Source organism: Helianthus annuus, chromosome 1 (assembly GCF_002127325.2).
Source record: "Helianthus annuus cultivar XRQ/B chromosome 1, HanXRQr2.0-SUNRISE, whole genome shotgun sequence".
Lineage (NCBI taxonomy): Eukaryota > Viridiplantae > Streptophyta > Magnoliopsida > Asterales > Asteraceae > Helianthus > Helianthus annuus.
This window is the reverse complement of record NC_035433.2, coordinates 123,467,505-123,539,003: the sequence shown is the minus strand read 5'-3', so window position 1 is coordinate 123,539,003 and position 71,499 is coordinate 123,467,505. Positions and strand designations below refer to the sequence as shown.

At 36.3% G+C, this 71,499-nt stretch overlaps 5 protein-coding genes and 2 long non-coding RNA genes across 10 annotated transcripts; 1 reads left to right on the top strand and 6 right to left on the bottom strand.

The window, feature by feature from the left end:
- Nucleotides 1-6,863: 6,863 nt before the first annotated feature.
- On the bottom strand, nucleotides 6,864-7,815 carry LOC110898783 (catalase-like). Its single transcript, XM_022145627.2, has 3 exons — nucleotides 7,619-7,815; nucleotides 7,444-7,537; nucleotides 6,864-7,148 (listed from the first exon to the last, which is right to left on the bottom strand). Exons 1-3 carry the CDS (start codon nucleotides 7,690-7,692, stop codon nucleotides 7,089-7,091), a joined length of 228 nt encoding a protein of 75 aa, XP_022001319.2. The 5' UTR covers nucleotides 7,693-7,815; the 3' UTR covers nucleotides 6,864-7,088.
- A 1,338-nt stretch (nucleotides 7,816-9,153) lies between these two features.
- On the bottom strand, nucleotides 9,154-12,316 carry LOC110898784. Its single transcript, XM_022145628.2, has 7 exons — nucleotides 12,214-12,316; nucleotides 11,815-11,901; nucleotides 11,683-11,737; nucleotides 11,455-11,604; nucleotides 10,606-10,960; nucleotides 9,593-9,699; nucleotides 9,154-9,270 (listed from the first exon to the last, which is right to left on the bottom strand). The coding sequence occupies exons 2-5, from the start codon at nucleotides 11,823-11,825 to the stop codon at nucleotides 10,622-10,624; spliced, it is 555 nt and encodes a 184-aa protein (XP_022001320.1). The 5' UTR covers nucleotides 11,826-11,901; nucleotides 12,214-12,316; the 3' UTR covers nucleotides 9,154-9,270; nucleotides 9,593-9,699; nucleotides 10,606-10,621.
- A 12,071-nt stretch (nucleotides 12,317-24,387) lies between these two features.
- LOC110901378 lies at nucleotides 24,388-31,327 on the bottom strand. The gene is made up of 13 exons (XM_022148209.1): nucleotides 31,258-31,327; nucleotides 31,135-31,167; nucleotides 30,874-31,014; nucleotides 30,662-30,694; nucleotides 30,398-30,538; nucleotides 29,756-29,893; nucleotides 29,068-29,316; nucleotides 28,549-28,987; nucleotides 27,929-28,438; nucleotides 27,513-27,823; nucleotides 26,489-27,391; nucleotides 26,168-26,428; nucleotides 24,388-26,051 (listed from the first exon to the last, which is right to left on the bottom strand). Exons 1-13 carry the CDS (start codon nucleotides 31,325-31,327, stop codon nucleotides 24,388-24,390), a joined length of 4,893 nt encoding a protein of 1,630 aa, XP_022003901.1.
- A 603-nt stretch (nucleotides 31,328-31,930) lies between these two features.
- LOC110903034 lies at nucleotides 31,931-35,290 on the bottom strand. 3 transcript variants are annotated; one of them, XR_004860238.1, is made up of 7 exons: nucleotides 34,924-35,290; nucleotides 34,643-34,795; nucleotides 34,349-34,399; nucleotides 33,971-34,252; nucleotides 33,674-33,787; nucleotides 33,413-33,597; nucleotides 31,931-32,160 (listed from the first exon to the last, which is right to left on the bottom strand). It is a non-coding gene; the product is annotated as an uncharacterized LOC110903034 (long non-coding RNA). The 3 variants fall into 3 exon arrangements; XR_004860233.1 differs by having other exon boundaries at nucleotides 34,643-34,770; XR_002571615.2 differs by lacking the exon at nucleotides 34,643-34,795 and having other exon boundaries at nucleotides 34,924-35,287.
- A 6,364-nt stretch (nucleotides 35,291-41,654) lies between these two features.
- LOC110898781 (dicarboxylate transporter 1, chloroplastic) lies at nucleotides 41,655-44,236 on the top strand. Its single transcript, XM_022145624.2, has 3 exons — nucleotides 41,655-43,004; nucleotides 43,253-43,474; nucleotides 43,584-44,236. The coding sequence occupies exons 1-3, from the start codon at nucleotides 41,931-41,933 to the stop codon at nucleotides 43,944-43,946; spliced, it is 1,659 nt and encodes a 552-aa protein (XP_022001316.1). The 5' UTR covers nucleotides 41,655-41,930; the 3' UTR covers nucleotides 43,947-44,236.
- LOC110898782 (protein DETOXIFICATION 42) lies at nucleotides 44,192-51,548 on the bottom strand. Its single transcript, XM_022145626.2, has 14 exons — nucleotides 51,388-51,548; nucleotides 51,066-51,212; nucleotides 48,678-48,799; nucleotides 48,044-48,238; nucleotides 47,769-47,932; nucleotides 46,649-46,784; nucleotides 46,481-46,577; nucleotides 46,272-46,372; nucleotides 46,017-46,180; nucleotides 45,822-45,893; nucleotides 45,630-45,746; nucleotides 45,458-45,553; nucleotides 44,723-44,841; nucleotides 44,192-44,554 (listed from the first exon to the last, which is right to left on the bottom strand). Exons 2-14 carry the CDS (start codon nucleotides 51,122-51,124, stop codon nucleotides 44,506-44,508), a joined length of 1,491 nt encoding a protein of 496 aa, XP_022001318.1. The 5' UTR covers nucleotides 51,125-51,212; nucleotides 51,388-51,548; the 3' UTR covers nucleotides 44,192-44,505.
- Nucleotides 51,549-52,367: 819 nt separating this feature from the next.
- On the bottom strand, nucleotides 52,368-55,414 carry LOC110898780. Of its 2 annotated transcripts, none has more exons than XR_004860223.1 (6): nucleotides 55,085-55,414; nucleotides 54,818-54,905; nucleotides 54,515-54,720; nucleotides 54,263-54,437; nucleotides 53,495-54,073; nucleotides 52,368-52,878 (listed from the first exon to the last, which is right to left on the bottom strand). It is a non-coding gene; the product is annotated as an uncharacterized LOC110898780 (long non-coding RNA). The 2 variants fall into 2 exon arrangements; XR_004860224.1 differs by having other exon boundaries at nucleotides 54,286-54,437.
- Between the last annotated feature and the right edge of the window lie 16,085 nt (nucleotides 55,415-71,499).

Sequence of the window (71,499 nt, the reverse complement as noted above, 5' to 3'; positions counted from 1 at the left end):
CAGTCCCTGTGGTTTCACTTTCGTAACCATTTCAATCCATTATTCTGTTAAGTACAGGGACTGAAATGGTTACGAGGTGGACTGAAATGGTTACGAAAGTGAAACCATAGGGACTGAAATCGCAATTTTTAAACTAATGGACTGAAATAGTGATTTTTGACAAACCACAGGGATGAAAACAGTAATTAACTCATAATTTTTTAATATATTTTGAAAGTGGTTGTGAGTACAGGAAAGAGAAAAAGTAATGATAAAGGTATAAAAGAATATTATTTAATTGAAAAGGAGAGAGAATATGTAGTGGTTTTTAGTGTCATTTAGGGTGAAAAAAATGATGGAATGGATGTGAATGCTCTTAACATCGACGTCGACCCTTCAGCTTCAAATTCGGTTTGTAATTTTGGTGACGACTACTCAATGTGTTGGGTTGTAAAAACTAAAAAATGAGATGAAAATAGTAAATTGTAAAGTGAATTGGATACTTCTCTAACACCACCTAAGTGATTTGGGTATTTTTTTATGAAAATTGCTAAAAGTGAGGTGTGACAATTTAATTGGTTCTTTCAAATCGGGTACTTTTTGTTATGCCTCGAGTACACTTAATGAGTTAATGCCACCACATGCTTGATGCAAATTGTGTTTTACGTTATTCAACCAGTTAGACGATGTGTAGTGGGGAGGGGATGAGACGTTTTTTTGCCCTAATCCACTCCCCTGCACCGCCCCCTGGGGCGTTTTTTGGCATTTTTTTTGTTGAGCGTGTTAATTAAAACGCCTGATTCAATTTGGATGGCCAATAGAATTTTTTTGATGGTTTATTTTTTATTTAATTCAATATGGATGATTCAATTTGCAAGAGTTCAAGCCCCACTATACCCATTTTTAACTTCAAGTCCCTTTGCTGACTAGGCGCAATGTCTCGCTTCATGCCCAAGGATGGGGTATTTATTTCACTTACCACTACACATGGTCTTAACAAGGTATGTGAGATGCATTTGCTGGTCCAATATGTTTTTCTTTTCGTAATGGGTTCTCACGTTTTCACAATTTTCTACAAATTGTGACACAGTCATATTGTTATGACCTCAAATTGTATCACAACACACTCAACCTAGGCCAAGACACCATGTAGAAGGATGTAAGGAATAAAAGAGACATGATATTGTCATAAAGAGATATTCAACAAACTCTATTTCTCATTCACAAATTCCACGTATTTAGCTATTATAGTTGGGTTGGTGAGAATAAAAATTACAACATGAAAATGTAATGGTGACATTAGGTCCACGGATCATCCAAGCCACTAGGACCCCAGCTCTTCAAAATACCCATTATTGCATCAAAAGCTTCACCGCTCATTAGATAACAAATGATTTCCCCATTCAGTCTCAACTTTCTCTGCGTCCCCAATGCTCTACACAATCTGTAATGACAACCATATACATAAGATTCGTCTTATTTATAACTATTAACTGGTCAAACAATCTTAACCTCTTTCTTACAAAAAAGAACTAAAAGATATGGGTTAAACAAGTCTATTAACCAAACTGAATGGTTAATCTTAATATAACTTCTATAACTTCAAAATGTTACAAACCTAAAACACCAATAGAAGCATGTACAAGCCAATGAATCGGAATACAACTAGTGCATCCAGCTACAAAATTGAAATTGTATATAGTTATATAAGTAATGTGGGTCCCGTCTCAATTCTAACAGGACCCACATCCTCATAATATATAAACCTTAGACCATGGGGTATGGTGGGGCTTGGGTTGAGGCTTGGATTGGGCATTTGGTGACACGTGGATCTTGAATATCCCCAACCCAAAGCCAAGTTTTCAAGGGGTATGGTTGGGGCTTGGGTTGGGCGTGGCTGGGCGGGTGGTATAGCCACATCAACAATTTTTTTTAATATATATTTATATTTATAACTACATAAAAAATAAACATACATATTTTTTTAAAAAAAATACATAAACATACATAATAATTATCAAAATAAAAAAAAGTCATTCTTCGTCGTCTTCGTCGGTTTCGAACCCAGGAATCGTTGAAACATGTTCCACCAAATCAGCTCGAAAGTTCTGATGTATATCCCTTAACTTTATTAAAAATTCATTTGCCGCTTTATCTTCGTCTGTTACGTTACCTGGTTGGGGTCATCGTCATCATAGTAGGTAACGACCGCTCTACCTTCATCCTCCAAAATCATGTTGTGAATAATGATACATGTGTACATCACGTTTCCAATCTGATCCTTGTCCCATAGTCGACAAGGCATTGTCAATATTCGCCACCTTTTCTTCAAAACACCGAATGCTCGCTCGACGTCTTTACGTGCAGCCATCTGGACCCTTTTAAACTTTAATCTCTTTGGATCTAAGGTACCGTGTCTTGTGAACGATTTTACGAAAACCCCCCACTCTGGGTAAATCCCATCAACTAGGTAGTACCCGTACATGTACTCAACCCCGTTTACAAAGAAAGTTCCTTTGGGACCTATACCATTTACCCGATCATTGAAAAGAGGCGAGTGGTTTATGATGGTAATATCATTATGTGAACCTGGCATACCGAAGAACGCATGCCATATCCAAAGATCTTGGGACGCAACCGCTTCAAGCATGATGGCTGGCACCCCGTGAAATCCACTAGTGTGAGCGCCTTGCCATTGGGTAGGACAAAGTTCCCAGGGCCATTTCATACAATCTAAACTACCTAGCATCCCGGGTAGCCCATGATAATCAGCGTGATGTTCCAATATTTGTTGCATGTCACTGAAGGAGGGCTTTCTCAAATATCTTTTCCTATAAAGTTCTAGAATACACGAACAAAAGTTGTGAAGAGTTTCTCTAGCTACACGTGCAGACATTTTTAAATAGTCATCCATAATGTCCGAACTATTGTCGTACGCTAACTGGCTAAGTGCGGCCGTGACCTTTTGCCACGTACTAAATCCTAATTGCCCGGTTACATCGGGTTTTTGTTGGAAATAATCATATTTCTCCTCAAGATCTCTAGATATTCTTAAAAATAAGTTTCTACTCATACGAAAACGACGCCTAAACATTTTTTCATCATACTTAGGTTCCGCTGAGAAGTAATCGCTTACCAACAAATCGTTAGCGGTGTGCCGTTCACGAACGATATACCTTCTCCTCCCTTTAGGTTGTTGAGTCTTTTCCTCATCGTCTTCGTCTTCCACGATAGCTTTCACCACCGCCACGATCGATTGTAGAAATATTTCCGCACCATCGTCAGATGATGATGACGATTCACTATAACTTGAAGAACTCATGGCAATATTGTGTTTTATGTGTTTGATATTGTGTGAGAAAAATGTTAAATGTGGTAAGTATTTATAAAGGAATTTTTTTTAAAGTAGCACCCAACGGCTACCCCAACGGCTAGCCCAACGGCTACTTTTAATGGGCCAATGACAATCCGCCAACTCACCTTGCTCCCCCGCCCCACGCCTGGCTTGAAAGCCAAGCCCCAAGGGGCCACGCCCCAACCCAAGCCCACCCGGGGTGGTGTCTTGGACGTTTTACCCCAACCCACGCCCTAACCCAAGCCCCATACCCCACGGCCTTACTTGGACGCTTATTTTGAAAGTGATCATGTGAAATGATAAAACATGTTGTGGAATATAATAGGATATTTGAAAAGAGTAGCAACATTTTGACAATATAGAAAATTTGTGATCAAATAAATATATTTAACAGATAATTGCCAAAGAGGGTAACCATATTTGACAATGTCTTTTATCGTGTTTGTTCATGTGGTATTATTATATTAACAAACTAGTCTAAGTTTCCGTGTAATACACGGGTGGCTAAACAACAAAAAAAATTATACTTTAATACGTAAATACTTTATTACATCCTGATGATATTGAGCTATAAGAGAGTAACTGAATGCTTCTCTTTGACATCCTAAAGTTATGTATATTGATCGTAAACATAATTTTTCACAATGTCTAAGTACCCGTGTGTTACACGGGTGGTCTCACAGTAAATTATATTATTTCACAATGTTACCTAGGTGGCTAAACAACCAAAAAAATTATACTTTAATACGTAAATACTTTATTACATCCTGATGATATTGAGCTATAAGAGAGTAACTGAGTGCTTCTCTTTGACATCCTAAAGTTATGTATATTGATCGTAAACATAATTTTTCACAATGTCTAAGTACCCGTTTGTTACACGGGTGGTCTCACAGTAAATTATATTATTTCACAATGTTACCTAAATTTTTAAATGATATTTTTTTGTTCTAGTTTAATTGTATTTTTTTTGTCTTTAATTGTTTTTTTAATTTTGTTATCTTATTTATAAAATTAAAAAACTAAATAAAATTTAATTTAATGATTGATTAATCATGACAGGGGCTTTGTCATGTATACATGTGCAACTCGCTTTTGAAAATTATTGAAAATATTCGTTTGATGATAAAATTACTTAAAAAGTTAAAAATTGTTCCAGAAAGTTAAAGCATGGATTGTCTATTTCTGTGTTTTTTTCCTCAATTCACTCAACATTTCAAAAAACGATTGTCTATTCTCGAGAGCACCAAGAAGGTTTGTTTTTTTCTTGAGAGAGAGAGAGTGCGGCCTTAAAGTAACCGCGCTCATCGAAAACCGAATATGCACAAGTAACACATTTTCCCCATTCGTGACGCCAAAATTTCAAGTTGTCGCCACCTAGGCTAGCAAGTGTTGGCCAATGCTCTTGTAATTCAAGATTTAAAACCTGTAAGCATACATTACAAACACCATGATATACATCAGATTTATTATAAAATTTCATAATGGATTGCTATAGTCAAGTTGACCATTTACATGAACACTTAATTCATAAAACAAAGAATTTAAGGGAAGTAAATTAAAAAAAAAGGAAAATACCAATCCATGATCTTTTTAACAGGCTAAAAAATCTAATAACCAAATCAATCAATGATCAAAATACTGAAACAAAGTCCCTTACTTTCTTATCCAAATTCGGAAACCCGACCCGAATGCGGAGCCACTCGAACCCCGAATAAGAGAATACTCAAAAAACCCATATCCAAATTAAAGAATACCCGTAAAACCCGAACCCAGAAAACCCAAACCTAACCAACCCGAACCTTAAATGGTTAAGTTATTAGGTCACTTTTACAACCCAGAAAACCCAAACCTGACCAACCCGAACCTTAAATGGTTAAGTTATTGGGTCACTTTTACGTAACCAAAACCAGAACCACCCGACATGAAAAACCCAAATCTCGAAACCTGAATAAAAACTTTTGGAACCATATTGTTAAATGATTTTTGAATTGTTATAATACTTTTTTAATTTTTTTTCATTTTACATCTAAACCCAAAAACCGAACAACCTGACCTGAACCAACCCGAACAACCCAAACTTTAAATGAGTCGGTTACTGGGTTACTTTTTCCTAGCCGAAACCCCGAACAACCTGACCCAGAAACCCGAAACCCAACCCCCAACCCCCCCCCCCCCCCCCCCGAAGAAAACCCCTAATGAAACATAGCGTAAACTTTCAAAATCACTCACGACAGCAAGAAGTATCTTATGAGGGTTCTCTACTTTGGGTGACTTTTAACCACTACATCAGTTTCTATTTTAGCGTATACAAATCTGATTTTAAGTAAACTAACCTAATATACAGTAACTTGCCATCCCATTCCGATTTGACGTTCAAACATCAGTTTCTATTTTAGCCTATATAAATCAAATTTTAAGTAAACTAACCTAATATGCAGTAAGTTGCCATCCCATTCCAATTTGAAGTTCAAAATAGTTCACGTTGATAATTGATATAGCAGCCCCTCTTTGAACCTTAAATCCAAACAATTCGTTGTTAAATGACTGGCAAAACAGTTCAAATCGGGAGGCACTTTGCACTCCGTTTCTAGCTTATAAAACCTTAGATTAGCATCTCCTATTAAAAAAAGGACCAATAAGCAGATTCAGCTAAACGAACAATTTAGTAAAACATAAGAACCCCTTTTTGAACCTGAATAAAAACAATTCATTGTTTAATGCTGTTAAATGGCAATCAAAACAGTTCAAATCGGCAGAAAACTTGCAGTCAATACTTAGCTTAAAAGATAAACCAATATCAACTAAAAGGTTAATTACTCGTCATAAATGTGTATAAAAAGTTGAAGACCTCCAAAACAACAGTCCTGAATTGTGAATAAAGGTATAAAAGCTTCTTGAATCCTGTTTAAAATACAAAACTGAAAACCTAGTGTCTAAAGCAACTTATGTACTTCTAAAGAATAAAAGCACTTGTAAATTGCAAGTGAATGGGCACATGTTACCTAAATCCCTTTTGGTTATATATATTGGTAAATAATAATAACAACAAAAACGACCCTCCGAAGCAAACTAATAGAAGAAACATAAGCATACAAGAAGTTTCAAAATAACACATTGAGTTGAGTAGACAAAAAAAAAAAAAAAACTCACCTGCTAAGCTAAGGCACTAAAATTTCATTAGTATACAGATGCCAAGAATGCCAGAATGAATAAAGAAATACACTCATATGAAATTTCAGGGAAAGAGTAATCACTGTCTTTCCTACCAGTGTGTACAGGATAAAATGGTCCACCAGCCTATAAAAAAAGGATCAAATATTAGTAATCAAGATGCTATATAGTTATATCCTCTCAGATATAAGTAACTGTAACAGATGGTTTACCAATTGCAATTGCAATCCATTGCCCATCAGGCGAAAAGTAAACATGGTTTACCAGCTGTAAAAAGCAGAAAGATTCAAAAGGCCATGTAAACTTCAAAATAGATTTTAATGTGAATTGAACTATTGAAGTAAAAATTAAGTCCTTTAAAATTGTAAAGTAAAAATTATAATTTTATATTGTAACTCACACATCTAGGTGTTCACTTATTCTAAGTTTCAGGTTCCTTAAGTATGATAAAATATTACAGACGAAAGGTAGGACTGATACATACAACCCCGCTTGTGTAACATAACAATCTTAGAGATGGACCTACTATAGCATGATCATCAATCTAGCTTAAGCGGGCCCAAACTCAATATAACCGTGTTCAATAATTGGGGTGCACATTGAGGCGTGATGCTATCTTCTGCCCCAGAGACTGGTAAGCCTGCAACAACACCACCCAAAATGTACCAAGTCAACATATATTTATAAAGAAAGTTTTTAAGCCTGTTTTGGCTGGTACTAAAAAATCACATGTTTAGATTGGCCCGTTTATCCGTTACTCAACCCGCCCATTTTACCAGCTGTAACTTCTTCCATTTGATGTAAACTTATTAAGAACACGATGCATTGAAGTTCTAAACTATACTAAAGGTATTTTTTGTAAATATAATGGGACGGATGAACGTTTTCTTTTGTGGGAATGAAAGTAAGACTTAAGATGGGAAGCGTGTACAAACCTGGGTCCAGTAGGAGATCCAAATACTGCGGAGTTCATGGGTTACCCGTGGGTCAGACAATATCTTACACATTCGGACAATGAATCTCTCTTGCCTATAGAAAGATCAGACATAGTTTAGCAAATTTATGGCATCTTGGAATATTTTAAAAAAACAAACCATATAAAACACGTACCTGGCTGGATCCCATGATCGGTATCTGTCTCCGGGCTGCTTGAAATCGTTATATTTTGGGATCACAGTCTGCATTCACAAAATTAAAATTAAAAAAATAAATAAATAAACACATTCATTTACTTAGTGTTTGTTACTATTGAGGTGGCCCTTTTGCCCAAACTCAAGTGGCCCATCACCCAACCCGTCCGTTCTCTCTCTACCTGTGTACCAAATATATATTTATTAAGATGAAAGTTGAGCTGTAAAATTAAAAGCTACATGGCATAATTTAAAAGCAACTACAATAGCTACAGTACTCTTATGAGAAATACTAAAGTGTATGAATTAAATATATATTATAATTTCATGAATAGGGGGTATTAAGGAGCATCAACAATACTATCTTTCGGTTTGTAAATATAAAGAAATAAAGAATACATGAGGTAAACTTATTTCTTAATTAAAAAAATAAATGAAGTAACTAACTCTACATGTAACCTTCTTAACCCGACCAAACCGACACTTTATTTAAATGACACGTTTGAAGTGAAAGAAAAAATTCCATTACTTATAAAAATGTTAAATTATAACATTGAACTGAAAAAATCGAATAAAAAAAATCACAAATTGTTAAGAATTATTTATACAAGAGAACACCATGTATTAGTTCATCTGAAACCCTTGTTTATATGCAAGCAATCACATCTTCATCCTATTATAATACAAAACAAACAAACAAAAAACATAATTGTCATAATCACTGTAAAACAAAACCAAACAATTTTGAATAACATGAGTTTATTTTCGATCTATAGAAACATACATGGTTAGTTATTTACTCACCGACCATCGTTGACCTTAGACCTAGAATTGGCAGAACCACTATCTTGATCCTTATCAACAACCCGATTTTGTTACATAACCCCTTAATTAGTATTTTTATAAATTGAGGAATGACAATAACAATCACTAAAAGCACCAAGAAAAAAAAAAGAAGGGGTGCAATAGCTTTTGAAATCGTTGATAAGAAGGAAGCAGCAAGAACCTTGTAAAAAATTTACGATGAATGAGCGGTTTCTGGAAGCTGGTATGTTTGGGTGTTGGTGTAGTGTGGTAGCAGAGGAGTGTAAAGATGCACATTCAATCCGGTTTGAAAACTGAAACCGGCTAACCAACCCGAACAGAAACCGGTTTATAGTTGGTATACATAGAACCGGTTCAGAGCTGGTACAAACTGTAGGTTTTTAACTGGTTTGTATTCCTCTCATTTGAAACCACTTTAAACTTGAACCGAACCGATAAAAAACCAATCAACACCATAAGAAAACTACTAATACATGATATTTAACATAAATTTAAATTGAAAGCGAAAAAGTAACCTTTAGAAGCACAACAATAGCCATTGGTGAAAGGGCTTTCTTGGAAAAAAAATCCACATTTTATTATCAAGAAAACAGATCTACTTCAACTTATCTTAATTTATCAAGAAAACAGATCTACTTCAACTTATCATCTTAATACATATATAATTTCACTATGAGAGCATATATATACCTCTAAGAATTTGAAGAACACATGTAACATCAGTGGGTAGCATGCTTTAAGTGGGTAGCCGTCGTCACCTTGAAACACATCATCTTTGACCTCTTTCAACTCAGCTCACAATCATCCCTACAACACATAAATATTTTATATGGTTAACAATACACGTATTCACAATTTCAAGCTATTGTAATGTCTAAACATACTAACCCTTTAACCAGTATGTTACCCAAATTTTTCACACAACTTTGGTTAATTAACTCATTAAAACATATCCCTTTCAATCCTATTCAAAACAACACTGGAGGTCACCTAAATGGGACATTCAGCTACTTAAATTATAACCGTCAATATACGATTTGATAAACCCTTCCGAGACAATTAACTCTTTTTACATGATCAGTCGCAATGATATTTAAAAACAATTAGAAAAGAGGGGTTATGAACTCACCTCAAGTGTATACACACTTGGCTAGATTTCCACATGGTTGTTTCGACCAAAACCCCCAAGCCGTCATTCACCGGCGCTTTCAACTGACACCGGCAGCCCCTACAGCCCTGTCATGAAGATCCATATTAACTCGAAAGCCAAAGGTCACTATTATCCACATGTGGACAACTAATGAAACCAAAACTACAAATCCACAGTATACAATCTATCTAAAAAAGTGAAGAAAGCCTGAAACGTCAACTAACATAAACTAAAAGCAAAGTAACATATGTCAACACGAAAATCATGCCAACACCAATCACAAACTTAAAGGAGAAAACCACCAGGTTTGTTATAAGACATCTATTCAAAGGCCATCTTTGGCAACTTTAACAAAAAAAAGTAATTACGCAGCTAACGATGTTTAACACAATATCTCAAACAAATAAAGACGAAATCCATCACATGCAAACAATGGTCACTCATTATGTCAATTTAAGGTCGCAAGCGTAGTCAACTGCAGCATATGCTCACCATGAATCTCATTCAAGGTCATCTTAGATTGGTATTATGGTAAAACAAACTTAACATGCATAACAAAGACGTCAACATTCAACACTATAGTAAACAAAGTTAATACGCATGATAAAGATGTGAACAACTCTCACATCGGACAGGATCAATGGGAATGGATTGAAGGAAAATATAAGATTTTTTTTTCGGTTGGGGTATTCAAGAAGCAATTGGTTGAATTTTACCTAACATCCGCAGCTACAAGTAGCAGATTTTACGGTTTGTCTAACCTACAATGACGGCGCAACACGTGGGTTTTCCATTCTAGTTATCGTTAAAAACAACGTTTTCAAACAGTTCGTCTAACCTACAATGATCAAGCTAAGTGCTCAAACCATATAAAGATGGATTGATTTAGTTCACAGTAGTAATATATTTCAAAGTACTTACTGATCATAACCACATTCACAGTAGTAATATTTCAATGTACGCAAGTCTGAACTAAATTTCAAAGTACTTACCGATCATAACCACAGGTCAACCTTTGGGTTCATCAGAGTGATCTTTACCTTCTGAAAGTGTGGGGTGATTCTCAGATTCATCGGGGTGATTCTCAGATTCCGCAGCAGGTAGTGTTGGGAGGTTAGGAGGTATTATTTCGAGAATGAAAAGAAAGGCCTGTTTAGCAAAGTGTCCAGCAAATGGTTTCGCAACTTTGAAAGCAGCAGAAAGGAGGCGGCGTTCAGCTGGGAAAGGTAGAATCTTTGAAGCAATGTCAATTATATCTACTGGCTTCTTCTTGTCCTCATTTAGGCTGTTTTTCAAATATATCTTCAGAAAATCTCGGTCAAAGAAAGCATCAACGCTTCCGTAGAGCTGATAAAAAAAATAGATACAAACACAATTAATTAATCAATCAAACATTGTCTAAGCAATTTTGTATGTATTGTAAATTATAAATAAGTAAACCAAACAAACAATTTTTTCCTTAAGTTAGGTGCTAGCTCACAGAACCAAACATCGTTTGTTAAACAATTCATGTTCATCCTGAGATGTTTAACACGTCTATTGAACCCGAAAAAGCCATTTTCTTAAAAACTAATAGGAACATGGATGCGACAACATGTTTAACACAGTTGATTATGAGGAGTTCAATAACACATATGGCATGGCACGTTAGCACAATTATTGACATGACTCAATAAACACGGTTAAGAAATAAAAGGACCAGTAAATAAAAGCTATCAAAAACCATGATCCCATTTTACTTCAATATATACAAAGCTACATTATTTTGATAAATAGGTCATAAACATGTTTTTACGATGTATTAATCTACATATCTATGACAATAATTTAAAAAGGCATACCTTCGGTTTTTTTGAACGAATAGCAGCTTCCAGATCTTTATTTGGATCAGTGCTTTCCTTGCTTACATTAGACCCAGATCCATCAGGTTTTTCCACTCCGAAACCATGGGGTGTCACATCCACCAAAGTGACACCAGTGCGCTGTCCCTCCTAAACAAAAAAATCAAGTGTAACTAACTATTAAAGGCAGTCAAACTAAACCAAAATTTTTGAACACAACAACCGTACCACAGCAACGACTGTTATCTGGAGTGAAGTTCCAGGTTTAACAGTTACGGTCACACTGAAAAAAAAATCAAGTGTCAAACTAACTATTAATGCCAGTCAAACTAAACCAAATACAGTGTTTCAGATTCAAACCTTTCTTTCATGCATGCTCTAAGTGAAAACGGACGCCAGTTCTTTCCAACCGGCTTGAAACTAAACCGATTGAAACGATTGAATTCCCTAAATAAGGCACACGGAGTGATTAATCAACTAATAATCGATAAAAACCTATTGAATAACATGAAAAAAGGCACACGGAGTGATTAATCAACTAATAATCGAAAACCCTAGATGCCCTCTGTTTTGCAATTAATAGTGAATAAACCCCCAAATCACTACTCAATTTGCAAAACCCTAGATGCCCTCTGTTTTGCAATTAATAGTGAAATTACCTACCACTTAGCCCTCGATTTGAAAAGACGATCATATGATAAGAAATTAAATAGATTCAATAACTGAAGAACACAAAAAAAAAATTGAAAGATCGCTAACCTGTTTGTTTTATGAATAAGAACGACAGAGATTAGGATCGTAGATGATGAAGGAACACGATTAGCGTGAAAGAAAAAGAGGAGAAAAGTATTGCCGTTCAATTCTCAATTTCCTGGCTTCTCAGCAATGTCAATTTGATTAGGTTTTGAGATTTAAAGAGAAATCAATTTGCCTGGAGAATGATTTTCAAATTGAAGAAGAGCGTAACTGATTGAGAGAATTGATTAGGTTTCCAAATTGAAGAAGAGCGTAGGTAAGAAGAAGGAAAATGCCGCCCAAAAAAACTATTCTCTGGCCAAAGAGCATTGCCACATCAAAGGTCAAAAAGTCAACATTATTTTGCTTTAGTATAATAGATAGATGTGCTTGACTCATTTGCATATCGAGTAAAGAGGAAAAAACAACTGAACTGAGGAAAGACAAAAAATGTTTTGCACACCACAAGGTATAATATCAACAACAGATTGTACAATAAAACACGGCATGAACTGTGCAAAATAGTTTTAGTGTCATACAAGATTTACTGATTCAATGCATGACAAGTTAAAAACCAGCAAGAAAACATTTGTGGGTTCCCAAATGAGCAAACTACAAAACACACTTCACCAAAATCAAAACTTGAAATCACATATTCAAGATTTATGAGACCATCCCTTTACTTCGTAGTAGCTTTTGAATTCTTCACTTCAAGTATTTTTTGTTGCATAAACTTTCCACTATCTTGTAAGATAAACCTAATGCATACATATCAAAGCAGTATTTTAGTATCATGTTGGCCTAAATTAACTATTGCAACAGAAAAATAAAACTTTGGTTACCTCTTTTAACACCAAGGTGATCTAAAAATGGTCTAGGCTGAATAACCATACATGCCAAATGTTCTTATAATTCCAAAGGCAAAATTTTCGGATACCTCAAAGCAGTGGCGGATCTTGACCTAAAACTCGGCATGGGCCGATGTTTTTAGAAGATAAAATCAGCCTGGGCCGAACCAATACACATTTAAAAAAAATCTCGAAAACCTGAAATTTAACACTATTAGGCGAAAAAACCGCACGGGCCGAGGCCCGGTCCGGCCTCCTCTAAGCTCCTCCCCTGCCTCAAAGCAAAATGAAATAGAAACTTAGCATATAACTTTGCCACTCTATCTCAATTCTTAGTTGTTAATAAAAAAAACTTTGTTTTCCTTCGTTGCTTGATTCACATGAAAGTCTTCTTTTAGGCTAACTGCCTCAAAATCCCACACACAAACTTTTCGATTTGACCAATTTAGACATCAAAGTCTTCTTTTAGGTTAACTGCCTCAAAATCCCACAGACAGGTCTTTTGATTTGACCAATTTAGCTTTGAATCCGAGAAAGAAGAAAAACAGTTAAACGAAGAAGAACGTATTAAGGTTGAAGAAGATATTAATATGTGTCATTAATTTGAGTCTTTTATTAATAAAATTGAGATAATTTATAAATAATAATTAATAATAATAATAAGGATAACAAAATATTTTTAAATAAAATACAAATAAAATATTAGTGTTGAAGAAGATATTGCTATCTGACATTAATTTAAGTCTTTTATTAATATTTAGGTCAGATATGTAAGATTAAATATATTTTATGTTATATTTAATCTAGTAGCCATTATAATCATTTACATTATATAGATCAAAATATATAACAATCCTATTAAATAATTAGTTGGTAATTGTTGATGGGCCTAATTACCCTTATTAACTAATTAGGGTTTCCTCTTGGGTGCATATATAAGGAGACTTATGTAGAGGTTCTAAAGTTAGACACATAACCTAATTACTCTCACAACATCAATCGACCTCCTCTCCTCAACCGATTACCCTTTATCGGTTTTCTCATCACCATCATTAGATTGCACCCTAAGGAGGAACCAGACCAAGTTAACAATCATGTCAAACCTTATTGCTGCGTCTCCATCTGGATTCTCTGCTGGCCTGTATTGATGCAATCAAAGGTATGTTTTCATGTTTTTCCATTATGCCTAAACAGAACTGATCAACGTGTGGTATCAGAGCATATGTTGAGAGTCGGTTCTGTTTTTGCATCCGTAAATCTGGAATAAAACTGGAAAACAGCATTGAAAACCATAATAAAATCCGTTTTCTGTCATCCGAAATACCATCTCGGATGCATCACGGATGAGTATTTTCAGATAATTACATCCGAGATGCCATTCCGGATCATCTCGGATCCATCTCGGATCATATATTCATTCATTATAACTGTTCCGAAATCAACATGTTCACAAATATGCTTAAATGTGTAAAAATTTCCAGATTTCGGATGAATGTTTGAATGTTTATTTTTTTAGGGTTCATCACTTGTTCATCAGAAAATTCGAAAATTCCCTTAGTTTTGGAATGAATTCGGATTATAGGGTGTTTGTTTCTGTTTTGATCTATTTTATCTACTTAAGTTTTTTTCGAAATCTGTTATCATTATTAATGGATATAATTTTCGAAATAAACAGATAAATATAATTAATATCTAAACAGAAACTTAATCCCTTGATCCCTAAGATTTCGGATTTAAATCTTATCAGTTATTAACTGTCTAAGTTAAGGATTTTGTAGCTTGAGGAACAAATTTCGGATGACCATTTCGGATGACCATTCCGGATGACCATTCCGGATGAACATCTGTTCGTCCATCACGGATCAATAACTGCCTGATCATTTCGGACCATCTCGGACTTAGTGTCATGGATCATTTCGGACTAAGCATCACCATTTCAGATGAATCCAAGACATAATTCATCCGAAATCATGCGTCTTGGACACATCCGATATCATCCGACTTACGCGTTTTCGACTCATCCGAGATCATTCGAAATGATCCATTTCAGATAGTCCGAAATGATTCGAAATCATTCATCTCGGATGAATCCAAGACATGATTCATCCGTAATCATGAGTGTTCATAAAGTACCAAGACTTATCCGAAATCCCATTACTTTATTAAGCAGTTAAAAATGTACTAACAGGTGGTTTGCTATTAAATGATTGGTTTTGTAAATACTTAGTTAATTAATAAGGATCAAATAATGTTTTACAAAACCAAAATGGCTTTACTAATGATATTTAGACTAGACATAAGCAACGAGACTATCCATTATTCTAAAGAACAGTTGGATAAATTAATTAGATAGTCACTTACTAATGATATTTAAGTCTGGTAATTTTAATATTCCAATTAACACATGATTAGTTGACTCTAGTTCCATACGTTTCCTTACCAGAACTCGACAAATAACTAACATGAGAGTTAGTGACAAAACTAATTGTTAAGGCTATAAGAACCATAATAAGCAGTCTTTTAACAAAGCTTTTCGATACATTACATATTCTGAAGGTTAATCAGAATACAGTATCATTACTTAGGCTATGTCATGAAGGTTGTGAGGTTTGCATAGTCAACATAGAGTCACACTTATCTTAAACTCTCATCTTATTTGTTCTAAACATCTGGATTGAAACATTACTAAGATAAAACTAGATGATACCTTACATTTTCACAACTTTTGTCATCATGTAAATGAGAATTTGACAAAAGGAAAATGAGACTTATAAATTTCATCCATTACAACCAAAATTCATGAGAAATCATGACATGGTTAATGAGGATGACTTTTTCATCTAATCTCATTCTAAGTGATTTTAAATCATGACGTTCCAGCCCTAAATATTACTTGGCTTAAGGAATAAGTATGGGTCCATCATAAGTCATTAATTGACATTCGTGGAACTTATTCCAAATGGAATATTCAGACATAATTCATTTATTATTTAGCAGACTATCAACTTGTATCTAAATTTTGTCGCATATGGCACACGGTCTTAGAAGATATCTATTCATATATCTACTTAATAATATTTCTATTAAAAATGTCCCTAAAGTTTCTTATGATATCTGGACATTAAAGAAATCAAATAAAGTCTAACGTATATGTGATAGGTTCCCACGTCATGTAGCTCATTGAAACTTCTCTTGTAGCATTCTAGAGATATTAAAGATCAGTGGGAGCATTAAGTGTCTTAATGATAACTTGCAATAGTTGCAAGAGGTGGGGAGTGAAAATTTTACATTACCTAAATTTACACCTCTTGTACAAGACACTGCTCCATCTTGACACTGTTCTATCATAACTTGTTTCCTTAAAATCTAATGCTACTCTTACAAAAGTTTCATTGTTGCTTAATTGTGGGCACACTTAGATTTCTTACCTAAACTAACATAATCCTCAACAAGAGAAATCACAACGACTAACGTCATTAACTTGTTTCTCTATTAGAATTTGTTGGTCGTTAAACATTGACCCTAAGCATGCTGAGTTCCTAAAGATTTCTAAGGTCAGTGGGAGCAATCAAAGTCCTTATCATGACTTGCAAGGAATACAAGAGGCGGGGGGAAGAGTGTCATTAAATTTCACTCCGAATTTAACTCCGATTACACCTCTTGTACACCATACTGCACTAACTCTTACAAACTTAGAATGAAAGTGATAGCAACCTAACCAAGAGCTAATCCATAAAACTGAAACTTTTAAAACCCAATAATCAACTTAGGAGGTCATCTAGGTTTAAAAGCCTACTAACTTTGATGATTACATAACCTCCCTAACTGAAGTTGAAATGGATTATGGAAAAGTTTACTAATCCAATCTCTTCTAATTAAGCCATTAGTGTCAATCAATCTTCTAAATGGAATAAAACAGTTTTCTAGTAAAACTGATGTTATGTGTTCATATAACGTTTGGGATTTGATTGAGTTACCTAAGAGTGTTCATAACCAAACCAAATCCTGATATATAAACGTTAAGACACTAAGAAGCATGATTGATTGTCAAAGGTTATACTTAGGAAGAGATAAATTATCAAAGATTTCTTTGAGGATCATCACTGTTCTAGTAGCTTATAATAGTTTAAAGCTACATTAGATGAACATTAAAAGAATTTTCGCTAACAAACTGGATGACACATTTACATGTTCATAAAACAACCTGAAAGTTCTAAACTGAAGGTTAAAGAACACTTTATTTGTAAGCCAATAAAATCCATGTATGGGTTAATGCAAACATCATAATGTGATGAAATCTTAACGTAATTATTTTCATCAACAATCAAGTGGATTAATGTACCTACCTCAAAATGAGTGGGAGCAACTAAGATAAACTTGTCCATATAGATGATATTCTTTTGACAAGTATATGTTACATAAGTCAACGCATTGTTAACACAAACTTTGATATAATAGATCTCAGAGATATCTCTTACGTGATTGATATCATAACATACCGAGATAGACCCAATGGGACATTAGTTTCGTTCCATAAGTTTAACCTTAAATGGGTCCTTACATATGTAACAAACAATACTGCTCTCCTTTAAAGGGTAATAGGATAAATGAGATTATTTTCTTACGTTTCATTAATTGGAAGCCTTATGTAACAAACAATACTGCTCTCCTTTAAGTCTATACTCGTTTAGATAGTACTCACATTGCAACACACTAGATTTGTCTAGATTAATGTGAAGCATCTAATGAAGTATTACAATATCTTTAAAAGAAACGAGAGGCTAAAATTTGAAGAAAAAAGTGAGAACTAAAACCGGTTGATTACTTTAACTTTGTAATATTCAAAGATGACAAAATGTAATTTCGAGTATATCTTTATGTCAGCAGACAAAAGCTATCGCATGGAGGAGTCATGTAACACCTCGGAAATTTACGTCAAATAATGCATTGACACGTGGCATAGGCTTTGGATATGTGAAAACATACTTTAGAGGGACTAAAGTTGACAAATAGTGAAACTATGGAATATAAGGGTCCAAAGTGTCAACAATGGATAAATAGGCTCTAAAATAACCCTACATGGTGTTTATAACCCTAAACGGATGAATCATGGATCATACGAAGCGGAAAATGTAAGAAAGTGAGGAATTACAAACTACAGGGTCTAAACGTGTCAACATGTTGAATTTATACCTCTGAGTGATCTTTTGGCAAACCCAAAGCTTTGTAATGCTAAAATATACTCACTAGAATATGTGGTAAAAATTTCATGAAGTTTCGTGATCGTATGAGAAAGTTATGATCAAAACCGTGCACGAAGGGCTAAATGCGTCAACGTCGAATTTCATGACTTTTCGGGTGAGCGCAAAGTTAACCGAGGACTTTACCATGTTTGTAAATGTCCCAAGGTCCATAAAAATCAAGTTTGAGGGTCTAATGAGCAAGATTGATAGCCAAAACCACGTAATAAAGGACCAAGGACCAAAACTTCAACATTAAAAGAGATTTGAGGATCAGATGGGGCTAGGTGTCACCCCTAGGGCCCTAGGCGTGACGCGAAGTCTGCCCAGCGACAGAAAACGGATTATTGCAGTTAAGGGCCTGATTCCGAGTTGTAACCAGCTGTTACCCACTCTAAAGCCTCACCAATCAACTTACATGCATCTAGGGGCACTTGTAACCTTCTTACAACACCTCTAGACTTCTGTGGCACCCTTTAATGAGATCAAATTCTGCATATAAGGGTCTTGAAGTAGTAAAACCAAGAACACTTTCATCTTCAAAAATTCACAAGAGCAATTCTGGAGCTCTCTGGTCATCATCAAGGGTTCATAGGGCTTTCTACTTGTTATTAGGACTCTTGTAAGTATTCATAACTCTTTCAAATTCGTTCTAGCTTAGTTAATCAACCGAAAGTCAATCCGTCGTAAATTTAGTTTGACTTTTCGATTAAACGAAAATGGCTCAGTCATTTCTCGAATTGAAGGTACCTACAAGTTGGTATTTATGTAGGTAACAAACCCTCAAAAGGGTATTTTCAGATTCTCACTCTAAGCATGATGATTGTCGAGTCAAAGCTTTTCTTAAAAAGTCAACAGAATGTGTTTTTGCAAAATTTAGCATAAATAGTAATGTAGGTCACTTGCAACCTGTTTGATCATCAAAATAACTTTGTAATTAATGTAAGAACATGTTTCATCATGATCAACTCGACAATTTTCAGTTTAAACCCGGATCGGAACCGAAAGTCTTATAAAATGACTTTTTCTTTGACTCTCGATTCGGATCCGTACATGCATGTTTGAGATCTGCCTTAGAGCTTATTTTGGACCACCTTTATATATGTACAACTCTCTGAGATTTTACAACTTAGTTCTACACTTGTCCGATTCATATGCATGTTACCGGTTTATGCTTAAATATGACTATTTTGCCCTTTTTGCTATAAAACGCGATTTTTTAAAAAAGTGAAAGAGTAGAAACGTTTGTTACTGATTCATAAACTTGCACCAAGAATTTGATATCAGTTTGAGGTCCAGATTTAGAGTTATGCTCAATATCGTAATTTGGAAGCTTTATGTTAAGTAAACGGCATAATTAGCGTATAGCCTATTTAAACCCACTTTTGATATAAAACTTTTTACCCACTGATGTTATATAATATTTTGGGATTTTTGGAGATTTTTATTTAATTTTTGGCTGATCGTATCATAGGTCTCTAAGTTTAATTCGGTTAATACCGAATTTACCCTTTTAAGCCATAAAATGAGTTTTATAAATCTTTTTGACCCCAAACCTTTTTCCACTGATTTCATTTGTTAAATAAATTATTTTGAGCATTCTGGAAATATAAAAATATCAGCTTTCTTTTGAAAATCCGGAAACGGCTCTAAATCGCCTATTTAAGCGTTTTTAACGCCTAGTATGCGCTATAACCATATTAAACAGATAAGTTGATACCTACTGATATTCTTAGTATATTGTTATAAAATAACAGTAAGTATAAGTTTTTGAACTCAGGTTTCCAGTTTTGGCACTTTTAGCCCTTGCGAAGTTACCAAAATACCCCTAAGGTGCATAGTTTGATTTTAAATGATAAGTTTCATATATGGGTCATACCCTACTGTTATAACATATTAAATTAAGTGTATTTGCTGTATAAATTAGACCTGTAACTCAGATTACAAATTTAACTCTTTTATGATCTTTTAAATGACCAAAATGCCCTTACGAGGCATAATGTGAGTTTATATCCGATTTGGGCATAATAGAAAATATCTTGCGGATATTATAACATAATTAAGGCATATTAAAACAGGGAACATGCATGTGACTCTTATGGTTACCCGTAACGCCCTTTTCGCGTTCGGTTCGGTTTATGTAACTAGTTTGCATAAATTAGCCGAAACGGGTCAAACCTTATCATTTTCATTTCAAAATCCAGAATGTACTTAGGTTACCCATCTTATACAAGTCTTCATACTTGTTGGGTCTAAAACACATTCTATTCCGGTCTTCGCTTAATCATGCGGTTGAACCATATATTTTCTTAAAACTAACCGGTCTAAGTTTAGGCTTAATTAAAGACCCGTTAGGAATCTAATAGGTTATTAAAAACCTTTGTTCCAGAATAAGAAGAACCAGTAAAAGCTATCTGTACTTGCTTGGTGGTATACGGCTGAGATTGAATTTATATTTAGCTCAGGTAAATACTTTTAACTTATTTTCCCTATACGGGCTTGGGGTACGGTATATAATATACCGCTTGGTCCGGTATCGAATTCTTTAATCGAATAGAGGTTAAATTTATTGAGATGCCTTGTTTTGAATGTGTTTTATTGCTTAAAGCCTTTGGGAGGTTAATGACCATGTCCCGGATATCCTCGGCATTATCTTACGAGATAGCCACGACCTGAGCACGGGGTGTAGGCGTACACCCGTCAGTGTATAACTCTATATTGTGGTGTGTCTATTAATCTTTAACCCGGTCTACGGATCGGGCTACTGAACGCATAAGTAACATGTAAATCCCTTACAAGATTATTATAAATAATTATCCCAAGTTATAAAAATATTTTTATGCCATGTGCATTTAAATCAATTTTCAACCGTTTTCAAAATGAGTCAGTTAAATTGTATTTACCAGTGTAAACTGACGTATTTTTCCCAAAAGGTTAAGTGCAGGTACTACACGTAATAGGCTGGCTGTCTTCTAGAGCGTCCACAATAAGTTTCGCAAGCTTGGATGACAATAAATCTGTTGAACATTATCTTATTTTATTTTGATCCGCCTGTGGATCCGTTTCAACTATTAGTGATATATGATATTACACTTTATTAAAGTTGAAATGAATCTATCTTTGCTTCCGCTGTGCATTTATTATATTGTGTTGTTTGTCTATGATGATGCCAACTACGTCACTATACTCCCCACCGGGCCCACCGGTGACACGTGGAAATTAGGGGTGTGACAAGTCATAATGCACTGATATTAACAACCTAAGTTATAACGACATAATATAGTCACTAAATGTTGTTGGAAATTTATAAGTGGACTCATAAGTTCATTAACTCCATATAATTAATGTTTTGAAGACTTAGTGTGATAAAGTCAGCTACCATGACTCCTTGAACAGTAACAGTTCAAGAGGTGCTGCATTAAATTTCGATACGTAATTAATTATTCGTTTATGAACGAATTGAGGAAACTAAGTTTTGTATCGAATACATTCATGATATGCTTAAAGATCCTATAACTGAAGGGCCATTACCCATAAGTCTTATTAAGAGAGCTCATAGACGGGTATTACTTAATGGCCGTGCGCAATTGCATATCGTACTATGAATGACTAAGTATTAGTTAATTTTCCTCATCAGTTTGATTTTGTATGTCTCTAAGAATATGTCAAGTCGACATAACGTCATATAGACAAATAAAGTTTCAAATCAAACAAAGGGCTTATGCATATTTTGATCATGACGATTAGGTTTTAAATTAAGGCTATAGTATGACTAATGGGGGGTCCTAAGTCGCATAATGATTCAACGCTGTATTTCTCTGCTATAGTACTTGTTTAAGGCTAAAATGAGCGTTAACTCCTGATCAGGCTTATCTAATACTCATAGTAAATGATTACTCGGCTAAGTGGGAGAATGTAAGATTAAATATATTTTATGTTATATTTAATCTAGTAGCCATTATAATCATTTACATTATATAGATCAAAATATATAACAATCCTATTAAATAATTAGTTGGTAATTGTTGATGGGCCTAATTACCCTTATTAACTAATTAGGGTTTCCTCTTGGGTGCATATATAAGGAGACTTATGTAGAGGTTCTAAGGTTAGACACATAACCCAATTACTCTCATAACATCAATCGACCTCCTCTCCTCAACCGATTACCCTTTATCGGTTTTCTCATCACCATCATTAGATTGCACCCTAAGGAGGAACCAGACCAAGTTGACAATCATGTCAAACCTTATTGTTGCGTCTCCATCTGGATTCTCTGCTGGCCTGTATTGATGCAATCAAAGGTATGTTTTCATGCTTTTCTATTATGCCAACTGATCAACAAGATAAGCATGAACTCTATCTTTACAACATTGGTACAAACCACCAAACGTATGTTGAAATAATCTTAAGTAGTGAGATTCCCTCCGCGCTTCGCGGTGGGAATTATGTCATGGTTGTTTCGTTATAGTACCGGTACTCACAATAGCCTATAATAATCGAAAGAGAAAACCTTATATCGATCGAAAACAATAAAACCGAATATCGATACCAATACTGACGTTGTTCAGTTGGTTTGCGTTCTATGTTTAGTTTTTTTTTCAACATTGTGATATAAATTTTATTGATAACGTATATTGTGTCGCGCGCTATCATACCACACTAAACCAAAACCGACTAAACAACATCTGTGTCAGTACCAATATTATTTATTTTTTATTTTTTTCCTTTCGATAAATTGACACCGATCGCTACCATACCAACATCGTTTTCGGTATAGGAGTTTGTTTATATTGTTTTTTCTTTCGATAAACTGACATCTTAGTGCTACCATACCATACCGAACATCAATATCGGTACCTGCTATCATTTTTATGGTTTTCGGTTTTGAAAATTTTTCATTCATACAACTCTATCTATGATGAAAATGAATAACGTTACCAGTGTTTTGACACTCTGAACCGGTCGGTGCCGTACGAACAACGTTGTTGCTAGTATCGGTGTTCGTTTCTATTGTTTTCGGTCATATAAAACATGTGTTGATTTCTATACCAAGTGCATATATCGTACCGGCATTGTAACGAACCGAACTGATACCGATCTAATGCATGTGGTAACATACCATCACAACGCGCGGGCAAATAACTTGGAATGTTAATAAAATAAATAAACATATATGCGGATTTTTATAAAAAGTTAACACAAAAAACTCAAATTAAATAATCAATAAAATATTACTAATAAAAAAATACTTAAATCTTATTGGTTACTATTTATTACTAAAATAACAAATAAATACTTAAAAATTTGATTTACTATTGATCATAAGTTCCAATTAATATGTATAATAACTAGTGTGATTCCCCTGCGCTTCGCGGCTGGAATTCAGTCGGTGTCAGTTCGGTTCGTTATGATACCGGCACTCGTTACAATAATCGGAAACGAAAACATTACATCGATCGAAAACAATAAAAACAAATATCGATATCAGTACCGATGTTGTTCAGTTGATATAAGTCCGATTCTTCTGTATTCTATGTTTATTTATTTTAACATTGCGAGATTTTTTGAAAATGGTACTGTGTTGGTATCGTACCAGACCAAATCGAAACTGATTGAACAACATCTGTATCGGTACTAGTATTTATATATTGTTTTTGCTTTCGATAGACTAACACTGTATCGCTACCATACTGTATCATATTGAACCGGACAATATCAATATCGATATGCATTAATTTTTATGTTTTTTTTTCTTTGATAACTCATCGTATCAATAAAATAATAAATCCTTAGAAAGTGGGAGTAAATCATGAAGTTATATTAGAAAAAATATATGTTTAAAATCAATTAGAGTAGCAAAACAATAAAATAATAAATCCTTAAAAATATTGAAAAAACTCTTTAAACTTACTGTTCATCCATACTTCCTTTTAATATGTATAAAACTAGGTTATCACCCGTGAATACTCACGGGTTGGAAATCTTTTTATGTAACAAAAATAAATATACATATATTAAGAAATGAACATTGAATGATGAATAATGAAGATTGATTAATAATATAAAAAAAAATACTTTGAAGTTCTAAAATAATTCAAAATGTTAACCTACAAATTCCCAAAGATCACTTTGTAAACTACGTTCGTCGTTTTATTTGTCAGCCTCCCATCCTTGTCAGATATTAAAAGCTTGACGCCATCTTTAGTCTTCACTCTCGACAACGCTACATACAATTGGCCATGTGAAAATACAGGGTCTCTCAAGTAAAGACCGACTCTTGATAGAGATTGTCCTTGACTTTTGTTAATAGTCATCGCAAAGCATACGGTTATTGGAAACTGCCTCCGTTGAAACTTGAAGGGTATTTTCTTGTCAGACGGTATCATGTTAATTCTTGGAATGTAAGTTCTTAAACCAACATTACCTCCCAATAATATCTCAGCCTCGATAACACGTTTACCAAGACGTGTAATTTGAAGACGCGTACCATTACATAAACCGTTTTGCTGATCAATATTCCTCAAAAGCATCACTGGAACACCCAACTTTAATACCAATCTATGATTTGGTAATCCTGAAACCTTCACACTGTTTAAAACCTCAGGATTATATAAATCTTGGTGTAATGGATCATTTATTTCCTCAGTCGGGCATATACTATCCGAGCTAAGATACTCTACTTCTTTACCGGGAAACAATGCAAGCAAACGATCATTGATACCATGAACAACTTCATTCTTAGGCCCAAGTAGGGCTCTCTCAGAAAAGTAGTCTCGATATTTAAAATGGTCAAGAACTGAAGGATATACAAAGTCGATTAAACTTTGAATTGGATCAGTTGAATCAGTTATTAAAAGATCGTTTGGTATTTCTATAGTTGCCTCGCCATCGTTACCATCACCAACATTGCCTTCGCCAACTTCAAGAAGCCATTTAGCAAACTCGTGTATCTCCTGTATGTTTGAGCTACTTTCTCCAACAGATAAACGCATGTTCCTTGTCAATTTTAAGACCTTGCAACTCGACCAAATGTAAAATGAACATAAAGAGGCGTGTACGATGTCTTGCCTGCTTCCATTTTGAACAACCGGTAGGATGTGTCTAAAGTCACCACCAAAGACAATAGCCTTTCCACCAAATGGAATTTCAGAATTTCGTGAATCACGAACACTCAAAACATCCTTCAATGTACGGTCAAGAGCCTCGAAAGCATGTTTGTGTACCATTGGCGCTTCATCCCAAATAATCAACTTGGCTTCGTTTAGAAGATTAGCGATTTCAGTATTAGGTTTAATGTGGCAAACCGAATCTTCATTAAGATTAATTGGAATATGAAATCGTGAATGAGCCGTACGACCTCGTGACAACAACAATGATGTAATACCACTTGAAGCAACATTAATAACAATCTGTCCATTGCATCTAATGCAAGTAGCTAATGTTTTCCACAGAAAGGTCTTACCTGTACCACCGTAACCGTACACAAAAAAAACACCACCATTCCCACTTCGAACAACATCCATAATCTCGTTAAACACTGCTCTTTGATCATCATTTAAAGAGCTGTGAAGATTATTGAACTCAGCACTAAGTTGATCAGTGTCCCAAGAAAGCTCCTCGTTTATTAGACGGTTGCTCTCGGGTATTACAGACTCATCGTCAGGAACAGGCATTGGTGAGAATCTGCGCAAACTTGAACCATTACAAAGAAGATATTTTTCAATTTTAGACAACGTTATATTCTTTATACGTTCGTCTGAAACAACCAATCCTACAAACAAAATAAAGTATATTTAATATAACGTAAAACTTTGTTGATATAACAATAAATAATTAACGATGAAATAGATTTTATGTCACAAAAAATATCAGCAGATTAAAAAGTACCTCTAATGTCAGTATCCTTCCGCATATTGTATAAAATGTCTTCGGATAAAAACTCCCACATCTTATCCCAAACAACTTCAGGTCTTGATAGTGTATTAGACAATAGTAGTGTACCAAATAAACAACGCAGATAATTACCATTTCCTGTGAAACTGGCTTCTTTAATACACTCAATATATTCATTGTCATCGTCTAACAGCCCACGTGCATAACACGCATCTCTAAAGGTAGGATACACAACACCATCATAGGTTCGGATTTCTTCAAAGGATCATGGTCCTCTAACCTTAGTTAGAAGAATTCTTAGGAAATAAGCCTCACCAAGAGAAGGAGACACAGAATAAATTCTCCCAACCGAAACATGAGTTTTACGCGGCTGCCAACACCGATTCTTTAACTTCCAGACATATTTTCCTGGAAACTCAACATAAGTAAGTTCCCTTGCTTCAGGTTCAGAATCGTTGTTGTTCATGTTCATCCATCCTAGAAAAATTGAGGAATTTACTTGAGGTTTGTTTAGGACATCTTCGATATCATCTTCACCACTGAATACAACATTTTGTTGGTCTGGAAGATGAAAAGGTAATCTCATAACAGACGGATACCTATAATGAACCTCATTGGCAAATATTCTCCAGCTTGCTTCGTATGCGGAAACATATCTAGCATCATAAGATTCTTTAATTTCATCTTTGGGGATCTCCTCTTCAGTTCCTTTATCTGAATCAACAACAGCAACAGTCGCTCTGTCTGGTCCTTTATTAATGTATTTAAACAAATACTTAATTGAACCAGCCTGATTGCACCACTCGACATTGATGTGCGCCTGATATCTTTTAAGAATCTTTTTGTTGTATGGAACGACGCTCCTGTTGTCCAATGTAACACCTTTCTTCACAACTGTGCGACCCGAATCTCTTCTTCTATAAACGGAAAATCCATCTGAATCAATGGAAGTAGCTTCCATAAACCTCTTTGGAAAATTTTTAGAACAACGGTTGCCTACCATGCATGGACATTTCAAATTAGCGTGTCCACAAGGACCATGAATCATAAAGTCACTCACAAGAGAATACAATTCAGGATCTTCATTCTTATCAGGAATCTCAACTGAGATAAAGGGATCGATGTGTTCAACAGTAGGAAGCTTATGATCAGCTTTTATAAATAAGCATATATGCGCATGTGGCAAACCACATTTTTGAAACTCGACAGTATAAACAACTACAGAAAAAAAAATGATTAGCACAAAGTACTAACAAAAAATGTATGTATGACTTTAGCAGATGTATAAAGTGAAATTGGGTGTAAATAAATACTAATCACATATCTGCATTAATATCACCAAAAATCTTTTTTTCCTTCATGTCTTTTATTAATGCATCAAGTTTCATCTTAAACAATCGACAAAGAATGTCAGGTCTGTCTTCTGGCTTAATTGATGAGTCACCAATAAACCTTACCATTTCGGGCCATTTTGGATTACATGTAATTGTTATAAAGAAATCGGGATACCCATACGTCCTACATAAAGCCATAGCATCCAGGTAGTTTTGCATCATATAGCGAGATCCACCGGTAAACGATGACGGTAATATAACAGGTTTTCCTGTATGAGACAAATCACTCTGGCCACCTTCTTGAACTTTTTTAAGACTGTTAAACGATTCACATCTTAATTTTGTTTGCTGAAACTGTATGTAGTTTAGCCGCTCACTTTCGATCATTGTGTATGCGTCGACTAAAAACTGCTAAAACAACCTCCTGGCATTAAGGATTAAAGAGAACTTGTTGTCCCTATCCTGAATCCTATAAGCAAAAAATTCTCTCATTGTACAATTTGGCCGTGTCTTCTTTGTGTTAGGACCAAAATCCCTATGCGGAATGTTAATCCTATAGCCATCGTCACCATACGGAAAAAGAATTGGATACTGTAGAGCAAGGTAGGAAGGATGTAGCTTGCTAATACGTTTAAGAACTCCTGACTGCTCTTCAACAATAATATCACGATGATCTATCGTCTTATCCATATCGCCGACAATTAAAGCAACAATTTCAGAAGACGTAGGTAAGTTGTAAGTCCTACCATCCCGATCTCTCTGTGAAATTAACCGAAGCTTAAGAGAAACCTTAGGATTCTCATGAATATGGTTTCGTACTATCCTATAAGTTTTTACCAACATATTATGAGAATCTAACATGTCGGTAAGATACTTTATAAATTTAACGTCAAGTGCCCTTTCTTTTGACGATGACTGAGTTGTCGAACCCCTGGTCGAAAATTAATTTTTTTTAAATAACAATTTGATAGACTGAAATATAAAAAAACTACATTATGAAGTAATGTAATATTAATATATGTAATAAAAAAGAATTCATACCCAAATAACGTTGTTCTATTCGAAAGTTCATTCTCGGTATCGTAGATATAAAGCTGTGAAAATTTTGGTTTGTTTCCGGGTTTAGGAAGAAGGCTACCCAGACTATGTGCATTCTGACCGCTGATTCTATAAACAAATGGAGCATTACCTTTGTTTATTTTAGTATCTACTTTTCCTCCCATGGATGTAAAGGAAAACATAGAATTGTAACGTCTTATGTTCTTCATGAAAAATTTGCTTTCTGAATCTGAACATAGAAAAAGCATCTGATAAGCTGGATCAGAATCTTTATAATCAAGTAGGTCAACTTTACCATAACCACAACATAAACCATATGTTTGCTGTTCAAGTGTAATCCGACCCTTTCCACCTTCGGTTGGCCATAACTTTCCATAACATATTCCACAAGTGAGAGATTGATCACCATGGTCAAGGTAATCTGATCAGTTAAACACTAAGTCAACACTTAAGTAGTTAAAATAAAATATAAAACTACAATGAGTAATATTAATAAGTTACCTATAGATGTGCCTTTGGTAATGTCTATAACACATTCGTGAACATGATTTACATCTTCAGAGTCAAGATCAGCCATTGGTATGGGTTCTATTTCGATTGGTTTATGAATAAGTCTACGTTTTCCAGAAGACATCTTTTTTAATGAAGACACTTCTGTGATCAAAGAAGATGCATTGCGTTTGTTGACAATCCTTGGAGAAATAGAATAGCAATCATTCAATGGTAAAGTTGATGAGCTTGCAATATTATCTATACAACATTGAAAACAGGATTTGAAAATAAGTATATGAACATTACAATTAAAATTTTATTTATATAAAAAGCGTGCTAGGAGAGATACGATTCAAAGAAGACATAGCATTAGTAAACTGTGAGACATTAGGAAATTGTGAACGTATAGTTGTGATACACGAAGCTGGTGTTATGTTTTCTTTGTTTGCAATCTGGGTACGTTGTGTTGACTTAGAAGACTCTTGCAATACGTTTGTCTTCCTATTCAAATTAGAAAGGCTCTGGATGAAGACGTTGCTTTCCCAGCAAAATTCAAAATAGTTCCTAATCCAAAAATCACAAATATCATAGTACAAATAAGTATTAAAAACAATGGTTTGTTATTTTATTTTTAAGTAAAAAAAAGAAACTATGAAACATCTGCAAATAGTAACAGTATTTTTTGTGATACATGAACCTGGTGTTACGTTTTCTTTGTTTGCAAACGGTGTACGCTGGGGTGTTGTATAAGAGTCTTGCGGTACATTTCCGTTCTTCAAAGTTGAGCGTGTTATCATGGAAGATGTTAAGTTACCGGATGAATTGAAGTCATTACCTAATTCAAAATAAAAAACCTTATAGTAAAATAAATATCAAATAGGACCGGACATTTTCTTGGTGAACATGTAAGAATAATGTACAATTAGTAAAAACATTTAATATAAATGTAGAATTACTTATCAGTATAACAGTTGAGGAATGTGTACAAAACATTGTGATTGATGAATTCGGTGGTAAATTCTCTTTGTCGGTAAAAATGATTCGTCTTCCTGATGAAGATGATGCTTCCCCTTTGGAAGGAAACGGTTTTTGAGTGTTGATCTCTTACCATCAAGGTATAGTTTTCTTAACTTACGCCTGTGTTTAGCCTCGACAACTGAATGTTAAATTACATAAAGCAATTAAATATTATATAACTAACATAAAATATTAAAAGATCACATGATAATCAGAAAATTAGGTTTTTTAATAGAAATTGTTTCAACTGAACTTAAAATATAATTAAATACATAAAACATGTATATACAACTAATATCATAACAAATAATAGACAATTTACCTCTAAGATAATCATTTGAAACTTGTAAGGAAGATAAAGCCGGTATGTTCATTTGTGTATTCGATGGTGTTGAAGTAGATTTTGATTTCTTATTATCAAGATATAGTTTTCTTAACTTTCGTCTACGCCTGGCCTCGTCAACTACAATGCATCAAAACATAAAAAAGTAAAAAAATGATAAGTAACAAAAGAAATAATACAATAACTTGCAAGCAGTTTAAAAAACAAAAAATAAATTTAAATTTAAGGACAAAGTTGAATTACCATTCGTGATGTTAGATAACGGAGTTCTTAAACCTGAAACATTATCGGAAAAAAAATCAATTTATAAACTTTCGAATGTTTTATAAAATAATACATGTAAAACCAAAAAAGTAACACGCGTACATTCATTATTGACGCCATGATTTGGCATACCGGGTGAAGATGAAGTAACTTGTTTCAACCTTTACGCATTTGTTCACCACCACACATACTTGACTCAGCTAAAGTAGAAACTTGTAACGAAAACGAAGCCGGTATGTTCAATTGTGTATTCGTTGGTGTTGAAGTAGATCTTGATTTCTTATTATCAAGATATATTTTTCTTAACTTTCGTCTACGTCTGGCCTCGTCAACTACAATACATCAAAACATAAAAAAATAAAAAAATAATAATAACAAATAAAAAATACAATAACTTGCAAGCAGTTTAAAACATAAAAATAAAATTAAAATTAAGGACAAAGTTAAATTACCATTTGTAATGTTAGATAACGGAGTACTTAAACCTGTAACATTATCAGCATAATTTTAATTTATAAACTTTCGAATGTTTGATAAAATAATATATGTACAAACCAAAAAAGTAATATGCGTACATTCATTATTGACGCCATGATTTGGAAGTCCGGGAGAAGATGAAGATACTTGTTTCAACCTTTTCTGCATTTTTTCAGCACCACACAGAACTACAAAGAACACACATACGACACCTTTATACTTAAATCAACAACACTTCAATCGTGCAAAAGCATTATTACAAAAAACAAAGTGATATCATCAATGGCAAACATTAAATATGTAAAAAAAATATAAAAAAATACTGATTGACAACTTACAAACGTAGAAGAACGTCCTAATGGAGATTAACTGAAGGTTGATGATGGAGTAGCTATGAAAAGAGTGTGTATTTATAGAGAACTGGTATTTATGGAACACATTATATAAATTATTACAAATCAATTAGAATCAAATTGATGCTCTGAATTATAGAAAGCTTAATATATTTAGAAACTAATTTAAAAACATTTGAAATTTGAAATAGGTGAATACTACACAATTGTTTCTATATTTAGGGATGTTTGAGAAAGTCCTTGGTTCCCATAGGCCCACATTATTATTTATTTTTATTTTTTTGAAAGGCCAACAAAATCCATTTTATTTCATCTAGGACCAACAAATAAATTATTCCATCACCAAAGTACATAAGTTCACCAAACAGAAAAGAAATTACACATTTAAGCCTTGTAAATTAAAACTACACCACTGCAGTCATGACAATTTAATCTACATTATCACAAAGTGTATAAATAATATAAATACAAAAGTAACACATTACATAAATTACTTATTGACAAAGTGAAAATATAATTAAAATGCATTGAAATATAAAACATTATATATTTTTTACTTTTATTAAGAATTAAGGTGTCTTCAGACAAACAACAGTTACTCTTTCTCAGAGCCATCTAGAATTTCTTGCTACGGCCATCACTATACATCTGCAAATTAAGAGACAAACTTTAAATAACATCACAAGGTAAGTAAACTCCCAGTGAAACATATGTTCACAAAAAGTATATAAAAAAGCAGGTTGACTAATAAGAGGTGCATATTTTCCTAATATTCACATGTATATCTATTAGTTGATGGGCTAGCTTTCAATAGACTCATCTCTTATTCTCTTCTAAGTCCTAAATAGGAATGGCAACCAAGTGGCCTGGGCGGGGTTAGGATGTGTATTGGTGATCCCAACCTCTTGCCTAAAAAATATAATATAGGTTTAGGATAGCCTAAAAAGTGTTAAAAATAAATTAACATATGATGTCTTAATTTTTTAGGTATGGTGTTTTATGCTGACACCATGTTAAAAAATAAACAAATCTAATACCATGTTAACACAAAAAAAGCTCGGAAACATGCCTAAACAATTAAGATACCATGTGTTCTTTTCCTTTTTACAATCTTTAGGCTATATCATTTTTCTTTTTAACACAACTCAACCTTATATGTATGTTTTTCTTAGAAAAAAAAGAGTTTTCATTATATAAAAAGAGAGTTTTCAGTATATGACAAAGTATTTATGAAGTTTGAATTGGATGAGTAGATTTTTAAAGGGAAAGCATTCGTTTTAATTGGAAAGTAGTTAAAGATTGTTAGTATTTCAAATAAAAAAAGTTAAAAATTAGCATATAATTAATTAAATTAGTTAAAGATATAAAAAGGTTAAAAAATGACATATAATTAATTAAATTAGTTAACGATATATAAGATAAAGAAAAGTTTTCATATTTATATCAATTTTTTATTGACCATCAGAAAGTTTTAATTTGACTAATTAATGTGTTTTTTTTGGAAAGTTTAAATTAGCATTAGCAATATCATTAATTAACATTTATGTGCAATTTTAAAATTGAATTAATAAATAAGGATACAGCAAATAAAAAAATAATTGCCATTTTAATTGTTAATCACCGATTGTAAGGCTACATTGATGATCTAATTCTCTATAAAATATACTAATTATATAAATTATAATGCCTTAATGACCATTACAATTACAAATCTAGTTATACAAATAAAAAATATAATTTAAAAATCTCTACACAAGTCTAAATTCTATTTATATGGTCTGAATATCTCTTTGTTACATACAAAACACCAGCTATAGTTTCCTTTTTAACCCATAACCAAACTAAACCAACCCATGGTCACCTGTGCTTGAAAAATAAAATATTTTCTTGAACTACGTACCTGCGGGGATTTGTTTTAGATTAATCCACTTGGTCGTGCAAATACAATAGTTGTAACATGCTCGTAGCAACCAGTCAGTGATCTCCGAGTAACACCTCCTACAACCATGAACCGCAGTCACACCACAATTACAAAACCCAACTGCCATAGATTTCATCTCCTTCATGATCTGCTTAGTTGCCAGCCTAATTTTTATCCCCATTAGATCTACTAACATCACAACTTTAAAACCTCACAAGTCGAAAAAGAAGGTGTTCTGACCTGTTTCAAAAGCTGGCTTGTCTTCTTGAGCATTAACATTTGGTGACCCACACCATCATGTCCTTTAGTAGAATGTAAATGCTTTTATTTAAGACAATATGCATACGTTTGGCGCTGTTAAAAAAGAAAGATCGTTATACTATGCAAAACATGCCTTTATAGTCATTTATGTATTAAATTTTCCATGTTTTCATGACACATTGTTAATACTCTGCACAAAGATCATGCCTAAAGCTATATCTCATGTTATAATCATAAGACAAAAGATGAAAATGTTTAAGAGGATGCAAAACTCACAACTAAATTTTAAGAGCTCTTCCGGCTGGTTTATACTCATGCATTGGCTCTGGTTTACCATCTTAACTCTTAAGAGCGTTGGTTCATGTCGAATCTTTGAATCTTAAGGTGTATCGGTAGGTTGTGGAGCATATGATTCCCTTTGTGAAATGAGTTCTCCCACTACCACGAGCTGCTTTTTCCTTACTCACATACTTTTCGCATCTAAAATCTAATATAAAAGAACTTGTTTAAGTATATGACTTCTTTTTCACTTCATTTGTGGAGAGCCGATCAGAAAACCTAGCAATTAATATAAGAATGTAAAAACTTGAATCGATCCTTTTCAAATACGGTATTTGGATCTTTTAAATGAAAACTTGGAGGCTGAAAGCATACCTTCTCAACTTATAAGGATGAAACCAGTCACCATTAATAAAGGATAAACACCTGTTAAATGAGATGACAAAAGAGCATTAAATAGATCGTTTGTTATGTTAATCCATAGTTCTGAAATCCTAAGGCTCCAAAATAACCAAATAATCACCAGATGCAAAAACAAAACCTATTAACAATTTCAATATTAATAAAGACAGAATATGTGTACTCCCAAAAACTAACTAACGAAATTGAACCAAAATAAATAAAAAAACATCACCAAATTGAACCAAAAGAAATTAAAAAAACCCTCACCAAATCGAACCACGAATATCCCGGCACCATCGCCTGTGTTCGTCTCACATATTTGAAATACGAATCGTAATTTCACATCGGTAAACATCAAAAAGTTCATGTTTCTTGGATTGTGATTTTTTTAAACCCTAAACGATGAACAAATGAATAAATCTGAAACATAAATCATATGATTCAAAGTAACATCATGTTCTATGCTTGAACTTCTAACCTAGATACAAACAAAAATGAAAAAGCTTACAAAGTAATAAACGTCAACAAATCAATGATAAACCAAATACCTTGAAATCGATGGAGATGAGTGAGAAATTGATGGAGAGAGAAACCTTGAAGCCGACTGAAGAAGAGATTAGGGTTGAAGCCAATCGATTAACAAAGAAGTGGCGGTGATACGGTGGTGTGAAACCACCATAGCATCATATCCGATTTTTTAGGCGACCACCACCACCATTTCCGATCATCGTGGCCACCAAATTTGAACCAAGAAATACACCACAACAACGAATTAGACAACTATTAGACCGAATGAATTTAATTGAAAGAAAATTTGGTAGTAGGAAGATTGAACATACCCGATGCTTGTTCGAACAGGAACCAGAATGGAGTATGGATCAGAGGCAGAACGTAGATGGAGGCTTTGTCTAGGGTTTTGGAAAACAATATATAAGATCCATTTTGGGTGACCCGAATTGAATATTCCAACCCAAGTAAAAAACGGATCCCGCTTGTAATTGATGAGAGTTAATAATATGCATTCCCACCTAAATCCTCCACCATAACATGCCACCTCATCAAATTGTTCCACCATCACATGCCACATGACCCAAATCCTTTTCATTTATTAATATATATATATATATATATATATATAGATATAGATACTAATTATAATAACCGGCAAAGTGTCTAAATGTGTATAAAACTTCACACATTGTATGTACTGGGACTTCAAAAAAATTCTTTTGATATAAGAAACTAATAAAATTTACCACTTGAAGTAATTGAGAACATGTGATAAGTACTTCTATATATATATATATATATATATATATATAGGGTAAGGTTCATGCGAGAACCACCTTTATTGTGAAAACCACGAGAACCAATGTGAACACAACCTAAAATAGCTAAAAAAACCTTAAAAAAACCTAACCCCCACCCCCCCCCAAAAAAAAAAAAAAAAAACAGAAACCTAACCCCCCCCCCCCAAAGCTAAAATGCAAAAAACTAAACCCCCAAAAAACCTTAAAAAATCTAAAAAATAAAAAAAACACACAATTTTTTTTTAATATTTTTTACATTAAAATCGCTATTTTTCTATAAAAAATGTTAAAAAAAATTTGTGTGTTTTTTAGCTATTTTTTATTGTGTTCACATTGGTTTTCGCGGTTCTCGCAATAAAGGAACCACCCTTTATTGCGAGAACCAATGTGAACACAACCTAAAATAGCTAACAAAACCTAAAAAAAAACCTAACCCCCCCCCCCCCCAACAAAAAAACCTAAACCCCCCACCCCCAAAGCTAAAATGCTAAAAACTAAACCCCCAAAAAAACCTAAAAAATTAAAAAACACACAATTTTTTTTAATATTTTTTACACTAAAATCGCTACTTTTAGTAGCAAAAAAAATTTAATAAATTTTGTTTTGGCTACTAAAAGTAGCGATTTTTTTATAAAAAATATTAAAAAAATTTTGTGTGTTTTTTTGCTATTTTTTGTTGTGTTCACATTGGTTCTCGCGGTTCTCGCAATAAAGGGTGGTTCTTAACGGATCCTTCTCATATATATATATATATATATATATATATATATATATAGGGTGAGGTTCTAGAGTGAACACTATAGGATTAGAACCCTGTAAAAAATATGAAATTTGTGAGAAGAATAAGAAAAAAACATGATGAGGACACATGTCATTATTTAATTTATTAGGATAAGGACAAATAAGTAATTTAATAAAAAAACTTAATTAAAGATATAATTCAAAAACTCACATGCAATGCACATGCAAGTTCCCCTCCGTTATTTTTAAACATCAATAACTTTTTATACAAAATTTAAACCATAATAACGAGTGTTTTTCATTTTTAATATAAGCACCATGTTGCTATACTTATATAGAGAAAAAAAATTACGTTTCAATCGGATGTTTTAGTCGATGGTGTTTTCTCTATGTTGTTTTAATTGTATAGTGATTCAAGGCGTTGTGTTTTACAGTAAAACACCATGAACGTATATAAGACATCATAACATTGCAAATACAATTTACATTCAATCTTTTAGTCTTGTTTTCTATGGTGTTTTATTTTAGGTATTCAAAACAGATTATGGTGTCTTGTAAAATAAAACACCATAGAAAACAAAATTGAATGAAATAATATTTGCAATGTTATGGTGTCTTATATACGTTTATGGTGATTTTCTGTAAAACACAACATCTTGAATCACTATATAATTAAAACAATATAGACAAAACATCATGGACTAAAACATACGATCGAAACGTAAACTTTTTTCTCTATATAAGTATAGCAATATGGTACTCATATTAAAGATAGAAAAATACGGTGTAATTTTTTTGAAAAAAAGTTACATATAAAAGGTTATTGATGTTTAAAAAAGACTGGGGGAACTTGCATGTGCATTGCTTGTAGGTTTTTAAATTTAAAAATGTTAAATTTACCTTTATACCCTTAATATAGAAAATTAATTATTTTAATGGTAAACACTATTTACAATTTTGTCATTATAATCTCAACCATTAGATTATAGATCAAAGTGTGTAGATTTCTTCCTACACTTCTCACAAAACACACCCTTTTTACAATAACTATACTCTCTTTCTCTCTCTCTCTCTCTATATATATATATATATATATATATATATAGGGTAAGGTTCATGCGAGAACCACCTTTATTGCGAGAACCAATGTGAACACAACCTAAAAAAAACCCTAAAAAAACCTAACCCCCACCCCCCAAAAACCTAAACACCCCCACCCCCCCCCTTTCCAAAAAAAAAAAAAAAAAAAAACCTAACCCCCCCCAAGCTAAATGCTAAAAACTAAAACTTCCCAAAAAACCTAAAAAAAAACCTAACCCCCCCCCCACACACACACACCCACCCAAAAACCTAAACCCCCCTCCCCCTCCCCCACCCCCCCAAAACCTAAACCCCCCACCCAAACTAAAATTCTAAGGGAAATTGGTCTGTAATAATCCCACTTAGACCTTATTGGCCATTAATAATCCCACCTCAGAATATTCCCCACAACAGTCCCACCTTCCACCTATTTTTCCTACAATGGTCCCCCGTTAGAAAAACTTAACGGGGTTAAGCTTTTTTCCAAATTACAAACAGATTTTTTAGGGCTTTTGATTAGAACGACGATACGAGTTCATTGATGTAAAACTTGCCTCGAAACGGTGCTCCAAACGATGAAAACGGCACTTCAATTCGGGTGTTTAAATTTCCAATTAACCAAAATCAAGTCACTTTGAGCACCGTTTCGAGGCAAGTTTTACATCAATGGACTCGTATCGTCGTTCTGATCCAAAGCCCTAAAAAATCTGTCTGTAATTTGGAAAAAAAGCTTAACTCCGTTAAGTTTTTTTAACGGGGGACCATTGTAGGAAAAATAGGTGAAAGGTGGGACTGGTGGGGGAATATTCTGAGGTGGGATTATTAATGGCCAATAAGGTCTAGGTGGGATTATTACAGACCAATTCCCCAAATTCTAAAAACTAAACCCCCAAAAAACCTAAAAAAAATCTTAAAAAATAAAAAAAAATCTAATTTTTTTTATATTTTTTATGTTAAAATCGCTACTTTTAGTAGCCAAAAATTTTTGGCTACTAAAAGTAGCGATTTTTATATAAAAAATATAAAAAAAAAATTTGTGTGTTTTTTAGCTATTTTTAGGCAATTTTGGTTGTGTTCACATTGGTTCTCGCGGTTCTCGCAATAAAGGGTGGTTCCTAACGGATTTTTGTCCTATATATATATATATATATATATACACACTATTAAATTTTTGTTTCACGTACTTATTTTTGTGTTCAAGTGAATCGTAAATTCCACTTGGTTCACACCCGTCACGGGTCACCCTCATTATTGATTTATTTCATTTGGATTAATCACCACACATTTGGGATCACAAAATGAGAATCTTAAAAATAAACCCAATGGTATTAGGATGTTCAAGTGTCGAGTTGAAATGATCCAAGATCAACTCTTTTATAAGCCGAGCCAAGTTAACTTGACCCGATTCACGAAACTGAACTGAAAACTAAAGTTGCATTCGACTTGTTTTGATTTGATAATATTGTTTTATTTTCTTGTGATCGTTTCCAAAAACGGAGTTGCAAGGGAACAAAATTTGAACTAATGATTTTAAGCAATGAACCGATCTCAGAGAAATGTGGATATATGATCACGTGCCTAATAATCAACGCACATATATAATAACTTAAGAGTAAATTACAAAAATCGTCCTTTATGTTCGCACCAAATTGCAAACTATGTCCTTTATCTTCAAAACATGCAAAAAACGTAATCGATGTTTGCAAAACTTTGCACGTTATGTCTTTTAGCTCTAACAAAGTTAATTTTAATTGTTAAATTTGACCAAGTGGACCCCATGTAAGGGCAAATTAGTCTTTTTATCTAATTTTAAAGAAATTTAATAAATATTTTTATTTTTAAAAACAAATAAAACCCAGCCATCCCACCAAACCCTTTCTCTCTCTACAAATACACTCCTGCGTTTTCTCTCTCTCTCTCTCTCTCTCTCTCTCTCTCTCAGTCGCCACCACTACAAGCACCACCACCACCCAACTGCCACAACTACAAGCACCACCACCACCACCACCGCCCAACCATCACCATTACAAGCACACCACCACCCTACCGAACCAGGTCCCGTCATCGCCACCACCACCATCGTTTATCCACCTTGATTCAGCAAACGGGGCGGCCGCTTGAGCTTGAAATCCCGTTGGCCATTCGTCGTTGTCTCTTTAGGGCTGTGTTAGTGGTGAGTGAATATGTGGGGGCCGGAGTTTTTTGTTGTGTTTGAATTGGGGGTTTGTTTGGGGTTAATAGCTTAAATGTAAATTAGGGTTTGAATTTGGATTGTGGTTTGTTAGGGATCAGTGGTGGCATCTTGATTTAGTGGTGGTGTAATATTCAGATCTGAATATGTGGGTTGGGGTTGGGGGTTGGGCGGTGGTGGAGGTGTTGACGGTGGTGGAGGTGCGGTGGTGATGGTGGAGGTGCGGTGGTTGGGTTTGTGCAGCGGTGGTCGGCCACCGGTGGTGGGGGTTTTGCAGCAAGAGTGGAGGTGCGGTGGTGGAGGTGCGGTGGTGGAGGTTCGGTGGTGATGATGGAGGTACAGTCGTTAACGGTGGTGGAAGTGCGGTGATGATAGTGGAGGTGCAGTGGTGATGGTGTGTAGATGGTGTTGGTGACAGTGGTGGGTGTGTGTGTGTGTGAGAGAGAGAGAGAGAGAGAGAGGGAGGAGGGAGAGATCTGGTCAAATTGATTTTAATATTGTTTTATATAAATACATATGATAAAAAGACTAATTTGCCCTTACATGGGGTCCACTTAGTTAAATTTAACCATCAAAATTAACTTAGTTAGGGCTAAAAGACATAACATGCAAGGTTTTGCAAACATCGAGTACGTTTTTTTATGTTTTAAAGATAAAGGACATAGTTTGCAATTTGGTGTGAACATAAAGGACGATTTTTTGTAATTTACTCAATAACTTAACTAAAAAGTATGTGAGTGATGCATTAGGTCGTTTACAAGCCAAGCGAGCTTGGCTCGGCTTGTCTATGAACCAGTCCAATTTCTAGTGAGTTTTGAGTCACGAGCTAGTTGAACATTGCTAGTTATGTATGATATAATATTGTATGCTTTTAGATATCAAAAGAGAGGTTGAGTGAAACCATGAATAAAAGTAACAAGACAAATAACAAGCAACAAGGGTCGCATGTTATGTGGTTTATATGTATACCTATCTTTCAATAACAAGACAAAGAAGTATGGTTGAATTAGATTATCGGGCCATAACTTCAAATTTTGTCGGAAAACAATGCAAGCTTGTATAAACATCATGAACAACAAAAATAAGTTAAGCATGAACAACAAAAATATGCATCTATGATAGAGGGGAAAATCCCTTTGGAAATCAAAATGTACTTTCAACCTACAAGAAATAACAAAATGTAATATAAAATTAAAATAATTTTCAAAATATTATAAAAGAAAATGTCTTAAGTAAAACTTTGGATAAACATTGAAACATATTAGAAGGTTAGGTTTATGTGAACGATATGCATTAAAAACTTAAATATATTAACATAAATGGAAACATCTAACAAAGATTCTTAAATTTTGGATTATACCTTTTATTTTCAAATCTTAAGTAATTTTGTTCCAAAAACCTAAATAAAACCAAAAACAAAAAAAACAAAAAAACTAGAAACCAAACGGGTTTCAAAAACTGAAAACAGAACGTTTCGATTTCAGTTTTTGGTTTTACTGTAAAATCGAACCGGTAGAGGCGTACCCACTTGAAGAGCAAAGGGGAGCCGTCTCCCTTAAAAAATTAGTATTGTTTTTAGGTAAAAATCGTGATTGCCCCACCTAAAAGTTTAGTCAAGCTCTCTGATTACCCCCAGTAAAATGACAGGTCGGGAAAAAACTAGATTAGAGATTCTAAGATCATTCACAATGTTACATCAGATTTCAGACTTCTGGACTTTGAACGAGCCCGCATCAAGTCCGCAACCAGTGTCCGGAATTCCGGACTTTAGAACCGGACTTTCAAGCCGAATGCCACTCACACTGTGGCAAAGATCAAAGTCCTCGTCCGGAACTAATGACTAGATCCGGACTCATGCAATTTTATGCACATTGTGCATGCTCTTAAAGATTCTTTTTTCTGGATATCCAATCTCGATCTCGATTTGTAGTGGTGGTTTATTTAGGCGGATTTACATGTGTCATAGCCACATATGACATAACCCTTTCTTCGTTGAACTCAAAGGGCACAGGCGTAAACATTAAAATCTTTCAACGGACAAAACGATGCCAACTAACCCACCATTTTCATCCGTCCGATCCCAAATCCAAATCCAGTGGCTGACATTCAATCACACACTCACTTAAATAAACTTCACCACTTCAACTCCACTCGTTCACTTATTCTAACCACACACAAACAGATCCCTGATCCCGCCTTTAGTCCTGCAAAACGCCGTCGTTTCGCCGTAACGATGGCGTCACTAGCTCTAACCACCTCCGTTAACCTAGGGTTCCGGTCACCAACCACCGTTAACCACCGTCTCTCCACCAAACAATCTCCGGCGTTCAATCTCCACCGATCCAACGGTCCACAACACCTCCGATTACCGTCGCTAAAACTCAAATCGACGATCAGAAACCCTGTTTTCACCGTAAAAGCATCAGCGGCAGCAGTTCCGGCGAAACCGGATGCTCCGGCGCCGGCGCCGGTACCATGGCAAGGAGCGGCGATGAAGCCGCTAATCGCTTCAATCGCGACCGGTGTAATCCTGTGGTTTGTTCCGGTACCGGCAGGAGTTTCGAAGAACGCGTGGCAGTTACTGGCGATATTTCTCGCAACGATCGTCGGAATCATCACACAGCCGCTGCCGCTCGGTGCTGTAGCGTTATTAGGTCTAGGTGCGTGTGTTCTCACCAAAACCCTAACATTTGCAGCTGCATTTTCGGCTTTCGGTGATCCGATCCCGTGGTTAATTGCTCTTGCGTTTTTCTTCGCTAGAGGATTCATTAAAACTGGATTAGGTAACAGAATTGCTTATCAGTTTGTTAAACTGTTTGGTAGCTCGTCGTTAGGGTTAGGGTATAGTTTGGTGTTTAGTGAGGCGTTGTTAGCGCCTGCGATTCCGTCGGTTTCAGCTAGAGCAGGGGGGATATTTTTGCCTTTGGTTAAGTCGTTATGTGTTGCTTGTGGGAGTAATGTGGGGGATGGGACTGAGCATAAGTTAGGGTCTTGGTTGATGTTGACTTGTTTCCAGACGTCGGTTATTAGTTCAAGTATGTTCTTGACGGCTATGGCTGCGAATCCCTTGAGTGCGAATTTGACGTTTAATACGATTAAGCAGACGATTGGGTGGACTGATTGGGCTGTGGCTGCGATTGTGCCTGGGATTGTTTCGTTGATTGTTGTGCCGCTTATTTTGTATGTGATTTATCCGCCGACTGTGAAGAGTAGTCCTGATGCGCCTAAGCTGGCGAAAGAGAAGCTGGAGAAGATGGGGCCGATGACCAAGAATGAAATTATTATGGCGGGAACTTTGCTTCTTACGGTATGATAACCGAACTCGTATACAGTTTTGTTATATTGAATTGTCAATAATACTCTAGCATTGGTTAGTTTTGGAACTTCATTACCAATAGTAGTCGATAAGATTAACTTTTTAAGGTTTAGAGCTGCAAGTTCTTTTAGACCCTGGACTCAATATTCTTGATCTTGAAAGAAAGCGTCTTGAGAACTATGTTTCTTGAATTTGTAAGTTAAAGTGATGAAACCTTCTCGTTTTGATTGTTGAATTAGGTTGGTCTGTGGATATTTGGAGGAATGCTTAACGTTGATGCCGTTACGGCTGCCATTCTTGGACTATCCGTCCTCCTTATAACCGGAGTCGTAACATGGAAGGAATGCTTAGGTGAAGCTGTTGCATGGGATACCCTTACATGGTTTGCTGCACTCATCGCAATGGCTGGGTACCTCAACAAATATGGCCTCATCTCTTGGTTTAGTCAAACGGTGGTCAAAGTATGTTATTTACATCATATATTTGTACTGAAAGAGACAAAATATATATATTTGAACTATAATAAAGTGACAAACATGGGATGATTTTTTTTTTTTTTTTTTTGTGCAGTTTGTTGGTGGGCTAGGTCTTCAATGGCAAGCGTCTTTTGGCATTCTTGTACTTCTATACTTTTATTCGCACTACTTTTTCGCAAGTGGAGCTGCTCATATTGGTGCCATGTTCACTGCCTTTTTGTCGGTTGCTAGTGCCCTTGGCACACCGCCATTATTTGGAGCCATGATCTTAGCCTTCCTCTCCAACCTCATGGGTGGTCTGACCCACTATGGAATCGGGTCAGCCCCTGTGTTCTATGGAGCCAACTATGTCCCTCTTGCCAAATGGTGGGGCTATGGGTTTCTCATCTCTGTGGTCAATATCATCATCTGGCTTGGAGTTGGTGGAGTCTGGTGGAAGTTCATTGGCTTGTGGTAGACTAAAGGTAGTACCGATTTACTACCATAACTCAATCACAAAAATCAGAAAAAGGTTTCTACAAATGTGAGGTTTGTAGCATTTTTGGCTAAATCCTATCGGTCTTGAATCTGGTTGCAAGATTTTCACGGGAATTCTTTCAACTTGCAAATACTTTTGTAACTTTGATAGAGAATTGTGTAGGTTAAGACGATATACATGGCATGATGCCCATTTGTATCTGAACATGGAATTTCTACTCATAATTTTCGATGATATTAAGAGACGTTTTACCCCTCTTTGTCATTTCATTTTTGGTTGTTTTACATCAAAGTTGTTTACACTTCATGCATGTAATATACATACACTTGCATACGTTTCAAATCTTGTATTGTATTGTCTTTAACTACATACAGAATTCACAAAACGGCTCCAAGAACCAAAGAACCGCAACTAGTATACAGATGTACTAGTATACACATGTACCATGAAAATGTAGTAGACACTACTAAGATGTCCAAACTTGTTTAGGGATGGATAATGCTATGAAAGTATGAAATATCTGTGTCGTCTAGCGAATCTATGATGTACCCTTTAGAAAGCACCACGGTCCGGTTCTTGTCCCTATCCTGCAAGAAAACAATGATGAACGAACTTCAAGATGCTTGCAGAGAGAAATAGACACAAAAATGAGTAACATTAGGTCATTAGCCTATAGCCCATGAGCCCTCTTTTTCAGGTTGGTATTGTCCAAAACTTTTGTTTGGGCTCACGGTTTTCTTGACAAGAATGTATACCTCCAAAATCCTGCAAATGCTCTCAAACTCATGTAGAAAGTAAGAGCAACCCATAGTCCGACAAATCCATGGCTAGAGGCGATGAATAGCGATAGAATGCTAACCATAGCAACCAAAACCTAACATTCAAATTTCGATAACAGTTGTTAGTCCTTAATAGAAGCAGTTTCATTCTTCTTATTTGATTTATCCCATTTGAAGTCCTTTATTTGGACTTAGAAAGTAGAGCAAACATGTAGAAACCAGAATTGTGAACAAGGGTGGCAATTTCTGACAAAAGTTTAATATGACAATGACACGAATAAGATCAGGTTTTGGATTGTCGTAGTTTAATAAAAATGACAAGACGTGAAGAATAATCAAGTTTTGGATTGTTATAGTTTAATAAGAGGTGTGTGTTCTGGTTCACCTATTTAACCTTTCCAATTACACGGGTTGTGTTTGGGTTGACATGTTAAACCCATTTAATTAAACTTACTAATGGGTTAACCTTTTTAATATAATAATAAAAATATATGTTTTATAAGGTCAACCCACCCATTTAATTCATTTTTTACACCCCGTTATAACCGCCAACCCGTTTAGGTAAGTGGATTGCATGGGATGTGTTCGAGTTACATGATTTTAAGTGTGTTCAGGTTAGGGTTGACGTCCTTTACACGAATAAGTATATGGTTCGTGTTCATGTTCAAGTCGTTGACACAATTTCCGCCCCAAATGTGTCAATGAGCTTACCATAGAATATGCTGCATATGCAAAATCAGATGCTCCAAAGTTCACACCATCAAAAACAAAGGCCAACGCATTGATGGGTTGAGTTGCTGCTACAAACTGATACAGAAACAGAATTGAACCGTTAGTTGACTTGTAATTAGTGGAAAGATTAGTTTTCATTGAGTTGTAATACCGGTATGCCGATGCTAATGAGATGTAGAACCCCAACATCTTTTGTAAACAGTCTTGCCCCAAAGTGTAACCCGACCCCTAAGAAAACCGCCAATACGACCCCAAGAACCAGACCCAGCTGCATTCCCAATGGATGCAGTCAGTTTGAAATTATCACGACATAATATTGCAAAACGCGATCCAGAAACTTTACCTGCAAAACTCTTGAAGCAGTTGCGGTGACCTTCTCATAATCCGTGTTAGCAAACGCACTTGCAAGTATAGCCTTCGAATATATAAACATGACGATGAATGGTTTATTAAGTGTCAGAACTTAAGAGAATGAGATGAATGGTATTCCTAGCGGGTTTGGTTTTTTTTTCCCGATTTCTAGGGGTAAGTTGAATACCTGACCAGCGACAGCTAAACCGTCGGCTAAAAGTGACGTTGCTAGCCAAACTTGCAAGCAAACTTGAAATGCAGCCATTGTGGTTGACCCTTGTCTTGCAGCCATTGATGCAGCCAATGTTACACAAAATGTTACAGCCATAACTCTCATCAATAGCAGAAAGCCTGTTAAAAAGTTAAACCAAAACATAATCTGAAAAAAGCGAGTCGATTTTTGTAATCGTATACAAATTAGTTCGACGATTCCAAGACTCACCATTCTTGAGAAATCGACCGAATTGAAGATGTTTAGATGTAGGTGATACGAAATCGATCTTTTCTATTAATTTCCAAAATAGTATTACAGAAATCAAGTACCTAACACAAGTGTCAAAAGATCAATAAATATAATACTATCAATAAATATTTATTCAAAATGAATCTATTTGTTGAACTTGGAAAAACACAATTTTAGAGCTCACTTACTGAGACATAACATGAGCAATGGCTGCACCACTAACCCCAAGACCAAAAACAAACATAAAAATTGGGTCTAGAATAATATTTGTCACGTCTCCTGCCACTAAAATTAGAGTGTTATTAGACAAGAAATTAATTAAGTAACGAAGAGGGCAATATGGTCATTTCACTTACCAGTGGCGTACAAAGGAGTTTTTGTGTCTTTAAAACCACGAAAGACTCCTTGCATCGCCAATGAAAGTAGAACGGCTGGAGCTCCAAGCGATCTTAACTTTAGGTATTGTTGTGCGGGATGTAACATCGGAGAGTCCTATACATACATACATTTTATATACATGTATGTATCTATAACTTGTAAAATAAATACAAATGCATATTACTAAAAAATAAGTGTAAAGATCAAATACAAATGAGTCTTAACACACAAAATACCCTTAAAGTAAGAAGTGAAGGAGGAATTTTTTTAAATTTTTTTTCCCTACTACTTAAGAATTAACGTTTAATTGCAAAATTTAAAAAAATAAAAAATAAAAAAAATATCGTGATTTTACAGTATTACTCTACTAGTATAAATCACGATTTTTTTTGGATTCTAGGCAGGGGCAGAGCTGGCATATAATTAAGGGGTCGCCTAGGCTACCTCTCAACTTTGTCAGCGAACTGCAAATTTAGTGCAAAAACTTCAATATCTTCTCCATTTTATGTATTGTATATTCCTTAACAAATATTATGATACCCCTGAGTCAAAAAATTAGGATACCCTAGAATTCTTCTTCTAAATCTGCTATTGATTATGGGATTAAAATACGTGCTTAATTAGTAGGGGAAAAATTTCCATTTGTACAGCAACTTAACCCTTACTAAGGGTATGTTTGGCAAAAGTAACTGGTGGCTGAAAGCTGGAAGCTGGTAGCTGGTAGCTGGTAGCTAGTAGCTGTAGCTTTTTAGATATATTTGGTGTTTGGTAGAGTAGCTGAAGCTTTTAATAAAATGTATAAAATGACCAAAATAGACATAACTAAAAATTTAGAAAGTTGGTGCATTAAAAAGTTCCTTATTTTTAGAGGTTAAATTAGTCAATTTTTCCCTAAAAGCTTGTAGCTTCTTCTAAACGCTACTACTAGTAGCTTTTAACCAAAAGCTTCAAGCTCCTAACCTAAAAGCTTAAAGCTCCTTCAACCAAACAAGACTTTTTATTAATTAGGAGCTTTTTCTTAAAAGATTAAAGATAGAAGCTCCTAAAAGCTCCATGCCAAACATACCCTAAAAAATAAACATGGATTTTTGTACTTACGGATTTGATCCCCATAAAACCCAACACGGGTTTTGCTCCAATGATTAAAAACGCGGCTTGCAAGAACCCCAACACACTCCCGATGATTAGAGTAGAAGAAGCGGACGCTATCCGCTTCTTCTTGTGGCTTGTAACAAGCGACTCTGTATCGGGTGACTCGGTCACTAAACATATGAAAACATGAGACAAATGGAGTAAATATCTTGAAACAAAGATTTTCATGAGAAACAAAAATGCTAGATGTCATAATGGAATGAGTGTTTGTAACATATTACTCTTGTGTTCCTGTTGGAGCAACATTTTGTTTTCCGTTTGTTCGTGCATTTCTAAGTTTTCGTTACTCAAGTTTGAGACCGCGTCCTCCTCGGCCACAAACGAAGTTGTAATGCTTACTAGGGGAAAAATCACGATTCTTGATACTTGGTTGAATACCGCTATCGAAACTCCAACGGCAGCTAGTTCGATTGCACCTGAATAACATATAATGTTGTATACTTGTTACATACATAAAAACATCTACATGATCTCTAAGTAATATTTAAATATATGTATTTTAAACTAAGTAATATTTAAATATTTTATAAATATACTCTTTAAGACTGAAGCTAAAAAATGAAAGAGTAAACTTCCGTTTTGCTCCTTGTGGTTTGGTCGTTTTAATGGTTTTGCTCAAATCCTTTAAAAATAGCCATTTTACTCCCTGATGTTTCTGTTTTGTCACCAGTTTGCTCCCCGGCTCTTAACTCAGTTAAATCATTCAATAAAGAGAAAGTTGTGCGGCGGGGAGCAAACTGGTGACAACACCGAAACATCAAGGGTAAAATGGCTACTTTTAAAGGATTGGGGCAAAACTGTTAAAACGACCAAACCACATGAAGCAAAACAGAAGTTTACTCAAAATGAAATTACCGATTTGACCGATGAAGGCTGTGTCAACAAGAGAGGCAATAGGATCAGCTGTCAAAGCAAGTGCTGCTGGTAATGCTATTTTTGCTATTTCCACACCAAGATCATCCATTTTTAATGCTAACCTGCAGTTCCACTCTTGCATAATTTTATTTTTTAAATATAATAATTTGAACATGTGCTAATGATGTTATTTATCATTTTTATGAAGTTTGAGAAAAAAGTTTTTATGACAGGTATATGTTCGACAAAACGGTTAGATCTAAAGATCATGTTCGTATATGTTCCTCATTAAAGGTAGTTGTACTTATAGGTCTTAGTTTACTATAGAAATTGAGAAGAGTTAATTACTGTTTTCATCCCTGTGATTTGTCAAAAATCACTATTTCAGTCCATTAGTTTAAAAATTACGATTTCAGTCCCTGTGGTTTCACTTTCGTAACCATTTCAGTCCACCTCGTAACCATTTCAGTCCCTGTACTTGCAGAATAAATGGATTGAAATGGTTACGAAAGTAAAACCACAGGGACTGAAATGGTTACGAAAGTGAAACCACAGGGACTGAAATCGCAAATTTTAAACTAATGGACTGAAATAGTGATTTTTGACAAACCACAGGGACGAAAACAGTAATTAACTCAATTGAGAATTAACAATATTGAAAGAGGAACAGATGAAGAAGATTCATGAACACAAAATAGGAAAAAAAGGCACATGGGGTGTTGGTTTAAATAAGCGTGCATGGAGATGCACCGGTGGATTTAGATATTCTTTTTTTTTTTAATTTTTTTAGTGGTTTGCGTTATTTTGCCAGTTTAGTCCAAAGGTTTGAAACATTGTCATTTTAGTCCAGATAGTTTCAAGCGTTGTCATTTTAGTCCATTGGGTTAACTCCGTCCATTTTTTATGTTAGCTAGAAGGGTAATTCGATCATTTTATATGATTGAATTGCCCTCCTAGTTAACAGAATTACATATAAAATGATCAAAATGCCCTTCTAGTTAACAAAATAAAGGGATAGAGTTAACCAGTGGACTAAAATGGTGATGTTTTAAAGGGAACGATCAGGGCTTTTGAGTAGATATACCATTAATTTCTTTTCAAGAGGGGTGGTTGCCTCCCTTTGTGAGTAGGTCTGCCATTGTGGGAATGCGCCTCAGGTGTGATGTGAGGTAGGTGTAATTTGTAAAGATGCGGAAAACACTTCAATTATGTGAAGCGTCACATCTCATGAAATTATAAGGTAATTTTGTTAAGAGGTGTAGCTTCAGGTGCTTCTTCTAAAAGTGTAGCAAGCGAGAGCTAGGTTGATAGATATTATTTTAGTATCTCATTTTTATTGTTTAAAAGTTAACCTGAGAAGTTTTTATATATAACTAGTTATATGTACTTTATACATTTTAAGTATGCGAGGCTAGCATCTTCATCTCACTCCTCGGATTTTACGAAGATAAATGCGTTGTACGGGTAGACGGTATGAAAGCGACAAGTAACGAGACAGGGTTGAGGTGTAATAAGGTATTGGCGGGAACACCACCCCTACCTTTATGTACCACAAAGTTACACCCCTTTGCAGTGGCTAGATACCGATTAGTAACATAAACAAATAAGGAAAAGGTTGTGCGGGATGGAGTGGGAAGAGATCAGCCGGAGGGACGGGATCACCACCTCGTTGTTTCAAACTAGAGAGGGGGTGAAGACGAAGCAGAATGGGACGAGATGAATTTTGTCACACTAAGGCTATGTGTTATACAAGCGGAATCTCCCCAGGGTGCTGAGGTGGGGTAGCAGGGGAACACTACACCGCCTCCCCTGGTCCCATGAAATCATTGTAAGCCTGTGGCCTTTGTCGCCCCCCCCCCCCCCTCATGTTCTCTTTCTCTGTCTGTTTAATTTTTTTTTTTTTTTTAAATTAGAAAGGGTGAAAGATGAGGATGGGTATAGTCTGGTTCAAGGATGGAGGTGAGAGATGAGAGGAGATGATGATGATGTAATACTCAAGTGACAGTCAAAAGGGTCCGGAATTAAGGAAGGATAACATAAGCGTGTAAGAGACGTCTTATTGACCAATTGTGTTGAAGTTTTTAAGACAATCATTTCTTCAACTAACTTTTTTTTTTTGAACGGCAAATTTCATTACTCCTGTCGTCTATGGGACTTGAACCCAAAACCTCCCCCTACCAAGGTGTTTAAAAACATTGTCTTTGCCAATGGACCACCACCCATTGGTTCAACTAACTTCTTTTAAGTCATGGAATTCGAAAGTTTATTATATTAATTTACGAAATAAATCCTAAAGTTAGATAATTTTGTTGAAATATATAATAAAAACATCAAAAATAATATTTGTAATTTTATAATACAATTTATATATGGTATATAGAAAAGTACCTAGCATCTTTAAAGAAAATGGAGATCCCACATGGATGTCCATCATCTTTATGAGCCATGACCCCTTGATTGGAGGGCAAAACTGTCAATTAATATTCAAACAAAAGCTTCCTTCGTTTGATCAGTTCCTAATTCCCTGCAACAATCCTACAACCAAACAAGATTATGGATCATGAAAGTCTTGAAATCCATGTTTATCTTATATATCTATATCTATATATCAGGACAAAAACAACAACACACAGCAGGAATGAAACAAAAATATGAAGATAGAGATGAAGAAAGTGAAACATGAAAATGAAAACAAGAAACATATGATTACTTTGAAGGAGTTTGAATTAATGGTGAAAGTAATATGAAGGGAGAGTTATGGTGGTTAAGAAAACACAGACTTGTAACAGTTTTATAGTAGTAGAAGAAGAAGAAGAACAGAAAATAAAAGAAGTTAGTAGATTCTTTAAATTCATGGTTGAAAATTGAGATTGTCCCTTTCATATATCAAGCGTTTCTCAGCCAAGAGAGAGTAGTGGGTATTGTTTGTAGACTTGTACTCTTTTAAAGTATAAAAGATATAAGAGACATAAATAAACACACACTGGCTTAGAAGCTCGTATATAAGATGAGTTTTTTTTTTCGTAAATCTCCAAATATTTATTTGTATATCATATATATTTAATGTTTTAATGGTAAGTTTAATATCTTTATCTAAAATTAATAGTTTTAATTTGTCTCTACCATTAACTCTGAATAATGCAACATACAACTACTCATGTGTAAATGATAGATGTCTAAAAAACAAACCAACTTTAAATAATGGTTGTCCTTTAACTCATACTAGTGGGGAACCCGCGCGTTGCTGCGGTGTCGACAATTTATAACGACCTACTCGTTTTCCATTGGTTTATCAAGTATTTCATTTTATGTTCGGTTGGCCAAAATTGCAGGCCTTATAACTGTTCATAGATTAGTTAAGGAAATGCTGAAATGTACACCCAATTGTTAAACACAATTTCATAAGAATAAAAAAAAGCCAGTATTTTTTTCCCAGACATAAGAATACAAAATGTCGAAAAGAAAATAGTGGATGTCACAACTTTGACCCATTTACTTGGTTTTGTTTATGATTTACCCTTAGTGGTCAAATATAAAATTAGCTAAAATGAAACAGGTTATGGTTTGAACACTTGAAAGTCACCAAAGTATACCTTTAATGCTTACAGCCTCCTAATCATTTATATCAGAAATTCTAATTACCATTATCAAATACTGTTTATTTATCATATAACATTAACTATGTATATCTTTACCCAAAAAAACATTAACTATGTATATAAAAAACAAGAGAAAGTGGGCAAGAAAATGTTTACTGTTCAATCCAACCCGACGCGTAGTAAAATAACCCATTGCCCAACCCGCCCATTTGCTACATCTAGGAAAGAGGGTACAAATCGCCATGATATGTTATCTTGGAGAGTGTATTTGCGGACAACAGGGCGATTACCACAACATCAGCCCATTGACGGAGCTCAATGTGGAGCACCCTATCTCCAATCTTTGACCAAGAAGACCATTCATGCTCATCCGTATAAAGAATCACATCTTTCGAGAGTGTTGTTTTATCAATAAAATGTAGAGCCGGTAGTGTTGCAACGGCTTTTACATCTACCCAATATGAAAAACAGCTGCACAGGTTCCCGAATTTTATGGCAGCCACAGTTCCACTTGCAGCTAGCAGAACTCGGGGTTTTCTAGGAAGATTAGTCACTTGCCTTGCATCCGTTACTCCATGTACAGGTTCAGCGTATGCCATAATCTGTATAGGGCCAAATAGATAAAATCAAAAAGAGAGCAGCTAAACAACAGCCACAACCATTTCAATCCTTTTCTTCCAAGTAAACTTTGAACTCTAGGTAAACATGACTGAAACCCAACATTAAATTTGACAATTACACTTCCTAATATTACAACAAAATCATCATCTAACTCAAACTGAAACGTATATCACTTTAGCATCAAATTCATAAAGCGAATCAATAACTTAAACCTCAAAACAACTGAAACCTCTTCCTGTTCCAAGTTCTAACACTTATAATATCATTTTCTACATCACTTCGTAAATTCACAACAAAACCTAATCAAAATTCAAACTCTTCGGGTAACAAAAACTGGACAAAACCTAAGAATTAACAAAAATATATGAAGCTGAACTTAATTTGAATGTAAACCTGAAGGATCTTGAACGTTCAGCCTCCTAGATCAAACAAAATCATCCCAAATAAATAATCATCTTGCTGGTTTCTACAATTAAACATTAGATTAGAGAACTTCAAATCTACGGGATCTGAAGAACTAAATCGAAAATTAATGTCTACAAACGTAATTAGTGAAATCAATTAACGTATTAAAAAACACTGAAAATCGTATACCACCTTGGCAGCGGTGGTGGCGACTAAGTTGATTTTCGTTCCGTCTATTTGTACTGAGTGGACTTCGCGTGCACGATTTGAGCAAAGTGCTTCGTGAGGGATCAGAAACCGCCTGATCATTGAAGATGTACCTATGGTGCGACTGGATTCCTGCAATTTGAAAAGTAAAAAAGTTAGTGGGTGATTCACCAACGCTTGCCATATATTACCTCCGATCGGACCACAAATACAAGGCTTCGTCGCCTATCCTGAACTCTAGTCCGCCCTTGCATCTTTTCTATCACAACCAAACAATCGGAGTAACGGTTGTACTCTCCGAAAACAACCCTACCACTCTTGTAATGACGAAACCGACACCGGAAAATGGAATCCTCGTTATTCGATCAGTGTGTAGGAGCAGAAGAGAAGAGCGGACCTGCAATCTCGCTTTGCTTGGCTCGCCTAAGTATTAACATGTCAGCATCTTCAAGTGTCAAAAATCTGATTAACCAGCCCCAGTCATCCAGAATTGGCCCATCGATAATGCAGATAAGTTACTCTGCTCCAAGCGCCAACGCACAAGCAGTAGCAACTTCCTACATGCTGCATTATTATTTACCACAAAAATCAATTAATAATTAAAAATTTTGCATCAAAACTATGTCTCCAACATAATCGTGGGTCACCGAAAACCTATTTTTATTACTCGGGTCAAAAAACTTGGGATGGAGCGACGATAATCTTGTTATTTTTATATTTGTTTAGATCACGGCAAACAGTAACAAAAAATACCTATTAACAACTACATAGCATACTTGCAATTCAGTACACCTTCGGAGCTAGAATATCCAAGGTTGCTTAAAATCACAATAGAATCATTATCCAGCTGCTCACGTATGCGATGAACATCCACTTTCTTTACTTCACCTGTTACTTCATAATGAATGCCTTCGACAACTCCTCTTTCCTGTCAAAAAACTATAACTTGAGCGACATAAATTTTTTCATTTGTTGCACATTTGCCAGAAACAGAAAGACGATTACCTTGGCAGCAAGAAAATTACCACTTGCAACACTGACACTGGAATGCAACCGCCTTTTCTCTCCGTGTCTACGGATGCCGCATAAAGACGACCCTGGTGACAACTTTGCCTCGATCATCAACCGGATTCTTCCAGCTAAATCCATCGCGGCCTTGAGCGAATCAGGGTCGGTAATTCTGTATCTTCTAACGTATTTTGGTTCACGTCCTGAGTTGGTTACCAAATTAACCATATATTCAACAAAACTACACCATTATTTACTAAACTACACTTAAAATTACCCATTAATCCAAAAATAACTAACCCTTTTCAGCTAAAAGCTTATCAATCTGTACATGTTTCCCTGGAACAAGAACAAATTTGATTCCCAGACCATGAAGAAGAGAGATATCCTGCATATAACTCAATTAATTTACTTTTTTATATTATTAATTCCTACAAATCAAAAGTATTATGATTCGAAGTTAAAGTGTGTGCATTCTAAAATCACAACACACAAATCAAAACGAATTAGCCGATGAAACAAATAACAAAACTCGAATGAAAATAACTCAATTGAGCAAACTCGTACCTGATAAACGGATCAAGAAGTTTGTAGAAACTCGATTTCAGAGCAGATACTTGAAAGAAGAAAACAGAGTCAAATCGGAATGAAGTGAGGTAAAATTACTCATCCTGTTCAGACCGTGTGCGTTGCTATCATCCACAATCTTCACCGTACAAGGGATTGAAGGTTCATGAAAAAGGGATGGACCGATCATCTGGTTCTATAGGGATTTAGGAGGTAGATGAAAGGACATACGGTGGTGAGATTGATTAGTGACATGAATGTAGGATGAAATCCCTAGCCTGTCCGTGGAGCGTCTTAAAAATCTGATGAACTTCCTCTTATATCAGCTTGCAGTCCCTTGTACATGCTTCTTAAAAATGTGTACCCCTAGTCAAATTACTTTTTTGTACATCACTTCTCCTTTTTATAATAGTATAGATTTATTATCACGCACAACAAGTGGAAATTGTTCTCTTTGAAATTTGAAAAGAAAAAAAAATCCTTTTGTGTGAAGGTGTCGAACCAATTATATGGTTAAAAGTGTGATTCCAGTTAAACTTATGGTTTCAAAATTTTAACCGGCATATCATAAAGTAAATGTCATATCAATGCATATCATCAGACCATCTTCTTTCACTATTTTCAGCGCACCTCATAATGGTTTCATTGGGTTTAACCGTACCCCGATCATTCTTTATTCATTATATTTTTAATTAAAAACTTATTTTTGACTAGTGGGTTACCACCCAGGCTTCACGGCCGGTTCAGAATGTAGATAAAATAAGCAAATCACGAATGTGACGATGGTATATATTCGAAAGCCATGGAAAAGTCACATCGTTGCTAGTGTTCCAATTAAATAATAACTAGAATTAAACACCCCGCGTTGCGGCGAGGCCTAAAACGATGCCAAATAACATCAATGCCATACCGCTGGTAGTGACCACGAACACTTAAGTTGCGGCATGTTAATACGAAGAAATAAGACTGAAACATATAACATATAAAAAAGAACTATGTCGATTTAGGACCCATGTGTTGCGACAAACTTGTTAAATGGAAAAAATAGACGTAAAAACGTTGAACCACACACGCATGTTGCGCCGTGTTAATTCACAAAATAACGTAGAAAAGAATAACTAAGTCGATGTAGGATCCGCCCATTGCGGCGAACTTGCAACAGAGGGAAAATAGACACGTTGCGACATACATGTCAAATGTGAAAAATAGACCAAAAACGTTGAACCACACACGCACGTTTTGACGTATTAACTCGCAATTTTTAGAAAGAAGCGTAAAACGAAAAATTTGCGAAAGATAAAAAGTATGGGGGCCCAAAGTTGTAAATAAAAAAGTTTTGGATTAAATTACAAAAGATGAAAAGTTTTGGGTTAAAACTTAAAAGTAAACAAATTAAGAGGGTTAAATTACAAAAGATAAAAACGTTTGGGTTAAAAGTGAAAAATCACAATTTTTTTTTGAAAAACACCCCATGCTTAGGGTACAAGAATACAATGCAACAATGTGTTGCTAATTTATATTATAGTTAACTATCATTTTGGTCCCTGTGGTTTGGGCACTTTTGCCATTTTAGTCCAAATCTCAAACTTTTTAAATCTGGGTCCCTGTGGTTTCACTTTTATTGCCATTTTAGTTCAAAAATAAAATCAACTCAGATTTCTCCAAAAAACCCTTATATTTTGTCCTTTTTCTCCAGGGGCAAAATGGTCATATTTGTCATATTTGTTTTATTACTTTGCAAATTATTAATTATATATATAGATATATACACAGACAACACACTCTAATTCCCTCATTTCTCTCTCTCTCTACAAACTATCTCTCTCTCTAAACAATCAGATGCCATCACCACCAATAGCACCACCACCGCCGTCACATCACCACCGCCGTCCAGATTTGTTGCCGCAGTAGTTTATTCCATAGCAGAATCCCCAATCGGTTAGGGCTAAACAGAGGAGTGTTGTAACACCTCGAATTTTTGTGACCAATGATGTGTTAACACGTGTCATTTGTTTACACGTGGCATCTATAATAAATAAAGGACTAATTTTGACAAAACCTTGAAAGTATATAAATTCGAGGGTTATAAATGTCAACAAGGGAAAATATGCTGTATAGTAACCCTAAATAAATGCTTGTACCTTCAAACGAATAAATCATAAATCATACGGAAGCGGAACGCGGAAGAAAGTGAGAGATTACGAGCTACAGGGGTTAACTGTGTCAACATGTTTAATTATACCTCTGAGTGACCCTTTAACGTTCCCAAGGCTTCGTAACAGTATTATACGCTCACTAGAATATACTGTATAAATTCCGCGAAGTTCCGTCTTAAAACGAAAGAGTTATACTCAAATTCGTATGAGAAGGGTTAAAAGCGTCAACAGTGAAAGTTAAGGCTTTCCAAATAATTAATAAACTAACCGGGGACTTTATAATGCGGGTATATAACACGAGGCCCCTATCGGTAAATAACCGAGGGCCAAACCGCAAAGTTACCCCTTCAAACCCGAAAGGTCAGGTAAATCATTACGAAAGATTTCGTTATTAATTACCGGATTCTGATAATCATTACAAAAGATTTTAAAAATCTGAAAAACAGACCTCTCGCGACCCGCGTGAAGGTTAGGCTTAAGTGTAGGCGGGCCGCGAGCCTCCTAAATTACACGCCTGATATTTAAACTTTAGGCGACCCGCGTTAAAGGAGCATGGAACTTCCATGCGGGTCGCGTAAAGTGCCCAGATGCAGAAACATTGTAACTACTTGACCTTTGGACCTTTTGAACGACCAACAACCAATTAATGGGGCATGGGCACTCTATGCTCGACCCATAACACTCTAGGCCACCTGCCCATCATCCATGGTCACTTATAGACCAATGTGTGATGATCTTGGAGCTTGGTTTGCACTATAAATAGGCATACTTGTTCACAACTTAGAACACACCTCAAAACTCATTCATCTGATCATTCCAAGAGCTCTAAAGTGTTCCTCTGTGTTCTTAAGTCTTGCCTTAAACTTCTGTAAGTGATCTAACCCTTTGTGGTTTCACATTTCCATAGTTATAGCTCATAAACGCAACCGTCGTAACTAACGGTTGTCATTACAATAACTCAGTGATGGTTCAGTCTTATGACGGATCAAAAGTAGTTTTGAGTAGGTAATTATGTGGGTAACAAACCTCTAAAAGGGTTCCCCCTGATCACCACTCTAACTATGTCAAATATCGAGTCAAACGTGCGGTTAAAAAGTCAACAGAAAGCTATTTTAGCGATTTATGCATAATCTGTGATGTATATGTTATGAAACCTGTTTTGACACTTATAAAACATGATATTAAGTATATAAACTTGTTTGCGCTCGTTTGAATCGATCATTTGCTATATTGACCCGGTTCGGAGCCGAATGTCGCAAAAGTTTGACTTTTGCTTTGACTTCAGTTCTGACCCGTTTTAGTGAGGTATAGATATACCTTAGGACTCTCTTAGGACCAGGTCACATGTTGGTATAAACCTCTGTGATCGGTTCATGAGTTATCCGAGTCTTTTGCGCATTTCCGTCATTCGCCTAAAAGTTGACCGTAACGGCCTTTTGAAATTAAAACGAGTATTTCGGACACGTGAACGGACCAAAACCTTGCTTATTAAATTATAAGAATGTCCTTAAAGTTTCACGTCAATCCGAGATCTAGAATGAGAGTTATGCTAATTAGCGCAATTTAAATAAACTTTTGTAATAAACGGCGCAATTAGCATAACACCTATCTAAACCAAGATTTCGTCACCAAAACTTTTACCCACTATATTAAAATAATATTTTGGGAATTTTAAAGATTTTTAATAATTTTTACCTCGCTCATAACCTGCGGTTATGGCTACGGTTCGGTAAATACCGAATATGCCCTTTTCGGCCAAAACATGAGTTCTACAAGGTCTTTTGACCCGATTCCAGTTGCTACTGGTTTTAAATAATAAATAAAGTATTTTAAGCTTTATAAGCTGTTCGGGAAACTCAGATTTCCTGTAGAACTCGAAAAGCCTTTTTAAAAGTCTTTAAAATGACCGAAAAGCCCCTACGGGGCATAATATTAACTTAAACTCGTTACGGGCGTCACGGAAGGTATCCTACTGATACCACAACCCATTTAAGGCATATTGACTTAGGAAATAAGCGTACGACTCTCATAGTTAACCGTTTCGCCTATTGCGCGCACGGTTCGGCTTATGAAACTAGTTTTCATAAATTAGCCGATACGGGTCAAATTATATTATTTGAACCCCAAAATCCAGAGTGTGAACCTTGAACCCATATAAAACAAGTCTCTGAACTTGTTTGGGGCAGAATCACATTCCATTCTCGGTTTTCGCCTTTCACGCGATTAAACCATATCTATATATATCGGAACCAACCGGTCTAGGCTACGGCCATTATAACGACTCGTTAGGATTCTAAGAGGTTAATTAAAACCTTCGTTCCAGATTAGGAGCCCCAGTAAAAGCTATCGGTGATTTAATCCAATTAAGGAAATATACTTGCAAAGGTAAATACTTTAACTTATTTCCCCTATATGGGCTTGGGTTACGGTATATTAATACCGCTTGATTGAGCATTATATTCTTCCATCGCTTAGGTGGTTAAATTAAATAATATGATCGGCTCATTTAAACAGTTTTGTTGCTTATAAGCCTTTGGGGGGTTTACTGACCGTTGTCCCGGATATCCTTGGCATCATTTTACGAAATGGCCACGACCATCGACATCCCGGTGTAGGCGTACACCCGGTATAAAGTGTCGACATTAAATTAAAAGACGTAGCCGTTGGTTTTTATACTACGGTTTTACGCAAACGTGGTGTGTCTATAAATCTTTAACCCGGCACGACCCGGGCTACTGAACGCATAAAAGAACATGTAAAACGTTCACAAGATTTTATTATAATTTTCCCAAGTTATAAAAGAGTTTGTGCCTTGTGCATTCAAATCAATTTTAATAAACATTTTCAAATGTGTCAGTTGAATGTATTTACCAGTGTAAACTGACGTATTTTCCCCAAAAAGATTAAGTGCAGGTACCTAAACGTAAATTGGCTGGTATTAGCTCCCTAGCGTCGTGATAAGTCTCGCAAGCTTGATTGCAGTATCTGATGGAACAAATACTTTATGTTTATTTACGATCCACTGTGGATATATTCAACCCCTGTAATACATTTTGATATTACAACCAGAGGTTGAAGTTTATATATTTATCTTATGCTTCCGCTGTGCATTATATAATTGTGTGGTTTGACTATATTGTTGCCAACATCGTCACGGTAATCCCCCACCGGGCCCACCGGTGAGACACGTGGAAATCGGGGTGTGACAGGTTGGTATCAGAGCCAACATTGAGTGAATTAAACACTTTCCTAATGTGTTTAATCTCAATGACACAATTGCACATACTTGAGTCTAGACAATAACATAGGACAAATTCGGATTTATACTCCTTTTTGTTTTTTTCTTTTATTATTGGAATTTAAAGTTTTATAAAGCAGGAAAATGCCACCTGTTATATTCCGAGGAAGAGGAAGGGGACGAAGAGGCAGAGGAGAAATCGTGACACATCACGATAACGAGGCCGGACCATCTGGTACAAGACATCCTTCGATGACACGGAGCGAAGAGCCACAACGACGAAGAAATCTTTACGAACCCGCGAGGCATTCCACTTCGCACAGCTCGACGCCATCCTACCGGCACTCCTTTGGGCCAAATTCAGAAAATGATCCCAACAACCCACAACCTTCCTTCATACCTCTACAACGTTCGGTATCACACCGAAATTACGACGACCCTACTCCATATTACATAGGTCAGTTTAATCCGGCTGATTACATACAGGAACCTTCAGGTTTTGTTCCACTAGGGCCACAAGACCACTTTTCTGAAGATCCCATGGAGGAAGATGAGGATCCTACTGAACCAGCTCGTGGTACGCCCACGCATCCGATAGAAGTTTCTGATGGGTCATCCTTCCATGGAACGCCCTATCAAGGACCTGACAGTTTCCAAGCGTTGTTTGACCGACATGAGTGGTACTACACGCCACCTCAACAGACATCACAACAACCGCGACATCCACAGGATCCCTCTGAGGATTCACGCTTTGAGGCAGTTACGCCACCACCCCCGCCACCGGCGCAACCAGTAATACCTGATCTGCCAAGGCGTAGGAGGACGAATGCTCGTATGTCTACACGAGGAGGAGGGGGTATCCACTTCAGCACTCCTTGACACTCTAGTAGTAGCCACTACCCGCCACTACAAGAAGAAGGACCTTCAAGTCCTATACAGGAGGCGAACTCCGCACCAGCTGCACGAAATTCGCCACCATTTGGGTATGACCAACCCATACCTGCTTATACGGGTCCAACGGCTTACAACCCGTTCGAACCATCACAAGCACAATACAACTACGGCTATGAGCGCGACCCATATGTGGTGTCGGCAAGATATAATGCGCGCTACCCTGACGGAGCACAAGGAAACATGGGACCACCGGATTACTCAGCTCATGGGTATCCGATACCTCCCAGACCTCCAGTTCCACATCAAGCGCCGCAACCACGTTTCTCTCCTCCTGAACAGGAAGAAATACTCCATCAACTGGATCGTGTGGAGAGAGAGTTCGAAGAAGAGAAAAAGAGCCACCGAGGATTTCTCAAAGGCTTGGCGAACCTACTAAAGGGCAAAAAGAAGAAACGTGACCATTAGCCCTTAATAGTTGTACGAATGTAATTTCTACTTTAAAATAAGTCCCTGTGTGGACAACTTATCGTATTTCAGTCCCTACGTGGACTTATCTTTAGTCCTTGCATGGACATCTATCTTGTATTAGTCCCTGCGTGGACTTGTCACTTATTTTTAAAACCTCTATGGAGGTATGTACTATTTGAAAGACCCGTTTAGGGCAATATGTAATTGTATTTGAGATTATGGAATGTATGTTATGCGTTTTGTTTTAATATGTATAAAATAAATCAAAACCATTCCTTTTATATTGATCTGCCTAGATAAAGAATCTTAAAAAGGTGAAACCTAGCTTGGTGTCTTTTAAGATCCAGTCAAGATGGTACGACCTAATTGAAAAGATTCTGATTCCCTGTTAACCTCTGTACGCATGTTAACAATCATGGCAGATGTGATTCGTTAAATCACGCACGTCATTCTTATACAATAATCCTTTAAGGATTTCAAAACCCAACTAAATGATTTATAAATCGTGGGTTAAATCACCAATGAAGGTGATCAATATTATGAAAACATCCATTAGTGATGTAGTGCCCACGGGCCAACCATATTAAAACATCCATTAGTGATGTAGTGCCTACGGGCCAACCATATTAAAAACATCCATTAGTGATGTAGTGCCTACGGGCCAACCATATTAAAAACATCCATTAGTGATGTAGTGCCTACGGGCCAACCATGTTAAAACATCCATTAGTGATGTAGTGCCTACGGGCCAATATTATTAAAACATCCATTAGTGATGTAGTGCCTACGGGCCAATATTATTAAAACATCCATTAGTGATGTAGTGCCTACGGGCCAGTATTATTAAAACATCCATTAGAGATGTAGTGCCTACGGGTCAACCATATTAAAAACATCCATCAGAGGTGTAGTGCCTATGGGCCGTAATAATTGTCTTATAAAGACAAAAGGCAGTGGTAGTCTATGACTCCCTGTCAGAAAGAGATAAAAGAACTACGGTTCAATTCTCTATGCCTTTGATTCTCTGAAATCTCGGCTAATATTATAAAACATCATCATGATTAGGCTTTATGCCGCCAATATTATCTATATAGCTGAAATAGGATATATTCAGATCCTAATATGTAATGAAATAATAAGTTAACCAAATATGGTCTCTGTACCATGGTTGACAAATTGTCATAAAAGACAATTATATAATAATCTCCTGAATAAAATTTTGTTATCTTTTGTAACAGATTCAAGTTACAATGGCGGATCCTAACGGAGAGAATAGCCATACTAATGACGATGAATACGACAATACGCCAGTACATTTGACAGGCGCACAACTGAAGGCTCTGATTGACAATGTTGTTCAGGCAGCTATTGATCGTCAATATACTGAGTCCCAAGGCAGAACCGTGTCAAAACCACCCTCTAAACCAAAGACACACTCCAAACCACCCTCTGAACCCAAGAAAGATGACGACAAACACTCGTCCACTGAGCACAGCGTTCATCGCGATAGAGAATATACTGATGCATCCAGTGCTAAGGGTTGCACCTACAAATACTTTGTATCATGTAAGCCCCGGGAATTTACAGGGGAAAAAGGTGCTGTTGATTGTATCACCTGGCTAGATGAGATGGACACGATTGTGGACATCAGCGGGTGCGCTGAGAGGGACGTGGTAAAGTTTGTGTCCCAGTCGTTCAAGGGCGAGGCCCTGGCGTGGTGGAGAGCTCTGGTGCAGGCTTCAGGTAAGTCTGCCTTATACAAAATGTCATGGGGGGAGTTTATTGCCCTCATAAAAGAAAACTACTGCCCTCAACATGAGGTTGAGAAGATTGAGGCGGATTTCGTCTCACTGGTGATGACAAACCTGGATTGTCAGGCATATCTGACAAGCTTTAACACCATGTCACGCCTGGTGCCATATCTTGTGACACCAGAACCTCGAAGGATTGCCCGCTTCATTGGGGGCTTAGAGCCGGCAATCAAGGCCAGTGTGAAGGCCTCTAGGCCGACGACCTTCAGGTCAGTTACTGACCTCTCCTTGTCGCTTACACTTGATGCTGTCCGTCTGAGGGCACAAAGGAGCAAGGAGGCTGAAAAGCGAAAACGTGAGGATGATACCTCACGAATGTCTGGGAAAAAGCACCGTGGAAACGGTGAAGGCAAGAGAGGGTCGGAGGCAAAGAAGGAGGGGCAAGCTGATGGAAGACCTCACTGCAAGGTCTGCAAGAAACCTCACTCCGGGAAGTGTAGGTTTGCGTCTGGTTCACAGTCGCAACAAAAGACTCCATCCTGTGGGCTATGCAAGTCCAAGGATCATAAGACCGTGGAGTGCAAAAAGATAAAGGATGCAATCTTCTATGGTTGTAACGAAAAGGGGCACATAAAGAGTAATTGCCCTAAGTATGCCAAGAAGGCGGAGGAGACTAAGAAGTCAAATGCGAGAGTTTTTCGCATGGATGCAAAGGAAGCGGTTAAGGACGACAATGTGCTTACAGGTACTTTTCTCGTAAATAATATATTTGCAAGAGTACTATTCGATTCTGGCGCTGATAAATCCTTTGTAGACCAGAAATTTTGCCAACTACTAAATATGCCTATCAAAACCCTTGATATGAAATACGAAGTAGAGTTAGCAGACGGCACGATAGAAATCGTCTCTACTGTTCTAGAAGGATGTGAAATGTCCATTAAGAACCATTCTTTTCCTTTATCTCTACTTCCTTTCAAATTAGCGGGTTTTGACATTGTGCTAGGCATGGACTGGTTATCCCGTAATCAGGCCCAAATCATTTGCGGCAAAAGGCAGATAGTTTTAAAGACTCCGAGTGGTGAATCTCTTACCATTCGAGGGGATACGCATTACGGATTGCCCGAAAACGTATCAATGCTGAAAGCTTCAAGGTGTTTGAACAGAGGCTGTGTAATTTACATGGCTCGGGTGATAATAGAAGAACCAAAGCCGAAGATCGAGGATCTTCCCGTCATTTCTGAATACCCCGAGGTTTTTCCTGAAGAACTACCTGGTTTGCCACCAGATAGACAAGTGGAGTTCAGAATAGACATCATTCCTGGAGCGGCTCCGATAGCAAGAGCACCTTACAGGCTAGCTCCAACGGAAATGAAAGAACTGAGGACCCAGTTGGATGAACTGCTGGCGAAAGGTTTTATCAGACCCAGTTCATCTCCCTGGGGAGCTCCTGTCCTATTTGTAAAGAAGAAGGACGGGTCGATGCGGTTGTGCATCGACTATCGAGAGCTAAATAAAGTTACCATAAAGAATAGATATCCTTTACCAAGGATCGATGATCTATTCGATCAGCTGCAAGGAGCAAGCTACTTCTCCAAGATCGACCTGAGGTCGGGCTATCATCAGCTAAGGGTCAGAGATGAAGATGTACACAAGACTGCATTTAGGACTCGCTATGGTCATTACGAGTTCCTAGTGATGCCTTTTGGGCTCACAAATGCACCGGCTGCGTTCATGGATCTCATGAATCGCGTTTGCAAGCCGTACTTGGACAAATTCGTCATAGTCTTCATCGACGATATCCTTATCTATTCCAAGAATCAAGCTGACCACGAGAAGCACCTCCGTTGCATTCTCGAATTACTACAGCGTGAGAAACTCTACGCCAAATTCTCGAAATGTGAATTCTGGCTACGAGAGGTTCAATTTTTAGGGCACGTTGTGAGTGAGCGTGGTATCCAAGTGGATCCCGCTAAGGTAGAGGCAGTCATGAACTGGCAAGAGCCAAAGACGCCTACCGAAATCCGTAGCTTCCTGGGGTTAGCAGGATACTACCGGAGATTTATTGAAAATTTTTCAAGGATTGCTGCGCCCTTGACTTCCTTGACCAAGAAGAAAGAAAAGTACATTTGGGGCCCAAAGCAGCAAGAGTCCTTCGAAATACTGAAGCAAAAGTTAAGCAACGCACCTGTGCTAACATTACCCGAAGGTACAGATGAATTCGTAGTTTACTGCGATGCATCACACACGGGCATGGGGTGTGTACTTATGCAGAAGGGCAAGGTGATTGCCTACGCTTCAAGGCAATTAAAAGTGCACGAAAAGAATTACACCACCCATGATTTGGAGTTGGGTGCCGTTGTATTTGCACTGAAGTTGTGGAGGCATTACCTTTACGGTATTAAATTTGTGATTTATTCTGATCACAAAAGCCTCCAGCACCTGTTCAACCAGAAGGAGTTGAACATGAGGCAGCGCCGTTGGATGGAAACCCTGAATGATTATGACTGCGAAATCAGGTACCATCCCGGCAAGGCGAATGTAGTCGCCGATGCCTTGAGTAGAAAAGAAAGGGTAAAACCTATTCGAATCAATGCCAAGAGCATTGAGGTCAAGAACAATTTAATTGAAAGGATTTTGGCTGCACAGTGAGAGGTTGTGTTGGAAGCTAATTATCCTAATGAAAAGTTAGGAGTAACTGAGGAGCAGTTGACTCTTAGCAAGGATGGAATCCTTAGAATGAACGGACGTATATGGGTTCCGATTTATGGAGGACTACGAGATGTTGTTCTCCAGGAAGCCCATAGTTCCAAATACTCAGTCCATCCTGGAGCGGACAAAATGTACCAAGATTTGAAGGCGAATTATTGGTGGATAGGCTTGAAAAAGTCTGTAGCCGCCCACGTAGCAAAGTGCTTGACTTGTGCTCAAGTCAAAGCCGAGCACCAAAAGCCGTCTGGCTTGCTACAACAGCCTGAACTTCCCGAGTGGAAGTGGGAATGCGTAACTATGGACTTCATAACCAAGTTACCCAAAACCAGGAAAGGAAACGATACAATATGGGTCATAGTCGATAGGCTGACTAAATCAGCTCATTTTCTACCCATCAAGGAGACGTATAGCTCCGATATGTTAGCCCAACTTTATGTTGATAAGATTGTAGCCTTACACGGCATACCTGTGACTATTATCTCGGACAGGGATACCAGGTACACGTCTCATTTCTGGAAGAGTTTCCAGCAATCTTTGGGCACGCGTTTAAACTTTAGTACGGCTTACCATCCACAGACGGACGGTCAAAGTGAGCGTACTATCCAAACGCTAGAAGACATGCTTCGTGCATGTGCGATCGATTTAGGTGGTAACTGGGATAAGAACCTACCCCTGATCGAATTCTCCTACAATAATAGCTACCACACCAGCATAAAGGCTGCGCCTTTCGAGGCATTATACGGTAGGAAATGCAGATCGCCTGTTTGTTGGGCGGAAGTAGGGGAGGTCCAACTATCAGGACCAGAGATTGTTTTCCAGACAACGGACAAGATTGTCCAGATCCGGGAACGTCTCAAGGCTGCCCGCGATAGGCAGAAAAGCTACGATGATCCAAAACGTAAGGATCTTCACTTCGAAGTAGGTGAAAAAGTGTTGCTTAAGGTATCACCCTGGAAGGGGGTGATGCGTTTCGGCAAGAAAGGCAAACTGAGTCCGAGATACATAGGACCTTTTGAGGTCATTGAACGGGTCGGATCAGTTGCCTATAAGTTGAACTTACCTGAAGAGCTCAATGGAATTCACAATGTGTTCCACATCTGCAATCTCAAAAAGTGCTTCGCCGATGAATCATTGGTGATTCCACACACAGATGTGCATATAGATGAGAGCTTAAAATTTATAGAAAAACCTTTGTCGATTGAAGATCGACAGGTGAAGAAGCTTCGCAGAAAGCACGTACCGATTGTAAAAGTCAAATGGGATGCTCGTAGAGGTCCTGAATATACGTGGGAAGTCGAAGCTACAATGAAAGAAAAGTACCCCTATTTATTTGAGTAAATCTCGGGTCGAGATTTATTTTAAGGGGGTGAGGATGTAACACCTCGAATTTTTGTGACCAATGATGTGTTAACACGTGTCATTTGTTTACACGTGGCATCTATAATAAATAAAGGACTAATTTTGACAAACCTTGAAAGTATATAAATTCAAGGGTTATAAATGTCAACAAGGGAAAATATGCTGTATAGTAACCCTAAATAAATGCTTGTACCTTCAAACGAATAAATCATAAATCATACGGAAGCGGAACGCGGAAGAAAGTGGGAGATTACGAGCTACAGGGGTTAACTGTGTCAACATGTTTAATTATACCTCTGAGTGACCCTTTAACGTTCCCAAGGCTTCGTAACAGTATTATACGCTCACTAGAATATACTGTATAAATTCCGCGAAGTTCCGTCTTAAAACGAAAGAGTTATACTCAAATTCGTATGAGAAGGGTTAAAAGCGTCAACAGTGAAAGTTAAGGCTTTCCAAATAATTAATAAACTAACCGGGGACTTTATAATGCGGGTATATAACACGAGGCCCCTATCGGTAAATAACCGAGGGCCAAACCGCAAAGTTACCCCTTCAAACCCGAAAGGTCAGGAAAATCATTACGAAAGATTTCGTTATTAATTACCGGATTCTGATAATCATTACAAAAGATTTTAAAAATCTGAAAAACAGACCTCTCGCGACCCGCGTGAAGGTTAGGCTTAAGTGTAGGCGGGCCGCGAGCCTCCTAAATTACACGCCTGATATTTAAACTTTAGGCGACCCGCGTTAAAGGAGCATGGAACTTCCATGCGGGTCGCGTAAAGTGCCCAGATGCAGAAACATTGTAACTACTTGACCTTTGGACCTTTTGAACGACCAACAACCAATTAATGGGGCATGGGCACTCTATGCTCGACCCATAACACTCTAGGCCACCTGCCCATCATCCATGGTCACTTATAGACCAATGTGTGATGATCTTGGAGCTTGGTTTGCACTATAAATAGGCATACTTGTTCACAACTTAGAACACACCTCAAAACTCATTCATCTGATCATTCCAAGAGCTCTAAAGTGTTCCTCTGTGTTCTTAAGTCTTGCCTTAAACTTCTGTAAGTGATCTAACCCTTTGTGGTTTCACATTTCCATAGTTATAGCTCATAAACGCAACCGTCGTAACTAACGGTTGTCATTACAATAACTCAGTGATGGTTCAGTCTTATGACGGATCAAAAGTAGTTTTGAGTAGGTAATTATGTGGGTAATAAACCTCTAAAAGGGTTCCCCCTGATCACCACTCTAACTATGTCAAATATCGAGTCAAACGTGCGGTTAAAAAGTCAACAGAAAGCTATTTTAGCGATTTATGCATAATCTGTAATGTATATGTTATGAAACCTGTTTTGACACTTATAAAACATGATATTAAGTATATAAACTTGTTTGCGCTCGTTTGAATCGATCATTTGCTATATTGACCCGGTTCGGAGCCGAATGTCGCAAAAGTTTGACTTTTGCTTTGACTTCAGTTCTGACCCGTTTTAGTGAGGTATAGATATACCTTAGGACTCTCTTAGGACCAGGTCACATGTTGGTATAAACCTCTGTGATCGGTTCATGAGTTATCCGAGTCTTTTGCGCATTTCCGTCATTCGCCTAAAAGTTGACCGTAACGGCCTTTTGAAATTAAAACGAGTATTTCGGACACGTGAACGGACCAAAACCTTGCTTATTAAATTATAAGCATGTCCTTAAAGTTTCACGTCAATCCGAGGTCTAGAATGAGAGTTATGCTAATTAGCGCAATTTAAATAAACTTTTGTAATAAACGGCGCAATTAGCATAACACCTATCTAAACCAAGATTTCGTCACCAAAACTTTTACCCACTATATTAAAATAATATTTTGGGAATTTTAAAGATTTTTAATAATTTTTACCTCGCTCATAACCTGCGGTTATGGCTACGGTTCGGTAAATACCGAATATGCCCTTTTCGGCCAAAACATGAGTTCTACAAGGTCTTTTGACCCGATTCCAGTTGCTACTGGTTTTAAATAATAAATAAAGTATTTTAAGCTTTATAAGCTGTTCGGGAAACTCAGATTTCCTGTAGAACTCGAAAAGCCTTTTTAAAAGTCTTTAAAATGACCGAAAAGCCCCTACGGGGCATAATATTAACTTAAACTCGTTACGGGCGTCACGGAAGGTATCCTACTGATACCACAACCCATTTAAGGCATATTGACTTAGGAAATAAGCGTACGACTCTCACAGTTAACCGTTTCGCCTATTGCGCGCACGGTTCGGCTTATGAAACTAGTTTTCATAAATTAGCCGATACGGGTCAAATTATATTATTTGAACCCCAAAATCCAGAGTGTGAACCTTGAACCCATATAAAACAAGTCTCTGAACTTGTTTGGGGCAGAATCACATTCCATTCTCGGTTTTCGCCTTTCACGCGATTAAACCATATCTATATATATCGGAACCAACCGGTCTAGGCTACGGCCATTATAACGACTCGTTAGGATTCTAAGAGGTTAATTAAAACCTTCGTTCCAGATTAGGAGCCCCAGTAAAAGCTATCGATGATTTAATCCAATTAAGGAAATATACTTGCAAAGGTAAATACTTTAACTTATTTCCCCTATATGGGCTTGGGTTACGGTATATTAATACCACTTGATTGAGCATTATATTCTTCCATCGCTTAGGTGGTTAAATTAAATAATATGATCGGCTCATTTAAACAGTTTTGTTGCTTATAAGCCTTTGGGGGGTTTACTGACCGTTGTCCCGGATATCCTTGGCATCATTTTACGAAATGGCCACGACCATCGACATCCCGGTGTAGGCGTACACCCGGTATAAAGTGTCGACATTAAATTAAAAGACGTAGCCGTTGGTTTTTATACTATGGTTTTACGCAAACGTGGTGTGTCTATAAATCTTTAACCCGGCACGACCCGGGCTACTGAACGCATAAAAGAACATGTAAAACGTTCACAAGATTTTATTATAATTTTCCCAAGTTATAAAAGAGTTTGTGCCTTGTGCATTCAAATCAATTTTAATAAACATTTTCAAATGTGTCAGTTGAATGTATTTACCAGTGTAAACTGACGTATTTTCCCCAAAAAGATTAAGTGCAGGTACCTAAACGTAAATTGGCTGGTATTAGCTCCCTAGCGTCGTGATAAGTCTCGCAAGCTTGATTGCAGTATCTGATGGAACAAATACTTTATGTTTATTTACGATCCACTGTGGATATATTCAACCCCTGTAATACATTTTGATATTACAACCAGAGGTTGAAGTTTATATATTTATCTTATGCTTCCGCTGTGCATTATATAATTGTGTGGTTTGACTATATTGTTGCCAACATCGTCACGGTAATCCCCCACCGGGCCCACCGGTGAGACACGTGGAAATCGGGGTGTGACAAGTGTAACCTTGCCGTTGTGAACAAGCCGTTGGAGTTGACGTGCACGGCGATGTCCGAGGATCTGATCCAGAAACAACACACCACCATCCATATTCGATTGTTTTTTGGCAATGAATCTAACGCATATATGAGATTCGATTAGAATCAAGGTACGATGATCAAATTTTTTATTTTTGAAAAGTGGAGAATTCTGGGGTTGCTAGAATATGAAGATCCTTGTTTGATTTGGGGAATTCGTGAAGGAACTTGAGCGATTGTGTGATTTTAGGGTTTATCATGAAAAGGGGGAAATATATAGTGGTGGTTAGGTCAGGCGATAGTGGAGATAGGGGTGGTGCGGTGGTCGCCGGAAACAATGTTGGTCATCTGCAGATGAGAGAGAATGATGGGGGGTTGGGGCTGGTGGATGAGTGATCGCTAGTG

Bases quoted from the DNA above. Each gene is read 5' to 3' on its own strand.
- LOC110898783 (XM_022145627.2), bottom strand. From the start codon at position 7,692: ATGCAGACTGTGATCCCAAAATATAACGATTTCAAGCAGCCCGGAGAC. The intron at 7,538-7,618 runs GTACGTGTTTTA...ATCTTTCTATAG, and splicing joins CGATCATGGGATCCAGCCAG to GCAAGAGAGATTCATTGTCC. The intron at 7,149-7,443 runs GTTTGTACACGC...GTGTTGTTGCAG, and splicing joins GGATCTCCTACTGGACCCAG to GCTTACCAGTCTCTGGGGCA.
- LOC110898784 (XM_022145628.2), bottom strand. The intron at 11,605-11,682 runs GTACGGTTGTTG...TTTTTTGTTTAG, and splicing joins AGATAACAGTCGTTGCTGTG to GAGGGACAGCGCACTGGTGT. The intron at 10,961-11,454 runs GTATGCCTTTTT...TTTTTTTATCAG, and splicing joins TTCGTTCAAAAAAACCGAAG to CTCTACGGAAGCGTTGATGC.
- LOC110901378 (XM_022148209.1), bottom strand. From the start codon at position 31,327: ATGCAGAAAAGGTTGAAACAAGTATCTTCATCTTCTCCCGGACTTCCA. The intron at 28,439-28,548 runs GTATGAATTCTT...ATTTTCGACCAG, and splicing joins AATAGAACAACGTTATTTGG to GGGTTCGACAACTCAGTCAT. The intron at 27,824-27,928 runs GTTGTTTTAGCA...ATCGTTTAACAG, and splicing joins TTAATCCTTAATGCCAGGAG to TCTTAAAAAAGTTCAAGAAG.
- LOC110898781 (XM_022145624.2), top strand. From the start codon at position 41,931: ATGGCGTCACTAGCTCTAACCACCTCCGTTAACCTAGGGTTCCGGTCA. The intron at 43,005-43,252 runs GTATGATAACCG...TTGTTGAATTAG, and splicing joins CGGGAACTTTGCTTCTTACG to GTTGGTCTGTGGATATTTGG. The intron at 43,475-43,583 runs GTATGTTATTTA...TTTTTTGTGCAG, and splicing joins TTAGTCAAACGGTGGTCAAA to TTTGTTGGTGGGCTAGGTCT.
- LOC110898782 (XM_022145626.2), bottom strand. From the start codon at position 51,124: ATGGCTCATAAAGATGATGGACATCCATGTGGGATCTCCATTTTCTTT. The intron at 48,800-51,065 runs GTACTTTTCTAT...GTGGAACTGCAG, and splicing joins ATTTTCTTTAAAGATGCTAG to GTTAGCATTAAAAATGGATG. The intron at 46,181-46,271 runs GTGAGTCTTGGA...ACTTTTTAACAG, and splicing joins CGGTCGATTTCTCAAGAATG to GCTTTCTGCTATTGATGAGA.